At 35.6% G+C, this 62869-nt stretch overlaps 1 protein-coding gene and 1 long non-coding RNA gene across 4 annotated transcripts; one reads left to right on the plus strand and one right to left on the minus strand.

The window, feature by feature from the left end:
- The first annotated feature begins 9265 nt into the window (after positions 1–9265).
- LOC127881748 (keratin-associated protein 5-5-like) lies at positions 9266–59991 on the plus strand. 3 transcript variants are annotated; one of them, XR_008050244.1, is made up of 2 exons: positions 9266–9578; positions 10940–11600. XR_008050244.1 is itself a non-coding variant. In XM_052429833.1 (2 exons), the coding sequence occupies exon 2, from the start codon at positions 59334–59336 to the stop codon at positions 59817–59819; it is 486 nt and encodes a 161-aa protein (XP_052285793.1). In that variant the 5' UTR covers positions 9529–9578; position 59333; the 3' UTR covers positions 59820–59991. The 3 variants fall into 3 exon arrangements, 2 of the variants coding, with proteins under 2 accessions (XP_052285793.1, XP_052285792.1); XM_052429833.1 differs by lacking the exon at positions 10940–11600 and adding an exon at positions 59333–59991 and having other exon boundaries at positions 9529–9578; XM_052429832.1 differs by lacking the exons at positions 9266–9578; positions 10940–11600 and adding exons at positions 58096–58259; positions 59333–59991.
- LOC127881749 (uncharacterized) lies at positions 39185–40368 on the minus strand. The gene is made up of 2 exons (XR_008050246.1): positions 40070–40368; positions 39185–39768 (listed from the first exon to the last, which is right to left on the minus strand). It is a non-coding gene; the product is annotated as an uncharacterized LOC127881749 (long non-coding RNA).
- Positions 59992–62869: the final 2878 nt, after the last annotated feature.

Raw genomic sequence — 62869 nt, forward strand, 5'->3', positions numbered from 1 at the left:
TTTCCAGTTCCATTATAGTCACAAACAATACAAGTTATGTCAAACGGTTTATACAGTGTACTGCTCTATTTCTTTTGCGATTTCTAAAAAAAGAGTAAAATTCTCTGCCTATTAAACATTAGAGATCGCCGGTCGTACGTAACACAGACTAATAAATACAGTTTTGTTATGAGATAAAATTCCATTCTTTATTTTAGTCCATAGTAAAACATTGCTATTTTTTTCTGCAAGAAATATGTAATTGTAAAATTTTCGAACTTAAGTTTAGAGTAAGGCCGTCGTAAAACGACTTGTTTTCGCTCCATGACTTGTATTGCCATTGCATCTAAATAAGTAATGTGTCTTGAATGAGTCCATGTTTCTTACAGTTATATTAGATCGTATTCTCTATTAAATTTGGTAAAATTCTTCATCATTATTTTTCTTATGAGACCCTTTACATTCCAAACAATAGTTCTTAGTCCGTTGCATTTCCTATTTGAATTCTCTAACTCTAAATTGGTCACTGCTTCTGTTCCGTACCATGAGTCGGAAGCCTGTCTATTTGCCCTGAATACCTTATTTGTAAGCCTGATTGGGGACACCGACTTCGTTACAACGTAATATAAAGGCAGATATACGCTAGTCTGTCTAATTTGTCTTATCTTGTATCAGCATAATTTTTAGACACATATGGTTGTCCAACACCCTTTATGTTCACTGATCTCATATCAGCAGAGCTGAGTATGTGTTAGACCCTTGCTCAATCGTCGAGTAGGGATGTAGCTCAACCATAGAGTTGAAGCCTTCAGCAACCATCGGGGTGAATAACTGCTCAACCGTCGAGTCGGATCACAGCTCAACCACTTCGTTCAACCACAGCTCAACCAAAAAATTTGAACAAAAGCCAAAACAAGCATGTTGAACAACAGCTCAATGGCCGTATCAGACTATTGATCATTCAAGTATCTTAATGGCCGTGTTAGACCATTGACCACCCGAGCATCTCAATGGCCGTGTTAGACCATTGACCACCCGAGAAACTCAATGGCCGTGTAAGACCATTGGCCATCCGAGAAACTCAATGGCCGTGTTAGACCATTGGCCACCCGAGAAACTCAATGATCGTGTTAGACCATTGGTCATCCGATTATCTCAATGATCGTGTTAGTGCATTGATCATCCGAGTATCTCAATGACCGTGTTAGACCATTGAACATCCAAATATCTCAATGACCGTGTTAAACCATTGGACATCCGAGTACTAAGTATCTCAATGACCGTGTTAGACCACTGACAATCCGAGTATCTAAATGGCAGTGTTAGACCATTGACCATTCGAGTATCTCAATGGCCGTGTTAGACCATTGACCATCCGAGTATCTCAATGGCCGTGTTAGACCATTGACCATCCGAGTATCCCAATGGCCGTGTTAGACCATTGATCATTCGAGAATTTCAATGGCTGTGTTAGACCATTGATCATCCGAGTATCTCAATGGCCGTGTTAGACCATTGATCGTCCGAATATCCCAATGGCCGTGTGAGACCATCGACCATCCGAGTACTAGTATCTCGTTGGCCGTCTTAGACCATTGACCATCCGAGTATCTCAATAACCGTGTTAGACGATCGATCATCCGAGTATCTCAATAGCCGTGTTAGACCATTGATCTTCTGAGTACCTCAATGACCGTGTTAGACCATTGGCCATCCGAGTATCTCAATGACCGTGTTAGACCATCGATCAACCGAATATCTCAATGACCGTGTTAGACCATTGATCATCCGAGCATCTCTCCCTCTGTGCACAGACTTGTTCGAACACTAGTGTTGAGCCATTAAGTCTTAGGTATAATACAATAAGAACATTTGACGATCTTAGTAGTTACTTTGGGATTGACACTATCAAAACGTATAGCCATATTTAAAAGTGTATAGACACTTATTAAACTATACTGATTTCATTCAAACCACAATATGGTTTCATGCAATATCTTCTGTAGTTCCCCATTTGGATAGTTTTAAAATTTGTTTCGTTATTGACCTCTGAGTTAGATTTATTGCGATAGTTTTTACAGAGGCAACTTTGAACGCCTCTAAACTTTTAAGAATATGCATTCGTTATATGATATTATTACTACTTTACATGAGGGGATTCTTCAAGAGGCAAGTCATATTACTTCTAAGAAAATGCTTCTCGCCTGAATGCAGACACTGACAAAAACAGGGTTTCGCAAAATTTTAAAACAAACCCCATACCATATTGAAAGCACCCCAAACATTAACTTCCTACCTAATCTGTAGACGACTCACTTCAGTCGAAAACAAGCTACAATGTGTGGTTAAAATGGACCATCGTATGGCGACATTTAAAAAAGACATTACATCCCTGTAGTTGGCTCTCGACGATCGAGTAAAAAAGGTCGAACAAAGTTTACAACCTGGAAAACATCTTAACGCTGAAATAGCAGCGGCACATGTCTCAGATAGGCTAGACGACACTGAGCGAGAACTTGCAAGTCTACGTGCTGATCTTTATCAGGTCACAAAGTATGAGGAAACTTCTAATAATAACAGGTGTGCCGGAAGCTGAAAACGAGTCAAATGACACCATGAAGAGATTATTAAGGAAACATCTAAACGATGCTCTTCCTATAGCTAAGGAAACGACTGATTCTATCAGATTCGAGAGGGTCCATCGATCTTGACGGGAACACACTCGTTGCAAAATCCGCTCTATCATTTACCCTTTTGAAAAACATGGAAACAGTGCGGCGCCTGTGGAAACATTTGATGCACTTGATGTTTTGAGCAGTTTCCACTGAAATTCCTTTTCAAGCGTCGCAAGCTGCTTATAAAGATGAAGGTGGCAAGAGCGACAGGCAAGCGAAAATTTATTGCGTGCGATACCCTTAACATCGATAGACGTCCAGGGCACATTTGTGCGATATGTTTAACTAACGGTATTTATATCGGGCGTTTTCCCGTTAAATGGACAGAAGGGGTTATAATCCCTTTGCATAAAAAGGAGCTGTTAATGATGTAAATAGCTATGGAGGGAATACTTGAGTGAGTTGCTTTTCAAAATTATTAACCACGATTTTAAACAAACTCAAGGATAATTTGTTCACTGAAAATGCTATTATTTCGGATGCGCAGTTCAGATATAAGAAAGGTTATTCAACTGTTGGTGCTATTTATATATTGATGTCGACTGTACAAAATTATTCAAATGAAAATATCATTTAACATCTGTATGTAATATTCGTCGATATACTAAAAAGTTTTGATAGTATATACCCCAGTGCATTATGGTTGAAAATGTTTGAGTCTGTTATACAAGGAAAATACTTGTAGAAGAACCAGGAGAACAGTGAAAGAAATGAATGCGAATCATGTTAATCTTATTCAGATTAGTTAAGGCATGTGTTTGGACTGTGGCAAGGATAGGAAATGTCGCCGATTTTGTTTTCTTTATTTGTTGAAGACCGTGAAGTTTGAGAATAAATGATATTGTGTTGGTTTTACTATTCCGTGCTGACAGCATGGCTATTTTAGGCACGTAACCAGCTGCAGTCCAGTTCCATCTTGATATATTATATTTATACTGCAACTCTTGGGGACTCAATGTTAATATTGCAAGAAGCGAAAATAATGGCGTTTTGGACAGGAGGATTCAAAGAAATTGATAAATGGGCATCAAACAATATTGGTGTTAAAGTTGTTTATAACTTTATCTTTTAAGTCACAGTGTTGAATTATGCTGAAAGTTTTAAATTAAACCAAAAACGTTTGTTGTTAAAGCCCTTAAACTCATGAATAAATTGATAAAATGACAAGACTTTAAGAAATTAAACCAAAAGGTTTCTGCCAGTTGTTTGAATTCTTCGTGGGTTCTATATTTAATTATGCTGCAGAATTATGGAGTTAAACAAAGGATATTGAACGCATACATTTAAAATTTTGCGTACGATTGCTTCAGGTTAAAATAAATACATGTTATGTTCCTTGTTTATGGAGAATTTGGTAGATATTCATTGTATGTAAACAGGTATGTGAAATTATAAAATATATGACAACTTGAGTAGCGAATGTCAAAACATGTTAACTAGTTATGGATTTTTTTATGTATTTGAAAATCCAAACTTTGTGCAAGTCAATAGTTTTGTTAGAGAGTTCAAATGTAGACTTGTTTACAATTTTACCCAAGTGTGGTATGGTAATATCGATGACAGTCCTGTTTTAGATATGCATAAAATATGTTAAACCTAATTGGAATATGAAGAATATTTAGACTTACTCCCTAGACGTGTGCGTTTATTGTTTGTAAGGTAAAAAGTATCTGAACACCCGTTGAGAATCCAAACTGGCAGATATTCTCAGAACAACTTTATGTTGTAACGACGAGGATTTATAATTTTCATTATATATGTATATGCTGCTGTTACACAGATTTACGAAAACATCAATATATTAGCCGTATATTTTTTGTATATAAATTTTACAGGTTATTAGTTTCATGTGATAGATAAGTAATCTCTAATGTATGTCAATATATAAAAAAAACTTTAGTTATAAGAAATACCATTCTAAATATTACCGTTTAATAGATATCATCACCCCCCTAGATAGACCTTACGCATGCTTACCATAGATTGTTTATTTTTATATATATTTTATTGACTTTTCATGTGATATAATGCTTTGTTGTTATTCATAGTCACGTGACCGAAAATATCGTGTATATTTGAGTATTAAGATGATGTACTTATTTTATAAGTTTGAATAAACTGTCTTTATGTCTGTCTATCCTTATCTGTAATAAAGTGCAACACACTGTCACATAAACAAAGATTCATTTACCCCATCATTTCAATAAACGGCGAATTTGATATATATAATCTTATAGGCCATGAGCCAAGAACACTTTTGCTCCCCCCGGGGGAATTTTGTAGGCCCTATTTTTTTACAATCCTCTATATCCCCTGAGTCTCATGACACTTTGTTTGCAATTGGCTAGCGGGGCGTTACGGAGAAATTTAACTTTAAAGTATAAAAGCGTAAAACGTTTTTTAATCATATTTAGATTACCGGTACATTTCATACAAAATGCTATTTTTTTAAGAAAACAACTTATCTTATCATTCCTTAATATAAAAAAATGTAATCATTCAGAGCCTACCTCTTATGTCTATATAATGATATTTTCTATTAAAATATATGTGACACATACTTGTATATGATTCACACACATATTCCTGAAACATACTTATTGTGTGTGAAACATATTATTTCAAATCATAATCAAATTACTCTATCAAACAATATGCCGACAAGCTTGGTAAAATAATGACAATTATCAATGTAACAATTATTAATCATGATGATAATACTACTAATAATAATGATGATAAAAGAGATAGCAAACATAGGAATACATCTCCCAGGCAAATAATATACCGATTGATACTCAACTTAGAAGATATATTTAACCTGATAATTGTATCATCTTAAATATAGTTACTATCATTATGATTATGTTTATTATTGTTAAAATAACAATAACCATAATAATAATAATAAACATAATTATTATTATTATTATAATTGTTATTATTATTTTATACTTGCAAATCAAAATGTAACAAACGAGTTGCCATTTTTTTCATTTTCATAGTTAGGGCACAGGAATTATATCACTGATCATCAAACACGTCATCAAGCAATTTTTCAAACTCAATACTATCATCTTTTTCATCCGCATCCTGATTGGTTTTATCCTCTTGCAACTTTGTACAAAGTATATCCACTAGCTCACTGGGAAAATGTCACTATCAGTCTACGCATATTTGATTCCGTCTGCACCAAGTTTCCAGCCACCATTTTTAACATCCGGCATGCAGGGATATCTTTCATTGGCGTGTAACCAAATATATGTTTGTTAATTAGCACCTCTGGTGTGCATGTTAAGTGTTGCTTTACATGGAGGTAGCAAACTCAAGTCAATAGTGTCCCGTGAGTTCAGAGTATTAACTTTGATGTCACTTCTCTTACAGAATGTATCAGACCGGAGCTTATTTACATCTGAGTAATTTGGTTTTCCATATATATAATATACAATATACTCTATTTCTACTAACAAGTCATTACTACACTCCTGTCTTTCACCAAACTTGGCATAGGTGCATTAAGTCTGTATTTTTCTCGAGAAGCTTTACTGAACCTACTTTCCCCCTTCTCACAAATGCGCTCACAGTATCGCAACCAGTAAAGCTGTGAATTGCGTATAACACTCAACAAAAGTCATTTCACTTTGCTTTTACAATCTTGTCTATGTCGATGTGTCTTAGTTTGTTTCCCGTTCCCATGTCAAATAGGATTGAACACCCAATTTATCTCCAATACCTAATAAGAAGCACTTAGACGTCTGTATCGGGTGATCTCACAATTATGGTTTTGGTTTAAATTCTTTTATGTGAATGGAGTGCAAAATAATGCTTCCTCATTCGTCTGAAACTACCTCAGTTATCGGTCCGCCATAGCTTGTAAGCAGACAGTATCGTTCACCAAGAACAAAATAAATTTGGGGATCCTAAAGTTGTTCTGCATATTTGTCAGTGCTCCATTGTTCCAATAGCAATTGAAGAAGCTGTGTTTTATTAAAATCGTGTGAAAGAAACCTTTTCCACTCCCTGGGCGTTTTGGTTTTTGCATCTGACAATAGAAATGTCGTTGGTGATGATGTTACTGCAGTTTCATGATAGGTGACAAAATCACGACCACAATTTGGAAGGTGACCAAAAACCATCTTGGCTACTTCTTCAAAGTATCAGGCTGTATAGTACTGCGTTGCCATCAATGATACTGGTAACATCAACATTTGGTGTAGGTTCAATTAGTCTCAATATAAGGTAAAAGCTTTGCTTTATCTGTTTTCACAAGCATTCTATCGGCTGTTTCCAAAGACCAAGGTACTGGAGACAGTGGATAAGACAGTTTCCGTTCTAGATCAATATCATTCTAAATTGAAAGAAGGTTCAATTGTGCCAATATGTTGCGTTCAGTTTTAACTTGTGCCAGTGTGTTACTGGAACTTCTAATTGTCTTATTCACTTCGGATGTAAAAAATGTCTTTAGTTTGTTTCGCTTGAGATGATCATGTAACAATACATTCTTTTCAATGAGACAACCAGTGATAAAGGCTTCCATAGCAGCACAACCAATATCTACTACCTTAAGAATGTTGTCAGCTGCTTCAGGTTCAGCAGGAACACCAGATGATAAACAATACAACTCATCAATTCCATCCTCCACATCAAATGGGTTTGGAAAATGTTTTGACAGTTAATCTTTGAGTTCATAGTTTTTATATTTTTCATTGTATCAAGAAAGGTGATGTTTGAGAATGTAGCTGAAGTATCTTTCCTTTATCATTGAGAGCCGTTCGACATTATGTCCTAGTACAATAAGCTGTCAAGCATAATTGCATATGTACTTGAAAGCTTCAGTGTGTACTCATTAGTTAATGCTTGCTTCTGAGCCTTCGTGACTTGCATTGCGAGTCCAATGTCTTGTATAATTTCTTCTGCAACCATTATGGCAAATTGCTTCACGGGAAATAATCCTGATCTTATAGTTTCCAAAAACTTAAAGATGTCGCAAAAACAAGGTCAACATACAAACCCTCAAAATATAGACCATATCACTTTACAAGTAATCTGCCCGCACAATTGGATTTTGAAAAACATGGAATACACAGGTGAAGTTACCAGTTGTTCACCAATCCAAGTGATGTACCATAGCGGGTATATTCATTACATGATGATGGCAATCAGCACTCTACATCAAAGTACAGGCGTATATCCTTAGATGCTACCAGTAGCTCTGTTCTGTTTCCTGAACCCATGTAACAAATATATTGAGCCAATTGAGCAAATTTATCCCGGAAATCATCAACTACAGCCTGAGGTGTGATAAATTTACATGCATTCCCAGCAGTACAAACCCTTAAGTATGAAAACCTTACAGTTGACAGAACATCATATTTCGGCTTAATTATAACTCATTTTCTAAAAATACATTAACATGTATTTCTGATTTACCAAAACTGATCAAATAATTAAGAAATAAATTCCACTTACCTTTTCATGACATTTTGAAAGTCAAAACTTTGGTTTCGTATGTAGAAATTCAATAAAATGAACGGATGCAAACAAAGGGACGTAACTTTTTGTAAAAATAGTTGATATTTACAATTTGTGGGTATCAAAGATACACTATGAAGGTTGATTTGTCATTCACAATATTTAAATTCGAAAGAATATGCTGGGGCACCAGTTATTTGGCAACAATATTGCTTTAAAAGAATAAATAGCAGCAGCAGTATTGCAAATTGAAAAGAGTAAAAAGGCATTTTCTTCTGCAGTAGATGCTATAAAAAGTGTTTCAAATCTGTATGCATGTACAAAAATGATGTAAAAAAGTCTTTTAATATGTCGTAATTGTTTCATTGTTACATTTCTTGATTTGCGAAGCATGTATACAATATGTGCATTACTAATAAGACGTGCATACTATACTGTATGGGGACTTTGTTACCTTTTGTATTTTATTTAAGGCTTGCCATATAATATTTCATTTCAACGATTGTCTTCTTTTTAAGTTGTTTAGTATATGTTAATTAACGGTCCTATGCAGACAGCTGCACCCTAAGCTTAACGTCGTTGCATAATAAATAATAGTAATATTCCATAAATAAAAGCTATTTAGCCATTTATGCCTAGCGTCTAGAAAAAAAGGCATTGGCAAACAGCGTAGACCCAGATGAGACGCCGCATGATGCGGCGTCTCATCTGAGTTTGCGCTGTTTGCTTAAAGGAATTTTTGTAAGAAATATTCTAAATATTGGAATAAATATACTAGACATCCCTAATTTTGGAAATAAATTGATCCAATTTAGAAGGATAGGAAAGTTCACTAGGCATAAATGGGTTAATATAAAAGCAAACATTGTTGATGACAAAGCTAAGCCCCTATTAAAATACCACATTCGCTGTCCTGTGTTCTTGGGTATGTTTTAGCATTGCCTTCCGACTTTGCGATGGGACAGTTACACAAGATATAAATTACCAAACTATTGAAATAAGCACATCAACAAAAGTAAAGGTAATTTTTCAAAATAAATCGTTAACGTTGCAGTGTAATAGTGATAATTTAGATGTTATTACAGAATTTACATTTATGTCCTCGCGTTTAAACAAAATTGATACGCTTTTCACAAAACACTCACGTCATTTTAAAATTAATCCATGTAAGACAAACAAGCAAAAAGATGTTTGCAAGGAAAATGCATAAATTTCTAACATCCTTTCAATTAAATAAACATTACTAATTGCACGAAAATGTAATCAACGATACACAAGAGAGAGAAAGTTTACAAAAAGAACGATTAAACAGTGAAAACTTTTTCTGCGACCGACTACATACACGTGTTGTCAAGGATAACGCGACAGCACCGTGGGCGAAGGCGTGTTGTATTTAACTGGGTATAACATCTAGTAGCATATGCCTCACGTGGTTGCAGCCTAACGCGTCAGGTAAGAGTTTGTAGTTATGTATTCTTTTAGCATCATTAATGGTATTATAAACTTATGAATAATACATTATAGAGTATTTGATTTAATTGGATTGTATGAATGATCGTATGTATTTCACTGATAAAATACATGCAACAAATGTATTTCGCATGTTAATCAGATTCGTCTTGCCTTAATATATTTGAGCCGCTCAAAGGAAACCCGGAAATAATGCACGTGCGTTATGTGTCGTCCAATATAAGCCTTGCGTGCGTTATGTGTCGTCCAATATAATCCTGGATTTGCGATATGTGTCGTCCAATATAATCCTGGATTTGCGTTATGTGTCGTCCAATATAAGCCTGGATTTGCGATATGTGTCGTCCAATATAAGCTTGGAATTTCGTTAAGAGGAGACTTCCTTTAAACGAAACAAAATCCATAAACGCGGAAAGTGTTTGCTCTTATAAGCCTGTGCCATCCGCCTCTGATTAGCCTGTGCGGATTTACGCACTTGCATTGAATCCGGTTTTCACAGAGCGTGGTTCATTTTCATTTATATACATACTGACACCACTGAACTGCAGCAAGAAAGACTGACTGTGTACTAACTGTACAAACACAGTTTATTTAAAATCTCATATAAATTTAATGCGTATTGTACTGGCATCACTATAAATATAATGTCGTATTATATATTGCTTTAAAATAACGTTCTTTTTACAAACACACAAACACTAAAATAAAATGAATGCCCAATATCTGAATATGTGTGAACAGCAACCTGCATATTATATTCATTTAAATAAACATGGTATACAGCAAATCGGGACTAATATTGCATCGTGCTTTGTCATGTTAAAATGTTAAGAGCCCTTTAATCTTATATTCATAGCAAAATAAGTTGCATAACGTCATTTATCACATGTCATACCCTGTTTCCCATGTAAATATATACCATTACATATTTTTTATATTACACATGTGTAATACAACATTTTTAAGCGTTTTCATTAGCTTAGTTTACGTTTATTGACCAATCGCATTTTGTTATTTTGCTGAAATGACGTTGCAACGTCAATTGACGTCACGAAATGTTAACAACATTCGGGATTTATCATTATGTTTGCGTAAATATTTTTTAATTTGCTCATTTAAAAGCATGCGATAAAAAGATCTGACACTCGTTGTCATATCATACCATATTTTATTAAACTCGTCCAGGAAATTCGTAAGTAAGCTCGCCAAAGGCTCGCTTACTAACAAAATTCATGAACTAGTTTAATAAAATATGGTATGATATGACAACTCGTGCCAGCTCCTATATATCTTTAGTCTTAGTCGTTCTTAAATAGTTTTCAACAAAAACATGGTATTTTCAGGATGGTCCTCCAATTCAGAACCACGCTTGTCACCTTCGCCCTTTTGATCTGCGGTTGTGAGGCTTATATGAAGTTCGACGTCGCCGGTTGCCATGTCTACCGTTCCACAGGAATGTGCGGAAGTTGCGTCGGAGGCTGCTGGCCCTACTGGAGCAACGAGAACAACACGTGCGGCTTCTGCCGCCGCTGTCAACCCTGCCCGAACGGTCGCCTAATGGACGAGCTCTGTAGATGCACGGAAGAATGTCCGCTGGGGAAGTTTGGCGATGACTGTATTCAGAGTTGCCCGTACAAATGTCGCGCCTGTGATCGTCATACCGGTACCTGTTTGCTCTGGTGTAGCGAGCTGTGTATAGACGGGTGCCAGCTATCCACGGGGTTCTGTCGCTATAACACGTCCAAGCTGACGTCGTGTAGGGACACTACCAGTCCTGTGGAGCAAATCTGTCCGGAGTATTCCGATTATGTCCCACGGATTTATCTGCGCTAATTGTGAATTATCAGTGGTGTATGATTGATTACATGTAGCTCAAAACACACACACATACATTATCAGATTGAGTGTATGTTTTGCTTGAAAAATGTTGTACTATTTATATATCGATGTTGGTTTTTGGAATAATTAATTGATTCAAACAAAATTACATTTGATAAAATTCTTTTTTTGTGTTGTTTTGTTGTATTTAACACTTACAATTTAGTATAAAAATAATGAACCACTCAGATTGACATTCTAATGGATTATCAAATGGAACTACTCAAGTATTATTACATAATAATATTACATTATTACAGTTAAAATTAAGCGGGTGAACTAAATCTAAGACACACGCCGACATTTCAGGTGCAATAGTGCTATTTATTTATATATGACCAGTAACTCTTCATAGTGCTCCTCAATGATATATAGTTAGTATTATCATATATTCATTTCTTTAGTTCTCCTAAAAAATTATCGCAGAAAAAACGCACCCGTTGACTTAAAATGCATACCTTTTACGCGTTGGTGGGCGATTTTGAATCGCAGCTTTGGACAGGAAACACTTATTGTTTTTTGATAAAATCAACACGACCGAACAAATATTTGTTTTTATAAGTTTGAATTATTCAGCACGGCTTTATGATTTTAAATTAAATTATAGTAATTGTCCTCTAAAGTGAGAGATAAATATTGCACTAACAAATCATTGCTATTTAGTAGGGTCCCAATCAATCTATTAGAATACATCTTTGGTCACCAAGGATGATCGGTGTCGTCCCGATTGTTCCACATTTAGAAATTTAATATCACGTTCAAGTAGTTGTGAAGTGGGGCGTGAAGGAAACATTATAGGTCGGTTCACGAATCGCTGTCCACAAGTATTGGACAAACTTGCATGCGTTATTAACATAATTAAAGTGTTATAAAGATCATAACTGGGCCTAAAAAAGAAAATAAAAAGGGAGAAAAAATGTGCAGTTCAAGAGCGCATTTAATAGATAATCCTATCAGCTAACGAGCTTTATATGAAAACATTACAGTATGATTGAATTTGCGAAATTTGAAAATTCAATTAACCCATTTATGCCTAGCGACTAGAAAAAAGGCCTACGCAACCAGCGTAGACCCAGATGAGACGCCGCATGATTCGGGGTCTCATATGGGTCTGCGCTGTTTGCTTGAAGGAATTTCTGTAAGAAATAGTCTAAATAAAGAAATTAATATACTAGATATCCCTAATTTTGGAAATAAATTGATCCAATTTAGACGGATGGGAGAGTCGACTAGGCATAAATGGGTTAAAGTCGCTGCATGAATTATCGCGAAAATTGAGCTTAGTCAGCTATGCCGACAAAATTGAGAATCAATATTGAGGCATCTCGATAACACTTTCCAGTCATCTTGAGGCACGTGCGCCGCTTCTGCATGTTCAGTCACGTTTTTATGGTGACGTCACTGACGTTACGATAACTAACACAGTGCGCAACTGTTACCCTGAGATTCGTATATTATTACATTTAGTTTTTAAATTAAATGCCGATACGTATAATGTATTAGCTGTAATTTTGTGTTTTTATTAAAATGGATTTTCTATCTTCGAAAACGCATTTCTAGCTCTTGTATGCGAACGGTACATCGGGCTTCCTTCGACATTATGTTCTCTTGTGTACACAGTTAAGAAGGATATAATTTAAGATGCAACGCGATTTCAATACATCACCATAAAAGAAAGACTGCGACAGAAGCAGCGGTCTGGGTGCCTCTAGTAGACGGGAAACATTCATCGAGATGCCTTAATATATTTTTCAAACATCTTCGCGCATACATCCGTCGGCCTTTAACCTTGGTACACGATAATTGACCGTGGAATCTACTTAATGGCGATTGCCTCGAATGTTACCAGTAACAGGTGTGTTCTCTATCCGAATGCCAATATTTCCGACAGCGTTGTCGTCGGTGCGACGTCATTGCGTCACCATAAAGGCGGCATTGCACCGGAAGCAACGGCCCAGGTGCCTCTAGTTGACTTAAAATTTTCATTGAGAGATGCCTCTATATTTTGTGTCAATAAAAAAAATCAATACGTATACTAGCTGTAATTGAAGTTTCTTTATTAAATAGATTTGCTATCGCCGAAATTGCTTTTTATCGCTCTTTGATGCCAACGGTATCCTTTAACATCCTTTGACCTTTAAAATTGACCCACGATCAAAGGGTGTGGGATCCGACACAATTGCGCTGGTTTCGGTGGTAACCAGTATTACTTTTGTGTTATAGCGTGCTTTCTTCATAGATTCTCTAAGTGTGAATACATTTTTCCTTATTCAGCCGCGAAAAACAATTGTTATTCAGTTAACAAAACTCAGTAGAAATGTAATTGGAGTTAATACTTTTCATATCCAAACTAGATTGACAATGATTATCATTCATGTGTGGATCTGGTTCACTTTAATTAATTAGTTTAGTGAGAAAATACCAGTTCCATATTCGTTTTGAATAAAAAAATACTGGTTCCTTTTTTCTTATTTCGCCACGAAAAAGGAACTGGGTTATCATAAAGTAACATTAAATCGAGAGGTATTTCAATAAATATTTTGAATAGGCATCCTACATAAACCATGGTTTGTAACAATATCTGGTAAACATTGGTTCGTTTAGACTATTCTTTTAAGGAAATAAAAATATCCTTATTTGGCTTTACCAAGAAATAAGACATTGGTTCCTTTTTCTTTACTTTGCCGCGGAAAAGGAACAAGAGTTGGAATAAAAACAAATATGTTGAAATATACTAGATTGCATTTTTTTATCACATACACATAAAATATGTTTATAGGTTTTAGATTTGGTTGATATAAAGTTAGTATTCGAAGAAGAAAATGCAAGTTTGGTTTGTTTAAACAAGAAAACATATTAAAGCTCGAAGCAAAAAATTGACATGTATTGTAATACATAAAATAAATGCAGTTTAGTTATTTTACCTTTACAAACTTAAGAATTGTGTGCATTATTTTTCTTACAAATCATAAATCAAATATGTTAAGAATTGTATGTATTATTTTTCTTAAAAGCCTTATATAAAATATGAAAAGATTGAATAAGGAACTACAAAAGAGGAACCAACTTACTCTATATCTAGTAGGTATTAGAGATCCAGTAATTTCGTCATTTACCAATACAGTATGGCGACTTTCGTACAAAGAGCGTGTGCACCGTCCGGTGTGATGTGACTCATAAATAGCACATATTAACCCAAATTTATTTAAGTGTAAACGTTGTTTTCTATCTTATATCAGATATTGTGACAATAACTCTCCATGTTTATGGACAAAGTTCATGCGTCTAATAACGATTTAACACACAAAGATTGACATATATTTTCTGATTAAGTACATCCATTTCTAACTTAAACGAAATCCTTTTTCGGTGTCTGTTATCGAAAAGATCCATCGACTGGTAAAAAAAGTAAAGCTGGAAGATAAATAAAATATAGAACAACTTCTAACTAATATCAAGATGCGTATACATATAAACAATACTCATCTCTTCATTTATCTATTCAGATGTGTATAAATATAAATAATGATAATATATATAAAACTTAAAAACATCTGTGTATAAACATAAATAATGATAACAACTAGATTTCTAACTTATATCAAGATGTGTATACATATAAACAATACTGATTCCTTCACTCATCTATGAAGTGATTCCTTCACTCATCTATGAAGATGAAATGATTTTTTTTAAATGTTAAGAAATCGAATGTAAAACCTTTGCCTGCAAGATAACAATCATGTATCTGTCTTTGCAAATATATAGCTTACTCATTTAGGGTTATACTATACTAAAATAATTTTGACAACATCTTAGACTCAGATGTGTATACATACAATAAGGATAATCCTTTATGCCAATGCTTTTCTAGAATGTATACCAAATTGCATAGATAACCAAATGCATTAACTCTTTGTTCAACGAATGCGAACCAAATTGTATAGAGAAATAATGCTGTAGTTTCTTTTTTCGCATTTTTTTTCTTCGGGTTGTGTTATCCTGACAATAATAATAATATTATGCTAGTGCTTTTCGAGAATGGTTACAGATTTTGTACACCGAACTAAATATAGAAGTTCTTTTTTCCATTATTGTGAACCAAACTGTACAGATAATTTAATATAGTAGTTTTTACAAATATGCATACCACATTATATAAAGAATTAAATATTTGTATTTGCCCTTTTCCTCAAATATTTCAATTGGAAAGCTCATTAGAATACCTTACCATGCTTGTTATTATGAATACTCGTTTTTCAATTTGTACAGATAACCTAATGTAGTATTTCTTTTTTTGCAATTTACTGAGCCAAATTGTATAGAGGACTAAATATTTGTAGATGCTTTTTTTCCTCAATGTTTTTCTTCTTCAAAGAAGGGAACAAATATAGGAATCAAAAGCCCATTAGAGTACCTAATCATGTTTGTTATAATGAATGCTCGTTTTTCAATTTTACTACTGAAAACATTGCTTCTGCTTCCCTTTTTGTTTTCGCTGGAAGCATTTAATACTACTTACCATGTATAGGATACTCGCTACAAATAGCCTCTAAAAAAAAATGTTCATAACATTATTCCGATTTTAAAAACCTAAATATCGAACGTAATGCTCCTCTTATCATCCGTCTTTTTTACAGTCAAATAATATAAAACGTAGAAAATTATCTCATATACGGTTATTCATATTAATATATATAAATATTGTGTTTTTTTCCTGAGTAAAAAGACATAATGTAGGGAGAATTTTTTTTTTTTCATGCATACTCATGTATATACAAACATTATTTTAACTGGACCACTTCACACGTGTTTTTTTCCTACGTGTTTGTTATTTAATTAAAATACTTTGCTGTTGTTTCTTTCCAGCGTACGAAAGTGCGCACCTGTGTATGTCTCTATTGGGACAAGTCTTGTTTTGTTTGTTGCCTTTTTCCCTTTTTTTCATTATATCTATGTATTTCTTCATTTCTATGGATTTTCCATTTTTTATTTCCTCAGTATTCTTTTTCTTCTTTATCTTATGTGAAGACATTTTCTTCTGTGGAATTATCATGTAATCTGTTTTTCCTTTTTGTTTTCTTTTTTTGTTTGTATTAATGGACATATTATGTCTTATAATAGAAAACAACTGGACATTTTTCAAAATAGAAACCAACTGGACAAGCACACACAAATTATCATCTACATCACCCTCCATCTCTTTAAATGGTTAAAATATGTACTTTAAATGTAAAAGGGCTCAACAATAAAGACAAACGCATAAACATCTTCAAATGGTTAGACGAAAAAAAAAATAATGTATGCTTATTACAAGAAAGTCACTTGACACACACTTTAGAACAAACCTTAAAAGATGAATGGGACGGGGACATCTACCTCAGTGGACAATATACTAATAAACAAGGCATTGCCTTTCTGATAAAAAGTAACATAGGGATCACAGTTGATAATTTTAACGAAATAATAATTGGCAGACTAGCAAGTATAGATATCAAAATACATGAAACACAACTAACATTAATCAACGTTTACGGTCCTAACATAGATGATTCCACATTTTACGAAACATTACAATCTTTTATAATTAATAACCAAGATAAAAATATTATAATCGGTGGTGATTTCAATACTGTCCTGAACCCGTTATTAGATAAAAAGAATGGAAACCTTTATACTCATCCTAAAAATAGAAATATTTTAAATAACATAATTGAAAACTACAATATGATAGATATCTGGCGTACAGTATACCCAAACGAAAGCAAATTCACCTGGCACTCAAACACAAAACCAACAATATTTTGTAGACTAGACTATTTTTTAATATCTGAATCTCTTTGCAACATTATTGACACATGTAACATAAAACCAGGATTTATGACTGATCACTCTCTAGTTGAACTTAAACTGCATAATATACAACCTGAAAGAGGCCCAGGATACTTTAAAATTAACAACAGCATCTTATTGGATACACAATATCAAACACAAATAAAACAGGAAATATTAAATACAGTTCAAAATAATAAAGATGCAAACCCAAACACCTTATGGGAAGTAATTAAAGGAAATATACGTAACACAACAATTAGATACACATCATTTAAACAAAATGAAACACACAAACTTGAAACTGAAACCATCAAAACCATTGAAACACTTGAAAAACGATTGCATCAAACAAACACAAATGATACCACCGACATTGAAAATGAAATAACATTAAAAAAACAAATATTAGATGGAATCTATCATACACGTCTCAATGGAATAATACTAAGAGCGCGTGCACAGCATGTTGAACACAATGAAAAAAATACAAAATACTTCGCAAACATTGAAAAACGTAGAAGTGAACAAAAAACTGTACACAAATTAGTAGTCAATGGCAAAGATATAACAAACATGACTCAAATACTAGAAGAACAACGTTTATTTTTCGAAACCCTCTATAAACGAAAAAATGTTGAAAATAACACCCTTTTTAAAAATACACATCACGCTTTAAACAAAGAGGAAAAACAACTGTGCGACGGATTGCTTAATGAATATGATTGTGGATTAGCCCTAAAAGATATGCAAAATAACAAAAGCCCAGGATCTGATGGCATCACAATCGAATTTTATAAAATATTCTGGAATGATATAAAAACACATCTAATTAATTCACTAAACTATTCATTTAACAACGAAAACTTAACTACGCTACAAAAACAAGGTATTATATCACTTATTCCAAAACCTGGAAAAAACTTAGAATCCTTATCAAACTGGCGCCCGATTAGTTTACTAAACAATGATTATAAAATTGCAACTAAAAGTATAGCAAACAGAATAAAAAAAAATATTACCAGCAATCATTTCAAGATCTCAATCTGGTTTCATAAAAGGACGTTACATTGGTGAAAACGTTCGTCTTATCCAAGAATGCATAAACTATTTCAACAATTCAAATAATCCTGGTCTAATTTTCTTTGCAGACTTCGAAAAGGCATTCGATTCGCTTGATCATTCATTTATGAACTTTGGTGAAAGTCTCATTCAATGGGTCAAACTATTTTATACCGATATTAACAGTTTAATCATTAACAATGGCTTCTTTTCAAACAGTTTTAACATCGAACGAGGGGTTCGACAAGGATGTCCACTCTCATCATCGCTATTTATTATCTGCATCGAGTATCTATCACATCACATCCAATCAAATAAACACATAAAAGGCATATCACTAGAACCTGACGAAGAAATCAAACAGTCCCTATTTGCTGACGATGCAACTTATTTTTTAAACGACACTTACGATTCTTTCCATAACCTAATAGAATCGCTAACCCTTTACGGAATGACATCGGGTCTGAAACTAAACAAAAGTAAATGTACTGTGCTACGAGTAGGTAAATTAAAACAAAATAATGTCCAATATAAAAAAGAAATGAAATTTAATTGGACATCCGATGAAGCCACAACGTTAGGAATTACTTTTACAAATAATGAAAAAGATACAGTTCTTAAAAACATACTACCTAAATTACAGAATTTTAAAAACTGCTTAAAATCATGGCATCACCGTAAACTTACACTTATCGGAAAAAACACAGTATTGAAAACGTTTGCACTTCCTAAATTAATTTATGTATTAACAGTCCTCCCAAATCCACCAAATGATATTATTAACGATATAAAATCAGCAATATTTAATTTCATATGGGACGGTAAGCCTGATAAAATAAAACGAACTCAGTTAATTCAATCTGTAGAAAATGGAGGTATCCAATTAACGAACATTGACTCATTCTTGAATGCAATCAAATGCAGCTGGGTTAAAAGATACCTAGATAATGCCAATACAAGTAAATGGAAATTATTCTATCAGAAAATTCTAAAAAAATATGGTGACTCCTTACTCTTTGAATGTAACATCAGCAATACTATCTTACATGAAATTGCAAACGAAAACATATTTCTGTCTGATGTTCTATCAGCATGGAGTGATGTCACTCATAACCAAGAAACCCAAACAAGCAGCAAAACTATTCTATGGAACAATAAAGACATAACTTCAAACAATAAGACGTTTTTCTATAAAGATTGGTTTGAACGAAGCATTAAATATGTCGACCAATTATATGACTACAGAATTAAGGATTTCTACTCTTTTAATGATATATGCTACATATACGGAATACCTTCAAATAATTTTTTGAAGTACTACACATTAATCAAAAGCATACCCATACATATTAAATCTGAAATCAATACAAATAATACACCATGTACTCAAACAACATTCGTAGAAAATATACTTGGAAGAAAAAACAAAACAAATAAAATATTTTACACACTACAAATTAAAAACCCTACAGAAAACTCAAAAACCCAAAATAAATGGCAAGTCCTTTTCGGAGTACATGAACTTAATTGGAAACACATATTTACCATGCCATATAAAGCAACTATTGAAAGCACTCTGAGAATATAAATACATCCATAGAATTATAGCTACAAATAAATATCTCTTTAAATGCAAATTATCTAACTCAAATCTGTGTGACTTCTGCAGTGAAAACATCGAAACTATAGAACACCTGTTTTGGGAGTGCAAACACATCCAGCCTATTTGGAATCAATTAACATCTTTTCTTGAACAACAGCAACTTAACGTTAAACTATCTTTCTTAAATGTAAGTTTCGGAATTTACTCATTGAAATCAAAAGATTGTAATAATATTGTGAATTTTATTCTTATAATGATGAAATTGTTCATCTTTAACATGAAGTTCAAAAAACAAGTACCAAATTTTAATTGTTTTATCCATAGTCTCAAACTTAAAGTCCAGATTGAGAAAGAAATAGCCCTCAGTAATGACACATTACAAAACTTTGAACAAAAATGGAATCGGATCAAATTCTCATGATGTTTGTCCACTTATATACATTTCACTCTAATGTAAGTTTATCTTTCTAAAATATTTTTGTATGTTTTTTTTTTCAATCTTATAAGATCATTTTGAATATACAACGAAACACACAAGTCCAGTATGCTTTCTTCCGACTTTATACAACTCATCATTTTTCATAACAATTCTTCTATTATTTTTTTCTTTTCTCTTTAAAAAAAATACATATTAGCATATCTTGTATAACATGTCTGAACTTTATTGCTTTGTACAATCACTATGTTGTATATATTCATGTATACATTGTATGTATTATATTGAATAAAAAAAAAAATAATTACGTGAACTGTAAAATAAAAAAAACAAAAAAAAATAATATAGAACAAACAACACGTCTCCTACAGAAGGATGTTCACAAATCATTCAGAATATTTTAACAGCTTTTATATGTTTTATTTTCTGTTTAATTGCCATCAAATGTCTAAGAAAATAATGCGTGTCTTAGACTTGTTATAATAATGAAGACATTTCATTAGCCTTATTTCTATGTTTTTAACAATTTTCATTAAAAGCTCGACCATTCTTCCGCTTTAAAAAAGGGGTCATTATTCTGCTAAATTGCAAGTCAGAGATAACAAACAACACATGTATATTTATTTGAACCACATTTGTAAGTACAAACAAGGGAACAATTCTGCCAAAAAGCAGTTAGGGAACGCGGTCAGTGACCTCGCACAATAACCCCGATCACATTTGTGAAATGTCAATGAAATACCTGTAGTAGAGAAAGTGATATGAATTAGTTACCTATATAATAAAATTCTGTGTAAAAATGGGAGCGTAATTCTGCTAACTTGCCGGTAAGAGTTATGAAATTTTGCTACTGACCACACACAACCACCCTTAAGAATTGTGCGACGTTTAAATTGAATGTCTTTTGTAGAATCAATGATATTTAGGAGATGCACATTTACCCATACTATATTTCTAAGTAAAAAAAGGGAGCAAAACTCTGCTAAATTCCAGGTCAGAGTTGTGAAACTTGGTCATTGACATCAGACAATGACCTCGGAATCATGTGTGAAGTTTAAATTATATTACCTTATTAGAAATGGAGATATGAAGATGTTGTAAGTTAATACTTAAATAATTATTTCTAGAACGAAATGACTCAAACCATATATTTATAGTATGTATCAGTAATTTTAGCTTAAACGTTTTACAAAAGCAGGTCTTCTGCAGAAGTTAAACCGAAATCTGCAGCGCATCAAACTTATCTATATGTATAAGTAACGCTACCACCGTAAATACATGTAGCAGGATCACAATTAAAGTGCACCGCAGCGCACATAAATATCACGTCACCAAACAACCAAAACACCAGGGTACGCAGCATGTCTTGCATAATCATACAGACAGACAGACGGACGGACGGACGGACGGACGGACGGACGGACGGACGGACGGACGGACAGACAGACAGACAGACAGACAGACAGACAGACAGACAGACAGACAGACAAACAGACAGACAGACAGACAGACAGACAGACAGACAGACAGACAGACAGACAGACAGACAGACAGACAGACAGACAGACAGACAGACAGACAACAGACAGACAGACAGACAGACAGACAGACAGACAGACAGACAGACAGACAGACAGACAGACAGACAGGCAGGCAGACAGACAGACAGACAGACAGGCAGGCAGGCAGGCAGTCAGGCAGGCAGGCAGGCCGACAGACAGACAGTTTATGTCGACTTGTAAAATGTACATAGTCAACAACACATAATGAAAGAGTACAGTTTATCAATTGTGTAAGGAACAAAGTTTTATACATATTTTCAAATCATTTACTTAGATAATATAGTGGCGTGAGCAAAAATTAAATATAACAACAACAAACAAAAAAACAATAAAAGCATTTTTGCATTAAACATATATTTTCGTTCTTTAAGTGATTCTTTTACAAAAAGGCATACTTTTATAAGTTCTTTTTATTATTCGATTGCAGTAAACTCAACAATTTATACATAGATGGCCTTTTATTATAACATGTTTTTATGTATTTTTTTTCGTAATGTTTCTAAACGCAGGGAAAATGCAAATAAAATGAAATTCATCTTCAATATCGGTCGAATCGTAACAAATGCAGTAATAGTATCTTTGATTTCTAGAAATTTCTGTTGCTAAACGACCGGTTTGAATATGTAATGGGTGTGCGGACAATCTTAAACTAGTGAAAAGATAGCTCAAACTTCTTGGTAGAATGTGTAAGTAGACTCATATTCATAATTGGTTGTAAAACTTTGACAAACATCTAACATTAAACTGTTATTTAACGTTCTATACCAGTCCTGTGTAAAGTTATCATATACTCTGCGTTTAAATTCTTCTGCACATGTATTTATCTCAATAATAAAATCACAATGACTATTAAAATATTCAGAATCATAATTATTCTCAGTCAAAATGTATATGCTTAAATTTTCAAAATAATGTATATATTCATCGAGAGTAGTTTTGGAAGGTGTTTTTGCAAATGTTGATTTAAAATGTATCCAAAATTCTATTGGCCTACGTTAGCTTAAATTGGCAAAATCGGACATACGTTTTATTATAATCGACGTGTTTGTTCTTTCTAACAATACTTTTATAACCAGTTTTTGCACCACACAACATAGACCTGTTTGTATCGCTTTTGTCGACATTAAACAATTAGCGCTTCTAAAAACATATTATGTGCAACAATACAATCATGGTCAAACCAATCTTTATCTCTTTTAGTGTAATCATCAAAATAATCATCGTGTGAAAAAATATCTTTGGCAAACAATGGATCTGCCACATCGCGGATAGTATTTGAAAACTTGTCAATCAAAATGTTAATTAAATATCTGTCAGGGCATTTGATATTATGCACTATATCATTAAAAGTTTCTAATAATCCACGATCGTCAATCATCAAAACTTACGTTATATCCCCATCACCACCTCTCACATCGGCCACATCAACAACATCTTTATCGAGGGACCTAGTGACTTAGGGATCTAGTTGTTTACCCCACATGACCCAGCTTAAAATTCCTCAATGGACCGTGATGATGGATCTGATTAAGATTAATAAAGTTTAAAGATATTTAAAGAGCTTTTAAAGGGGCCTTTTCAAAGATTTCGACATGCATTGAAGTCTGTCATGAAATGCTTTATCTTGATAAATGTAGCATTGGACCTAAAAAAGCTCCAGTAAAAAAACAAAAAAAAAATAAAGAAAGAAAAAAAGTAACCCGCAACTGGGCTCTAACCACTGACCCCTGGAATAAAAGTTTATGATATACAATAAAACGTGTCACATGTTTCACAATAGACGTCGGCTAATTTTTCAGTGTTATAATTTTCACAACATGAGCAAAGAAAGCCATTTTCTTCATCAGAACTATTATCAGTTACAAACTTAGAACTTGTCGCCATTATATTCATTGATTGGTTCAAACTGGTAAGTGCAATATTTCTGGTTTTAGTTTTTAGAAAAATGAAATTTGAAGCAATTTGTAGTTAGAAACGAAATAGCATAATAATATTATTATGGAACGAACACTTACATAATCAAAAGCTCAGTTTTAATTGAAGAACATACATGTTATCCAAGATTAACGTCCGATCTTTTCAACAACTGGGCAAAGTGAATAAATTATTTATAATGTATACACATTTCACATATTTAACACGAACGTTTCTAACACCTGACGTAAATTGAACAAACAAAAGTTGTATTTCTTGCGGCACATTTTTCTGTTATCAGTAAACAATGTCACTATGGTGAAGTGTCGCGTGATTATACAATTTACGTTATTTCATTGATATTAACCCGTCAGAAAGAAATGTAAACACGTCTATATTGAATGGCAGGATAGTTTAAATCAAATTGAAGCTTATAGTGAATTGCATTTATCAAGGCCAATATGGGCATTACGTTATAAGCGTTTAAGGTAAGATAACTTTTGTAACAAATTGTAGAACCATGTTCTCACAAACAAGCGATAATACAAAACGTTTATACAACATTGTTTTCATTACACTTTTTCTAACGACTCTGCAATATGGGTGGTATCAGTGCATATCCTATATAGGCTATCCTATATATTAATACCCATATACAGCCAATAAGGGGTCAATATTGGTTAGACTATGTGGGAAAGCCCATATGGAACCAATATGTCCATGATTCCATGTGACATAGATAATTGACAGAGATTTGTCAATCAAATAGCATTCTTTGAAAGCTCAAGTCATGATGAATGTAATTTTGAAGCAAAACTTTTATTTTGTTTCCGAGCCTGGCAACTGATTACAATAATATTAGACGCGTACTTGTTGTACTTTTTGTATTTTCTTAGGAAAACGGAATGCATCTTTTTAAATAACATTTACAATTATAAGCATACACACACAATTACATTCAGGCTTTGGCAACAAGAATAGTCATGTTCAAATCATTTAATGTATTTAAAGCGTATTAAAAGATGTTTATTTCAGTACATTAAATAAAAATTAACAGGTGATCACATCGTCTATTTATCATCACAGTTGTGTTTTATTTGTCTTATAAAATCAAGACCCGCTATTTATTTCTCACTAACTATGTTTTAATATTATTCGTAATGTGATTATTACGGCTATGCCAGATTACATCAATTTTTCATGGAAATAACTAAAAAAACTGATAAAAAGTTGATAAACAATAAGCTAGACTTAACGTAAAGAATAAATCCGCTCAGAACAAAGGCACTGTATGATAAGTTTTAAAGCAGTACAATACTTTTCGTGTTCCATTCAAAAACGCAGTCAAATAAATAAGACATTAAAAATATTGGAAATCCCATATGATCTGTACAAATGTGTTATTACGACGTATCTGAATGGGTTATTTACCTTTAAGGACGATACAACGTGTCAATATCGGCATGGTTTATGTTGTTTAAAGCCACACACATTGAAATGAAATACATGTTAATCAATACATATAGATGCAATTTGAAAGTGTGCAAAATTGTCATTAAATTTATAACCGAGTTAGCAAGTTTTGTTTTTTTATTTTAAAACTGAAAGTAGGATTTCTATACGTAAACGACCATTTCGACAAACACGATTATTTTTAAGTTTTAAAGCGCAAAAAGACGGATTTCTAACTTGTAACCACCAGATATATTTTAATTGGCATATATAAAATTAAATCTATAGCCTAGTTAGCAAGTAATTTATTAATTTTTTTTAATTTTTAAACCGAAAGTAGGATTTCTATACGTATACGTACATTTCGACAAACGCGATTATTTTTTAGCTTTAAAGTGCAAAAAAAAGACGGCTTTCTACCTTGTAACCACCAGATATATTTAATTTGGCATAGATAAGACAAAATCTATAGCCTAGTTAGCAAGTAATTTATTATTTTTCAAACTGTACCGCTTTTAAACCGAAAGTATACGTATACGTCCATTTCGACAAACACGATTATGTTTAAGTTTTAAAGGGCAAAAAAAGACAGATCTCTACCTTGTAACCACCAGATATATTCTAATTGGCATAGATAAAAAAGGTTTCTCATTAATACTCAAATTCACAATGCCAAATATGTTGTGTGGCTTTAAAGTAAATAAAAAATAAAATTAATTAAGTTGTATTTTAACATTCGATATTTATATTCTTCTCTTGAATTGTGTTGAATCTGAGTTCACTAGCTCAAAGGTCAAAGGTCATAGGATCGTGTAAAATGAAGTTAGTTTCAGCACGATGTATCAAACGTGCGAAAAGGAAGACGCCTATTGCGTTTGAGTTAAATAGGACGAGGTCAAGGGCATATAAATACGAATATAATGCATGTAAGGGCATTATATCCGATTCCGCGCGATTTGGAAAGTACGCCTCAAATTACTCTTACCGAATAGGTACTCATGTCACATAATTAATAAGAAAAAAAGGAAGACACGTATTGACTTTCAGATCAAAAACTTTTATTTCATAATATGTATAGAACGGATTGACCTCAGATCATCTGAGCTGGTATGCTAATTATTCGATAGTAAAGAATTTTGCCTATTGAGTTGAAGATAAACCAGTTTAAGATCAACAAGGGCAAAGGGCAAGGTCACATGGTAATATAACATCAATGCCATTTCTGTACAATATCTCAAGAAACTCAAATTCATCATAATTGGTTTGTTAGTTACTTGAAATGAAAGGAAAACGTCTACTAACTTTTAATGTCAAAGGTCAAGATCATTTTGCATTCTAAATGTAAAGGTAAAGGTTAAGGTCACAGACGCTTTTTATATAAATTGTCTTTAACATAAAACTTGTTTTCAGGATATGTATTGAACGGATGGACCTCAGATCATCTGAGCTGGTATGCTGATTACTCGATAGTAAAGAATGATGCCTATTGAGTTGAAGATAAACCATCCATGATTCAAGGTCACACAGGCTAATTATATAAACTCTTTTCCGCCATATATAAAGAAACTGTTGTTATATAAAGCATATGCATTTTTGTTGATTTGAGGGAGTAAAGTCCCCTATCAATTTTGAGATGAATGGGCACAATCAATATTTTCGAACAAAAGCGTTGCCAATTTCAGTGATAAACTTACCAGGGGGTAAACATGTTTTACAATTACAATTATCTCTGGTATTGATTTTGAAGTTATGACCAGCCCGATAGGACATAGTTTATAAAATCATCCTTATCTCAATAGCTATTACCAGATATCATTTGTTTACGTTGCTCTTAAATTTTGTCGGTAGTATCTGTCCTTGAAAGATTGTAAACCTTGTTTAGCGATATTTGAAAAGCCTTATTGGAAATATGTATACTGTTTATAAAGGTTTGTTTAGTGCTCCATTATAGCCTCAAATACTTAAAACTCTTTACCCAAGACTTTGATTTATTGTGTTCCAACGTACACATTCAAGAGGGAACGTTACATATTGTAAACTATCTACTTCATATCACTTGTAAATAACGTCATCAACACTTCACATCTTTATGGTTACGGGTATTTCGGTTGTTTATTACCAGACAGATTCGTATTAGAATGAAGCCCTTAGGAATTCTCGGTCAAAAATAAAAATGTTTGACAAGCTTTAAACTGTGTTTCAGTTTACTATTATATCACAACTCGAATATTTTGTCCCATTCGAAATGCTTCTATGGTTGATCTATACCAAATGATGAGCTAAGCCACATGTTTTAACAAATGTTACCGAAATTCGAACAAGCTGTACTGTACAAGTTATTTAATGTGAAATACCAAATCTGTAACTAACAATACATATTCGTATTATGTAGAGAAATACAATCAGTACTACAAATGAAAAATTACAGATCACACAAAATGTTTTACGTTTTGTGAATTTGGTTTTAATTGTGAATTCAATCAAGCATAGTATATTCACTTTATGTATCCAGGGTGCAGGATCACGTGACTGCGTGAGGTTCTAAGCTGAACGTTTATGGATGTAAACATACCGGTACATGTATATGGTGCTTTTCTGCAAATAACTTTTTAAAAGAATGTCATTTTCATAAGAATTTCAACTGGTACATAAAAGACAATTTTATGATGCGTATTGCGATGTGAAATACATCAGACTTATTTTATTTAATAAGAATGTGTTCTTGGCCAAAAAATCGATGTTTAACGCAATCATTTACACGGTTTTGCTGCACGCAACGTTAAATTTTAGACAAATTTCAGACGTATTCAATTATTTATTCTTAAATCTCAAGATATCGGCACAAACTGAATAAAAACTGTCTTTTACTAAAGATTTTTGCAAATGTATTTCAATAACTTGAGATATTTAAAAAAAATCTTAAAGATGCGTTTACATTCTGTCAAGCGCGTGTGTAAACCCCTGTGAACCCAGTTGATCCTGCACTTTGGTATCCGTTATTGTCACGTCAAGTTTATTACTAGGTCAACATTTATTAATGAAATTGTTATTTATTGACGTCAAACCCCAAAATGAAAGATTTAACTAGTTGTAACACCCTGGCCTATGATACTACTAATATATTGACAACCCAAGTTCGTAAGTCCAACATGTTATTCGACATCTCGCTGCTATAAACGTTTCAGTTTTATTTATCTAAACATGGGTCTATATAGATTAAAAAAAACTGGTTTTAGTCGACTTATGAGGCTCATACGCCTCACTGGAGGGAATTCAAATTAGCCTTCTTGACTCACTGTGTACCATCTTCTACGCGTAATCGCCATAAACTCACTATGGGGTACTGATAAGAGATATCATGACGAACGTATCGAATACTTAAGCCACGTTTACAGCGTCATGTGTGCTGACACACATGCGTCACGAGAAATTGACATGACGCCGCCTGTCAATCAAGTTCTTATCTAAGAACTGATCTACCAATCAGCGATCGATTAATCGGGCGCGTTAGTTAGTAACGAACTGTCCGCCATTTTCTAGACAAGCCATGTATAGGTCCACTTTTACTTTAGCGAGTTTCTTTTGTTTTCCTCTTTTAAAAAAGTAGATTAAAAATGGTTAAACGGTGTCGATGGGGACTATGTAACTCCAAAATGAGATCTTGAGAAGTGTAAGAGATGTATAAATGCATGCGGTCGTCACCACGAACAACTGAACGTCAACACTGTCAAAGACAATTATAATATATTTTTATCGGATATACTAGCAGATTTATATAGTTTTCACGTTTTTTTTAAAAATAGTTTTATCAGTAACTAGGTCTTTAATATACATAAGCGAGGTTCATCTGCATTACTTAAAGAGAAATAAAACCCAGCATGAAGCCTAATTTGTGCTGTGTTTTATTACTCTGATAGTAATGCACTTTATTGCCATTATACATGTTATTAAAAGGTGACAAGTGATATATTATATTAATAACGGTTTCTACACATGTGCAGACATGTGATGTCACCAATGAACGCTTTTAATCCACCTTTGAGATCGAATGCCTAGTTCTAATTTTTTTTCAACGAGTTTCGTTTGATTTGTTCGAAAAAAAAAAGCGGAAATGAAATAAGGCAAAAACGGTGTGAATAGGTTTTATGTAACTCTGACATTCGGTATCACGTGTGCTGGTAGAATAATAGAGAAGATTGGTACCAACTTTGCGTAACTTAACGAAATCCCCGTTATAAATCGAGTTTTTTGTGTGTCAGAAACAAGTGAAAACGATTATATATGTTTCTATTTTAATAGAATCGAATCGATTAATGCCACATAATAAGATTTATTATTACTGATATAACCAATAAATGCCGAACTTGGGAGAAGTTGGTACCTGCGCCAGCGTCCGATACAGGTAGCTTTACTGAATACCCCTTCATACAGCGCTACTTTATATATGACAATGACCAAACTTATTGTGCTGTCTTGCACTTTCAATTAAAGTGATTGATTAATGTCCCATAAGCAATGTTTAATATTATTAATATCACTTTTATACGTAATAACATGTGGGATTTTGGTACACTCGGTGTCAGAACGCGTTTAAACTTCACCGAAATCACAGTTTAAAGCGCTATTTCGTGTTAAATACACGAGTGGAAATGTTTCGTAAATAACATGGGTAAATGCCGTTGAAGAAGTGTTAATTTATTGCTAATACCAACATCACACGTAATAACAGGTTCGATTTCGGTCAGCGCGCAAGCGTTTGAGAGCGTTATTCATGTACCGAAAAACTCGTTATAATTAGCTGATGTTCTCTATAAACGTATATTTTTTGCATTCGCAGAATAACTAAATGACACAAACCCCTTATACAAGTGTCATATGGTGTCAAAAAGTCCATAAAAATAATATGGAATATCGCGTTATTCTACATGCAGTATATAGGCAATGAAGCCATTTTGGTGTAAGCTTGTCTAGGTTTGCTACCCGCTGAGCCACGTGATTAAGTGGGCGGAGCGATCATAGATAAGGCGTCATGTCAATTCTCAGATACTTTGTAGTCGCCAAACTGAGATTTTCGGCGTCCAATCGGTTACGATAATGCTTTTGACGGCAGGGTTAACTGGCGAATATTATATTTTTAATTGACGTCTTCTTCTTCTTCCAATAAACTTCAAGCCTCGAACACAATAATGTTGAATTTGGTGAACTATGTACATGTGTCGTTGAGAACAGAACCGTGCGTTAAAATCGGTGTATCATACATGAATTTTTACAGTAAGCGTTAAAAAGATAAAAAAAAGGCCGATTATCTAGGCGACCGACTGCAGCCTGGACTTAAAGTCCTCGATGGTAGTGGCTGAAACAACTGTAGATGTTAACGAGTTCCATATTCTGTTAGTGCTCGGGAAGAATAAGCACATGTGTAGTTTAAGACGAGATGGTGGTACCATGAATTTTCAGCAATAAAATGACGTCGGTCAATAAAGTAAGCGTTTGCCGCATATAGATTATCAAATAATTACAGTTTTACCATTTATGTAATATAAAACGTTAAATAATACAGTACATTAAAGACAATGTCGGGCATCATCCTCACACCTTTTAATTGTAAACAATAGTTACTTATGAAAAATTAATAACAAGTGGTGAGCAATTAATTCCTTATGGCGAGTAACTTGTAACAATACGCCATCCAAAGCCCATGCTTAAACAAGAGCCCGAAATTGTTGTTGTCGTCTGTCAAGTTGAACGCATGAAAAGCGTGCGTGTTGCAACAAACTAGGAGCTGTAACTAAACATAGACGTGCAACTCAGTACACGTAGTATTTTATAGTGAACATTTTAAATCGGAATAAATGCACGCGATGAGAAAGTATTGACCCATTGAAACTATAGACACAATAATTCGTGGCGCGGGAGGAGGGAGAGAAGAGAAGTTACACGTTAATCTCAGTACATGAAAATGAATCAAATGAAATGAAAATCAATTGAACGAAGAATTTAATTTCAGGTATTTTTTTTTAAGTATGTGGTTTGATTGAAAAGTTAAAACAGTGCTCATTTATACCAATGTATTTACAATTACAATTATGTTGTTGATTATTCTTTGTTAAACACACACAAGCGACAGGACTCATGCATAGAGCAAATGAGCTATGATCTGGGTCTTCATCGTTACGCTGAAACTTGGCAACTACTTTTTTCCTTAGCGACAACTTAGATATACGTTGAAAATATGTTTTTTATATCTTTGTTATCATAAGTGAAGTTTGTGTGAATCCTGTATACAATAATAAAAGATTGTAAATCAATATCATTTTCTTCGTTGATGTTTTGCAAAATCTTACCCCTGTAAACAATTAAAAATAAATTGAATGGCTGTTTGCATTGTTCGTGGCCCTTCGATTGACCTACGTTTAAAGGGCGAACTTCATGTGCTGTGACTGTAAATACATGTATTTAATACATGTACATTCAAAGAGCGCACAACTGTAGTGTTCAGCTCTTTGATAAGTAGACGGACTGAGTCATTCCAATAAGGATAAATCCTTGGATCACCAAGGAAGATAAAATCAACGCGTAAAAACATAAGACGTTTTGAAATTTGTAAAAAATTGTTTAACGTCGTTAAAATAGTTGTAGTGTAAGGCGACAGCAACTATTAATGAGCAATTATGAAGTATGTACCAAAAAAATTAAACCCTGAATTTCCTGCGACACAAATTTAGAAACTTTAAACATCATTAAAAGAAAGTTGTTGCAAATGGTTTGATATTACGCTGCACACACGGTCAGTTTTTTCTTCTTAAAAAACTATCTGTTTTCCAAACATATTATTAAACCATACAATATGCTATATATATACAACGGAATCGCACGTCTATAAATATTTATATATATTAATTTGCATTAAACATCGATACTAGATGGTCAAATTTAAATCAATAAAATATCAACAATATCTGGTCAGTACTTGTATTTCTTTGTAACGTTGATTATGCAAAACAAAGTATGAAGTATGGTTTTCTCCGCATATTCAATAAATACATGACTTTGTTTAAAGCCAGTTAATTGTTTTTGATAAGCACACGTGTTTCTTTAATTTTCGCATTTGTGAACATCAATAACCACAAACACGAAGTCTATTGTACGTGTTGAATTTGTTACCCATGAACTTGTGATTTAAGCACGTGTTTTAACTTGGATGCCGATTTTCAATGTATTATTTACGCATGTATATTTTTCATTTACACGTTTTGCGATTATTTTTTCTGATTCGGTATATGATATTTGTGGAGAATCGAATGGTAATTCGCCTTCATTTGTATTTCAGAATGTCCAAATTGTTTATCATGACCGTGCAAACCGTGTTTTTGTTTTGCGGTGTTCATGCCTACTTTGATTTGGACTTTCGTGGTTGTCATGTTTACGAGTCCACAGGAATGAGTGGATGGTGTCCAGGCGGCTGCTGGCCTTTCTATAGCAATGAACACGAGCCGGCCGGCCACTGCGAACCCTGTCCACCCTGTCAAGACGGCCGAAAAATGGACGAACTCTGCAGATGCACGTACGAATGCCCTGTTGGGAAGTTTGGCATTGATTGTACTAGAGATTGCCCCTACAGATGTCGGGCATGCGATCGTCAAAATGGTGCGTGTACCTTGTGGTGCAGTCATCTGTGCCTCGATACTTGCCAACTGTCAACTGGGATATGCCATTACAATTTCACACAAAACGACGAGTGCTTTAACGAGCTCAGTATTAATGGATCAACGTGTCCAGAATATTCACACTATTTCTGTTAAAGTTTTTGATGGAAGCGATTTAAACATAGTTTACTTCCTGTGAATGTTTAACCCATATTACACATGGGTGTTGTGTACAAATAAAAATGCTATAACCAATGACGCTTAAAATAAAACAAGTGTAGCTTATATAAACAGCTCGCGTCATACTCTAATTGACAGTAACTTCGTACAGAAAGCTGATACTTAACCATCCATATGCCTTTTTAAATCTATGTTTGGCGATTTAATAATCACAGAATATAATGGCATTTAACACACTATTCATGTTGATTAAATGAATGTTAATCCTGAAAATTAATATTATATAAAATACAATTGTAAACGTTAAGTGTCAGATCGTGTATTTTAAAAGCTAACGATTTCGAAACCAATCTTAAATTACCCAGCGGAGCAAAGCGCTCAAATTTCTGTTGATGTTCGATTGAACTTGTACGCTGAATCGTGTTTAATTAATTAATTTAATATATTCACTGTCTCAATATGATGTCAGCGTTTGAATGCTAGTATCTGGTATTAATGCAACTTTATAAAATGTATTATAATGAAATAAAAGACTGTGCAAAGTAAATATGCATAGTACATAATATGGTTGCTTAAAGGTAAATGTCTATAATATGATTTATTCATAAAAAATATATTGAATGGTGTTCAGTGTATCTTTTTCCACGAGTAAATAAATTAATAACCATGCTGTAAAGTGGGCCATCTTTAAACAAGGTGTACAGTAGAAGTGTTAAATGAAATCATACATTTTCAAAAAGTTGCCAACTTAAATTCCTGTAAGGTTTCTAAACCCTTGTAAATAATTGGCTTTGTATAGAATGTTTTTACCAGCTTTTAAATTTGCTGTTCTTCTTCTCATTTTATTTCAAATATGAACAAATCTGCATGAAAACTACATTTGGACTCAAATCGTACATCAAATCATTTCTGTCTTCAGTTGTCAAAACACCTATATACTGTTTGATTCCAATAATGTCGCTTTAATGGAAATTACCATTTTTATTCATTTGCTTCTTAATATTAAATCACCTTAACTGGTTTTATTAGTAGCACAGCCCCATTAATATTTTTATTTAGTACTGTCCCTGGAATTTGTTCACGTCATTATGTCATTATGGATTTTTGTGACGTCATACGACCGACTTTCCCAGTTGTAATCTACATGCATAGGTAATTGGGTTTATAACGTTCCATTTTATTTATATTTTCTCTCTGATAGGCGTTTCTTGTTTGATTTAATTATTTTTATTTTTTTAGCAGTCACATAAACAACCAAGCTATGTTATATGGAATTTTTACACCCATTATTGCTGCTTCTTCCTGTATTTGCGCGATGATTATCTGAGATATTAAAGCGGGTATATACGATTTTTTATATGTGTTTAATTGTAATATATTGATAAAATATGTTACAATAACACAAAATAGGCAAGAAAAATTAAACATTAAAGCCGAATTTCATAAAACGCAGCAAAGACAAATTAGTGCCCCGAGCCGATAGTGACGTACATATTTTCCTACAATAACCGAAGCATTCGTCTTTGTATTAGGATCGGAGATAGTGTTCGTGTGTCGTATGAATAGATATCGTTGCAGAATTTCAAATAAACCGTTAAACTAAGTTTAGATGCACATCGTACATGTATGGTATACATGCTGGCGAATTCGGCTGTACAGCCGTTTTCTATTTCAGAATTAAATACCTGGCTTATTTCGCATTTTTTGACACATGTTCTTCTTAACTTTTATGTTAATTTATATTGAAATATATATATAATAAGTTTTTTACACAGTTTATATAAATTCATAAATATTTGACTAAATCGTATATACCCGCTTTAACTCCATGATGCTACATTCTCAAATCTTTTTCTATAAAGATGGAATGTAGTTGACAATTGTTAATATTTTTAATTGATCGTTCGTCAAAAAGTTGTAACTCTGTTACTCTTGTATCTTCAATGCAATTGAGTAATTAAATAGTAATTAAATTGAATGCGTTTTAATTCCCTTTTATTATTGTTTAATTTGAGTTACAATGCTATGACGTTAAATTTTTTTTACACTTAAATGTATTATGAATATTGTTGGGCCAAGTGTGAGGTTGAACGCTCTATAACCAGGTTTAAACCCCCAATGCTTTACATTAACCGTTCCAAGGCGGTGACCCCAGCTTTATTCATATTTTGTGTTTATGTTGGTTTGTATTGTGCTGTATTGTGCTGTTTTGTACGGTTTGGGCAATAGGTCACTTGCCTTAAATAAAGGACCAATTAATTGTTTTAATGAAAATTCAATACTGCTCCAGCAGCTGGAGTTTCACTTCTTTATATTGTTAAAGATTTAAGATGACCTTTGAGACACATTACTGACACCAATGACTATTTTACTCTATGAAGAAAGCATGTGTGGATGTAATTACTTTCACTGGAAACTATGGCATCCGGTATCTTAAAAAATAGAGCAAAAATACACAGGGAGGTGGGGTGTTATATGAATTACTTCGTTTCAACCCATTCATCAGTTGCTCTCAACGCACATATTTAACGCAGTGGAATTAATGACGAAAAATCTTGTCAAAATGGAAACATGCATTTGATTAGAATTAAAGTTAATTCTATAAGAAAAGGAACAGACGTACAAATAATGCTTTTAAATTATCCTAAAAATATCAAATCAATACTTTTGATTTCATGCAGAAGAACTGTTTAACAGTCCATTTACGCATATCAGTTCGAATGGTTAACGAAACAGTCCAACGAACATTCGGAGTTTTTATGCTTTTAACGAAAAACTACGATGATTTAACAACATACATTATTCGGAGCCGATCATTTTCACAAGTGTATCGTGAGTAAATTCTAGAAAGAATTAACACATATAAAGATACGGCCTTTAATAGCATTTAATTTTTCACATGTAAAATTCAGATTTGAAACTGCTCATCAACAGCGACCCTTGGGAGTCGTTAAGGGCTGGATGACAATGTCTAAATATCCTCTGGCAGCGTTGAACGGCCATTTCTGCGAGTTTTCAACTTGTGTCACAGAAGGCCCGTCAACAACCATTGTACATCAAAAAGGATCATCCCTTTAGTTGTGATTTCATAAGATTTATAAAGGAAGCAACACCATATTGGCTATGGGCATCAATACTACACACTGTTACAAATCGTATCAGTTCCAGGCGATAAACACAGTAGAGGTTATTTCCTATAAAACAGTCCTGCTTTACGCTTTCGATTGCAAAGGATAGCAATTACTTGCATTTTCTACATGTTTTGTATTACCACTAGTTTAGTTTTAAATGTCATGTCAATTTTATTATCACATGTTAATTGCCAATTATTGTAACTAAAATATTAACAGAATTTTCTCTTTTTAACTTAACTCAAGAAATGAGGTATTTTACGCCCATTTAAAAACACTACATTGATATTCTTCATAAATACATAGCATATTCAAATAATAGAATACTGATACAGTTGTGTGGATGGGAGGGAATGTGGTATAAGAAGCTGCAAATATAAAGCCTTTGACGTCGTACGACGTTCAGTTTACATGGTCGAAAAATAACCAAATAATTCTTACCCCAATGACACAACGAGCAAAAAGTGACTAAAACGTGACTAAAATGAACACATTGACTTAATATTAAGGTCACTTTACTTTGATTGACAGTACATTACCCTATGAACACAGGTCTTTTTTGTTTGTACCTCATGTAACGTGGCTTTCATCAAGCTCCGAAAAAAAAACACTGTCTGAGCCTTGACCACTCATTGTCAGAGGGAATACATCATTTGAACGTAGACAGGATGTTATGATTTTAGTAGAAGTGATATACATAGAAAATCTTTCCACTTATAGTTTCATGTTCAATGGATTTCACCTTTGACAGTTATAACATTATCAGGATGCATGATCACGTGACTTTTTGGGGTGTTACTTTTTTACAATAAAGAGATTTAACACGACGGTAAGCGGTGCTTTCATAAAAAGCATCATATAAATCTGTCTTTTATGCACTAGTTGACATTCTTAAGAAAAAAAGTTATTTTTAAATTTATTCGGAACCCCAGTCATGCCAACTTTGGGCGCAAAAATGAATCTAATCAGAAGGTACAGACAGCACTGACATATTTTATCCACTAATTATAGTTTCGTCAATGGATGTGCAGTATGTGAGTTTGAAAGCATATTGAATGTGCCAGCTTTGTCTGTAGAACCAGGTAAACGGGGCTTTCAAAATTCTAGTCCATTCCGGAGCGAATTAAGGAGAAGCCTTTTTTGTTAAAGGGGCCTTTTCACAGATTTTGGCATGTATTGAAGCTTGTCATTAAATGCTTTATATTGATAAATTTAAACATTGGACCTAAAAATATCCAGTAAAAAACTCGAATACAATTAAAACAAGGAAAAAAGTAACCTTCAACAGGGCTCGAACCACTGATCGCGGGAGTCCTGGAGTAAAAATTCTCTCGCTTAGACCACTCAACCATCCGTGCTCATGCTATGTATTTTTTACCTATATAAGCAATCCTCGTAGTTTCCCAAAATATAACGACAACAACAGAACTTTCCAAATTATTAAATCGTTTCGCGTTGCAACGCTTTATACTTTCCAGGTTTTCAAATCGTCAAAATATGCATATAATGGATATTGTAGAGCATGGTTAATGTTCAGTATTACTATTTCCTCACAAATATCATAACTAAAACGAAAATTTGCGAATCGGTAACAACTTTTTTGATTTTGTCAATTAACCAAAACATTAAAATCTACTTACAGTAAGCATTGATGCTGGTATTTTGCACGATAGATATTTATAAATATTGTTTATAAACCGCTGAAATGCAAATGCACTCATTAATGTTTTGCATGTCCTTTGGTCAACCAATAGCACACCATCACGGAAGACTTTTTCATTGACCTAAACACCTATTGAGGTAATGTTAATATCGTTTTTCCCCTACATTTAGAGAAATTAGACAACACTGTGTGGAAGCTATATATCAGAAACCAATTGGCCTATTGACCGACCGTTGAGGTTTCATTGACCATTACACAATTGTTGCAAGAAAAAATATGTTTGTAGCTAGCAGATCCATAGTGAATTTGAACTTATTAAAAGTACATCAAAAATAATAAGTATATAGTTAGGAAGATATATTTAATATGCAAATAAATGGAGCGATTCCTTAAATATTTCTCCTATACTAATGCCTTGAACTTAAGCATGTACTGATTGTTAACAATGCACAGAATGACAAGCATTTGCTTGTTTATCTGTATAAATCATGCAACCACATATAAAACCAGAATATAAACGTTCGCTTCTATGATGGAGATATGCAGTTTTAAATAAATTTTAGCAATATATGTATCAGCATTATGTTATGTTTAATGTAATACCAGTTAATATTGGACGTTTACTAGATTGTCATTGAAAAGGATCTGATATTAACTTGAAAGAAAGTCGCGTAGATAAAGGCGCACTAACAATAAACAATCCTTTTTAGCATCCAGGTACAACAACACTAAACTTAGATGATCTGTAGTTAATGACGTCATCTTCCTTAGTTTGTGCTTAACTTATGAAGCCCTACTCAATTCGTATGGAAAACACAGTAATCATATTACCTGTATAAGCCAATGAAAAAACGAGCGCTCTATATGAGGTAAGACAAAATATCGTTCACCGTCTGCTTAACCAATGTGTGTAATTTATTAAGTATTATAAAAGCCCATAACTTACCAAAGTGACAGACCTATTTTGGTAATAATTCAGAGAAGCAAACATGGTGTTGTTTTTATTTATAAAAGATTGCCACTTTAAGATCGGTTTAGAGCGTCCGGTAATATTTATATTTTATTGGTATTCAACAAATTATCTTAAAATAATAATTATAAAGGGACGGATATTTTCATTCGGTAAACCACTTTTTATTTGTATTTCTTTTAAAAAGAATACGTCCAATCACATTCTCAATCATATTTAATAAAACGTATTATTAATAATAAATTAATAAACAAATTGATGTTGTTGTTGTTGCTTTATTTATTTGCTATTTATTCTTTCATACCATGCATGTAGAAAGTTATTTACGGTCAAAATACACGTACGGTAACAGCTTTATAAGAATAATTTGAAATATTAACCAATATATCTATCCGAATATTCTCGACAGTCGTGTATATGACCGTCAGGTTGATTCTTGCATGGTTGCATGGTTAACATGGTCATGTTGTAGCGACATATCCCAGTCGACAGCTGACACGTGTCGAGGCACAGATTACTGCACCACAGTTTACATTCCCCAGTCTGACGATGGCACGCCCGGCATTTGTAGGGACAATCTTTGCGGCAGTCATCGCCAAACTTCCCTAGGGGACATTCGGGGGTGCATCGACATACCTACGGCCGTCCGGACAGTGTTCGCAGTGATGACAGGATCCACATGTTTGGTTTTCGTAACTCCAGTAAGGCCAGCATCCGCCCGTACAAAATCCGCACATGCCTGAGGTTTCGTAGACATGACAACCGATAACGTCATAAAAGAAGTAGGCATTGTGACCAGCAAAAAGGGCTGTGATCATCATCACCAAATACAGATGCATTTTTCTGAAAATAGACAGAGCTTTTACATCTCAGCTTCCATGTATGCCATATTATTATAAACCAGTTCTCCGCCAATATGAAATTATTGGTTTAATATACACATTTACATAGTAAATGCCTTAAGAATCGGAGAGCGTCTCTATATATCATATTCAAGATTTGATTATGTGAAGAAATAATTGTTTTGACCAGTCTTAATAATGATCGATAAGTTCATTAAGTAATGAAATAAATGCACTTGTTTATAATCATGAATTTCTTTGATCGGTTAAAAGGCGTTGCAGATATAAAGTACAAAACTTACCTACACAGTTACCTCATAACAGTTTAAAAATCAAAATGTTAAAATATAATTGCGTTTCAGACACACAAGCATAAACAGAATGAGGTGTTTGAAGATACCCTTCAAAATAAATATCACAGCTAAAACTTTCTCTCCAGATGCCTCATAAGTGTTATTCAGCAATTCAACACAAATATGTGTACAACTCTTCATTTTACATAATACGCCCAGTAACATTTAATGATGATTCATGTTTCTCTTCCTTGGTACGGCGGTTATTTATCCGCCTAGGTTTGCCTGTGTATTCCTACACTGGGTCTGCACCCAGACAATGCTTACTGGATTAATGGGAAAATGTAAGCCATATGGTCTCAGTAGGGACTACTTTTAATGTAACATAATGTATTCCGATTGGTCATTGAAGCTCCTTTGAAAATATTATTTATCTTCCTTTACTGAGATAATCGGTTTTAAAAGCAAACGCATGTTCTATATGTACTGCATCGTGCGGAAATCGGTCTTACTCCATATGCCGTCAGCGCACTACGGTCTACCAGACCAGTCTGCGCATTCGCGTAGTCGGGCCTAGGTCTACCATATAAGCTGATGAGACAACGAAACCTTGCTAGATTTTATAACGGATGAGGAAGTTCATGACTAGAGTACGCGATTACGCATTCTGGTCTGGAGCTACGCTTGTCGCATATGTCATAACATAGTTTTTTGCATGATTAAAATTATATATAGTTAAGTACAAAATGAAAAAAAAAACACGACGAGCTTTCTTTCTTCAGCAAATGCACATCACCGAATAAATCAGAACCAATGCTGTTATGACGTGAATGTCAACGAATATACGTTTCGGACAGGGCTGTACCTTTTTTAACGCATATGTTAAATCTATTTAACCATAATTAAACATGTTACTAATTTACCTTATGATGAAACAAGCTAAGGAAACGACTGTTATTTGTGATGAGAATGATGATCATAATAACGATGAAAATGATGGTTACTTGATGAAAATTGCTGGTCTTTCAAATTAATGTTATACGTGCTTATGAGATGCTTGGAAATTCCATACTTCAGACTGTTCAAAGATTTTTTTCTTTAGTTCCTCGCCGTTTTTCTGACGTACAGATGCATAGAAAAAGCGTAACTCAATAACTGGTTGTTAAGGTCCGCTGGATTTTCCACGAGATCACCAAGATCCATGTAATTGGGACGAAGAAATTCGTTGTACAAGTTCATACCATGTTTAACTACACGTTTAATGTTTTTAGAGTCCTTGTCACGATCAAATGCCTTCAAATCCTCCTCGCTTATCGTTCAAAAACGTTTACTTGCCATTTTGTCGTCTGTTTAGAGCGGAAAGGCAAAACTGCGTACTGCGCATGCGCGAATGGGACAGTATAATTTTCGAACATTCCGCACGTGGTTGCTAAGGCAGCGGGATACAGTATTTTTTGTACAGTAATTTTTTCCCGCTGGTGGCACGTGATTGCCAAGGCAGCGGGCAACAGTACTTTTTGGACAGTAAATTTTTTCCCGCTGGGTCTGACAGTATTTCTATGTCACGATGGCCTATGGGAGTTTAGCATTGTGAATAAAAGTGAGGTATAATAATGTCAGTTATCAAAACGTACCCCCTATTTGTTATCACAAAGGTATGGATTTATTGCTTTATTACTATGATTGTTGGCACGTTTATTTATTACCGGCGATGGTGTGGCATGTTGTTCTAACTAGTAGCCCGCGCAAGTTGGCAGTATGTCACGCGAAAAAAGTAAAATCGTACGAATTATTCAATGAAAAAAAAACATAATAAAATATTTTTTCAGGTTAACCTATTCCCGAAAATGTAACCGGTTAATTGGTCGTTTCGGTAGGTTAACAGGTTAGGTTAACCGGTTAACCTCTTGCATCCCTAGTTATAATCATGATGGGTTAGGATAAAGAGTTTGGAAGAGCTGTTTAATACAATTAAAAGAAGCACAACCCGGAGTAGAAGAAGCAGTACTAGTACTAGTAGAAGTAGTGTAATGTCAGTATCAGCAGTATTAGCATCAGTTGTTGATGCAGCAAAATTAGCCGCTTAAATATTATTGCGTTCGCGCGGACAGAAAAATCACGAAGATAGCTTATCTGTAGGTCTGAACTCTCAAACATCTAACTGCTCGTTGGCTTTCTTTCGCCCGCGAACACATACTTCCGTTTATCATTCGTCTTTTCATTGTGTGACTTAACAATGCACAATTAAATTTGAGCCGCGCTATGGGAAGACGAGGCTATATGTGTTCTGGTAACACAGATTTTACGAGATATAGCAGGGCCGTTCGCAGGATTTTTTTTACTGGGGGCCCAACCGGGCAAGATGCGGAAGGGGTTTTCCCTCCCTATATTTTGTAAAATTGGCACATTTCAAGATGAATGTTAATGCTTAAAACAACGTTTTTGTTATAAACATTTATGGAATATAACAAATAAATCGGCATTTTTCTGAAGTCTAAAGCTTTTTACATTGGTGATATTCGCACCAATGTTTAAAGCATTAGATTTCAAACATGTATTATGTTTGATGAAGAAGGAAAGCAAGCTTTGAAAATCAAAAACATTTATTAAAAAATTTTCTTAAAAAAGCAATTTTCTGACCTACGACCTCCTTTATCATTTGCTTCCATTCGCTGCTCCTCTTTCATTGGCCAATTTAAAGACGTGTTACATCAACCATCAATAGATGAAGCCTTTGGGATCACAATTGACTGATCGGGGATGTGTGCACAAGGCGATAAGAAAACATTGCCTAGGGGCTTACCTCCACTGGCGAGTAAAATAACGCTAATCCCTTTGTTTTTCAGGGACAATAAAACACATCTTCTCTTTTGTATTGAGGAAAAGTGTACTGTGGGCCCTTTCATGAGATAAAAAAAACAGTAGGCCCATTATTGAAAAAAAATCCTAACTTGACAGCCAGCTGGGGGGGGGGGGGCGGACCCCAAAGCCCCTGGCCTGCGTACGGGCCTTAACAAATTGCTCGTTTTTATTTTTGGTGTGACAATATATTCCATGTGAAGTTCCCGCGACGATATTCGGACATTTACGAGCGAACACGAGATTTGCTTCGGGCAGCTCATCAGACCTACGTCGTCCTTTCGATGCTGCCCTAAGAATATCTCGCGTTCGCTCGTAACTGTTCGGAAATCGTCGCGGGAAACTCACGTGGATTATATTGGCCGTGTCCAATTCAAAAGTTATGAATATAAGGAAAGAGAAGTATTTGTTAAAATAATATAAACAAGTATAAAGAATACACTTGGAATTCCGGTAGAAATTAGAAAAGCGCTTTTCACGAAAGCAATGCGATTGGGCGTTATGTGGACAAGCCGGATTATTCTGTCTACTAAACAGACTGATATTGTGGAAATAATTAAATAAAGAATAATATGTATTTTGAAATATGGCCAACACATTTGGATGGACAGTGATTTACTGTCAGGGCGATGTACTTTCGGTATACGTCATCAAAACTAACATTTAACCAAAATAATATTCCATATATACAATGCTGTACATGATTACGTTGGCGATTATTGCGCGTGTTCATCATGGTCATGTTATTGTGGCAACCCTAGTCGACAACTTACTCGTATCGATGCACAGATCACTGCAACATTAGTTACACGCACCAGTGCGACCATCGCACGCCCGACATATGTTGGGGGAAATCTTCAGTACAATTATTGCCAAACTTCCCCAGCAGTAATTCGTCCGTGCATCTTCTTAGCTCGTGCATTTGGCAGTCGTCCGGTCAGGTGTCGCACTTCATGAAGAACTCATTCATAATGGGTTTTCTTAACCCCAAACATAAAAAGAATGGTGTTTTATTATTTCATTTACAATATTAAAAAACAAGATACGGTAAAAAAAAGTGTGTCCAGAAATCTATGCTGCCGTGCAACACAAATTTTTGCTCTTCCTTTTCCTGAAGCCGCACTTTAATTTGAACAATGATTCAATCGTTTTATTTCTTTTCACCGCGTACTCAGGTATTTATGTGTTTAATACCGTGTGTTTATGCTTGAAAGGACCCACGAAGTCAGGACCATGATAATTATGACTCAAACTACCAAGCATGTTCAAGCGGCAAAGTATCTGTGTTTATTAAGTGTTTTGTACAACCGCATATTCACGTCACCGCATACACGCGAGCCGGGCGTGTGTAAGGTCAACGCAAAAATATGTACATAAGCATGACCTTTATAAAAGAACAAAAATGTGAAAATCTCTCCAAGGCAAAATCCATCGGTGTCGCTTGCCTCGGAATGTAATGCGTACGTCGAGCCCCTGACTGGTGTGTTCTGCGTCTCTTCTGTGACATATGTGACATAAAATGTTGTTTGATTTTATTGTGACGATTTTTGCCGGTACTTAAACCTTTAGGTTCATTATTCGTTGAATTCATTCCTCTTGTTTATATTAAAACAAAAGTACGTTTCCCGCGGGCAACCATTTGACTATTCGGTAAGTTCCTCGCAAATAGCGTGTGTATTTTAGATTGATCATTGTATTTTTATGTACATACTTTGGTGATTTAATAATACAAGACGGTTATAAAGATGCACAATATATACTTCATAATATAGCCACAGTATTATACAATTACTGTTTGAAACGGTAGGGTTGTGTTTACATGAAATAGTAGGGTGATGTCTTTAGCAAGCGGGTCACGTGGTATATATATCAGTATATATAGCGCTGCTCTTCTGGGGAGCGAGCAGTCTGCGTTCTATCGTCGAACAGAACACAACGTTTAATACGTTACAGTAATTAGAGACCAAATACCATTGGAAGTATCTGTGACTTTGGATGCCTATTGAGTAGGGGTGACCCAAGCAACTTTGCGCATAACATACTATAGCTTGCTGAGTAAGCTTGAGACTCATACTAGTCCGGGCACAGGTCTCCTTTGGTAATATAAGTCAGTGCACGTTTCTGGTCTCTCAGGTCAGCCTGAGCAAGGGACATCTCTGTGACTTTGGATACTTTCGAGTGAAGGTGACCCTGGCAACTTTGCGTACAACATACCATAGCTTGCTGGGTAGCCTAGAGACTCGTATATAAGTCCGGGTCAAAGGTTTTCATTCCAGTTAGTGCACGTGTTAGGTCTCGTAGTTCAGACTGAGTCTGTCAAGCTTATTATTGTCGCTTCCGATTGTCCTCCTTGCATAACGCATACATTTGGACACTGTGCAGACACGTTAATATAGGTCAAGTCGACCCAAGTCGACCCAAGTAAACTCAAGACGACCCAAGTCGACCCAAGACAACTCAAGTCGATCCAAGTCGACCCAAGTCAACTCAAGACGACCCAAGTCGACCCAAGCCAACCCAAGTTGACCCTAGTCAACCCAAGTCGACCCAAGCCAACCCAAGACACATAAGTCAACCCAAGTTGACCCAAGTCACAAATGGCATATGAAACCGGCTTGTAAAGTGATTAAACGTTCATCATACCAATGGTACAATTATTACAAATCAATAATAGTGTAAATATTCATTGATTCCAGTCTAAATTGAGGCAGTTGATTATCTAATCAAACGGCTAAGGAAAGCCTCAGAAAAGCTGTGTGTTAAAACATACCACTGGTGTTTGGAGCCACCGTATATATCCCGAAGAAACGACGAACACGTTACAAAAATTGGTGGCAGCGGTGGGATATATAGGGACAACCTTTAAGCATCCCAACTCAGCGTTGGTGATGGCTTTACATCAAAGCGACTTGGACAGGATTAGAGCCGAGCTTGAGCATGTTAAGCAAGAAAATACAAGATTAAGGCTTGAGGCGGAGATCACTGGTGTTGAAAGGGAATTGCACCTGGCTGCAAATAGATCGACCTCGACGTCAACAACCAAACCTTTGTTTGCCAAAGATCATAGGTCAGTAAAATTTAAGCATACCGAAACTCCGATTTATGGTGACAATTACCAGGCTGACGAATCAATCACGCCAGAAAGGTTCATAACCATGAGGAGACAGTGTATAACAAGGGCTCTTGATGAGACTCAGGGAAAGTCTAAGCCATCAGTCATGATGACGCCTGCCACGTACGATGGTACGGGGTCTTGGCAAGATTATAAAGCCCATTTTGATGCTTGTGCTAAGATAAACAAATGGACTGAGTCAGAAATGGGGTTGTATATGGCAGTACCATTGAGGGGACAGGCCCAGGGTGTGTTCGGTCATCTTCCTGAAAAGTCACACGACTATTTGCGTTGGTTTAAGCCCTCCAAGAAAGATTTCTTCCGCCGAAACAAACGGAATTATACAGGATGCAATTAAGACAGCGCCGACAGCGGGCCTCTGAACAGCTATCTGAGTTAGCTCAGGTATACGCAGGCTAACTAACCTAGCATATCCCACTGCCCCTGCTGATGTACGCGAGACCCTAGCTACGGAACAGTTCATCGACTCTTTACATAGCACTGAGTCACGTATTCGTACCAAGCAAGCACGCCCGATCAGTCTCAATGATGCTGTTAGGCATGCCGTAGAATTGGACGCATTCTACAAGGCTGAGAAGAAAACAGTAGTAGTTAGTTGCGAGCATCAACTTCGGAGGATACTTCAAAGAATCCAGTCGTGGGTGATAAAATCAAAACACTCTCAAAACCTTACGTAATTTGCAAACAGAATTCCGGCAATGGAAAGACGAGCAGAGAAAGTACAAACCACCCACGTTTGGTGGTAAACGAAAACAATGGAATAACCAATATTCGAAACAAGGTGAAAAGCCTCACTCCACGTCATACAAAAACCAACGTGTACCTCGACAGTACAGCGCAACTAAACCAAACGACTCGTCTGTGTTAATTTCATCATATAATGGGTCAGGGTTGTATCTTCCTGCGAGCATAAATGGACATGACATAGCTTGTTTGGTAGATACAGGCGCAACACTCTCACTTGTTTCAGATAGACTTTGGATACTAATAAATGGTCATACAAAATACCTAAAATTGTTCAAAAAGGATATAGTGTCCGCAGCTGGTACCCCCTTGTCTATCAAGGGACAAGGCAGCGTAATTAATTAAAGTCCATGGGACGACCTACAACGTGGATGTTGTTGTCGCCGACATTGATACCGATGTTATCCTTGGGTTAGATTTGTTCAAGATTTACATATGTGAAATTGACATTGACACTGAGTGTATTGAAATTCAGGGTCAAAGATGCCAATTAGTTCCAAGTGGCACTTAAGGTTGCTACAGGGTGATTGTCAGTGAAGTTGTTAAAATACCAGCTATGTCAGAGATGATGATACCCGCAGAGGTAACGTCTGAGGATATTCTAGAAGAAGATATGTGCTTGATAGAGCAAGCTCAAAGATCGAACGACATAGGCCGAAGTATTGTTGCCAAGTGCTTAGTGCGTGGAAAACAAAAATTCCCTGTACGCATACTACTTAATCCTACCCAGGGCAAGCAGATACTATCCCCGCGGACAGTGATTGCTACAGCCAGTCCCGTTCTATCTTTACACAAAGTAAAATTATATGATTTCACGAAGCCTCACAAGTCACCCGTGCTAAACCATTTACGCGACTTATATAGTTGTGCTGTCAATGGATTAAATAAGGAACAGGCTAAGCAGGTTGGTAAACTTCTCAGGAAGTTTGAGGATGTGTTTTCCAAAGGCGATGATGATATTGGTAGGACAGGTATTATCAAGCATAAGATACCCACAAGCGACACACAACCAATCAAACAACCCCCGCGTCGTGTCCCTGTGAACATGAAGAATGAGGTGGACATACAAATCAATGACATGCTGGAGAAAGACGTTATTCGACCGTCCAAAAGTCCGTGGTCGAGCAGTATCGTTCTTGTCAAAAAGAAGGATGGAAAGCAACGCTTCTGCATCGACTATCGGCGATTGAACGATGTTACAATTAAAGATGCCTACCCTGTTCCTAGTATTGATGAATCTCTAGACCACTTGTCCGGCAGTAGATGGTTTTCGTCCTTGGATATGAATGCAGGTTACTGGCAAGTGGAGGTTGAAGAAACTGACAAACCTAAGACGGCTTTCGCCAGCCGAAGGGGTCTGTTTGAATTCCAGGTTATGCCCTTTGGGTTATGCGACTCGCGCGCAACCTTTGAACGTCTGATGGAGATAGTGTTAGCAGGTTTACACTGGGAAATATGTTTGATTTATCTAGACGACGTGATTGTAACGGGGAAAACATTTGACGAAATGTTGATCAATCTGAGTACCGTGCTAGAAAGGTTCAGGGAGGCTGGACTTAAACTTAAACCCAACAAGTGCCATCTGTTTTCAGAGGAAGTAGAATTCTTAGGGCACATAATATCCTCAGAGGGGATACGTACGGACCCAAAGAAAACTGAAGCCGTACGTACCTGGCCGAGATGTGCGCTCGTTCTTGGGACTCGTTCTTGCAGTTACTAAAGGCGTTTCATTTACCAGTTTGCAGAGCTAGCGAAACCTCTACACCGACTTACCGAGAAAGGTGTGAAGTTTGACTGGACACCGCAATGCATGCTTGCATTCGAGTCCTTGAAGCAGAAACTGATGGGAGCCCCAATTCTCAGTCACCCAGATTTTCGCGAACCTTTCATCCTAGATACTGACGCCAGTGATATGGCCATAGCAGCCGTAGTGTCACAAAAGCAGAATGGATAGCAGATGGTAGTTGCTTTTGCTAGTCGAACTCTGAGCAAGTCAAAACGCAAGTACTGTGTGACACGCAAAGAACTGCTAGCGGTGGTACACTTCGTGAAGTATTACCGGCATTATTTATATGGGAGACAGTTCCTGTTGCGAACAGATCATGGCTCACTCCGTTGGATTATGAACTTCAAAGATCCAGAGGGTCAGTTAGTTCGGTGGCTTGAGACTTTATCTGTTTATGACATGAAAATCGAGCACAAACCAGGTAGGTTGCATGGCAATGCTGATTCCTTGAGCAGAAGGGTATGTAAGCAATGTGGTCGTAACTGTCCGGTTTTGGGCAATGGCAAGGTTCAAACACTGGGAGCGTATATGCTTGGAGGAGTGTGTGAGTCTGAGAACCCAAATGACTTACTCTTTGATATCCAATCGCTCCAGAGCAATGAAACCGATATAGCCACCGTGAAAGAATGGCTTATACAAAATTACCGCCCAAGCCGTACTGAAATTGAGCCACGAAGTATGTACCTTAAATCTCTGTGGAACCAATGTGAACGCTTATATGTAAAGGATGAAATCGCAGTCAGAAGATGGGAAGATTTGGATACAAAGGCTATACAATGGTAGGCAGTTTTGCCTCTGGGTAAGAGAAGAGAGGTATTGAGATATGCACATGGCATAAAGGCCTCGGAACATCTTGGAATAAAGAAGACATTGACGAGGATAAGGCAACGTTTCTATTGGCCGGGTCTACAGCATGATGTTCAGATCTTCGTCAATGGGTGTGAAACGTGTGCTTAGCGAAAAGGACCCAACAAGACTAATCGAGCACCAATGCAGGTGACAAGAAGTGGCTATACTCTAGAGCGTATAGCAGTCGACATTTTGGGGGAATTGCCAATGACCGAGAATGGGAATAAATACATTTTGGTGGTATTCGACTACTTCACCAAGTGGACAGAAGCGTATGCAATGCCAAATATGGAGGCAGCAACTGTTGCTCGTGTCATTGTGGTACAATTCGTGTCACGATATGGTGTGCCAAGAAAAGTGCAGTCGGATCAAGGATCACAATTCACCAGTAGACTGTTTACAGAGATGTGTCGACTGTTACAAATAGGGAAAACTAGAACGACACCCTACCATCCGGAATCGGACGGGATGGTTGAGCTGTTCAATCGAACCTTTTGTGCAATGCTCAGCGCATTTGTGAATGAAAATCATAAAGACGGGGATGACCAGTTACCATTCGTTATGATGGCTTAAAGGTCATCGCAGCACAAAACTTCCGGTGTCACCCCAAATCTTTTGATGCTTGGGCGTGAAACAACTTTTCCTCTGGACCTAGCATACGATATGCCAACACATGCTAAATTTACACAACCTAACGAATGGGTGTGGCAGTTGCAAGAACAGCTTGAAACCGCTCATGCGTTTGTTCGTACATATACTGGATAGGCAATTGAACGACAGAAGCAGTATCATGACAGGTCACTTGCCTATGAACATTTTGATCTAGGGGATTCCGTATATGTGTTCTTTCCGGTTAAACGTTCAGAGTGGTCTCCAAAATTTACTTCTTACTGGCGTGGACCGTTTCAGATTCTTGAGAAAGTGGCAACCGTTTTGTATAAGGTAAATTGTGTTAGTTCTGGATCTGCGCAGGTCATACACACAGATAGATTGAGAAAAGTAAGACCTCAAGTGCTGTTGGGTGAGTTAGACACAAATAATCCCGATTCTATGACAACTCAGGACAAAACTGAGGTGTCGGGTGCCAAACCGAGCGAGCCAGGCTTACACGACGGTAGTAACCACGATGACCTTGGTTCAATAAGTAGGAAAAGACGTACACCACTTTGGCATCATGACTATGTCTTTTCTACTTTCAGTTCCGGAAGGCCCAACACAAAGATCACGCCGAGATCGAGGGCCATATGTCCGCTATGCAAAGAGGAAGTCACTGCTGGTGAAAGATTCGAGCTGCATGTAACCCAGTGCGCCATCAATCCGAAACGCCACAAGTGCCATGAGTGTGGAACAGACTACAAAGAGTTGGTATTCCTTAAAAGACACATAGCTAAGACAGGACACACTCAGACGCATAAGGTGGAGAGCGTTAAAACACCCGCAGCTGACAGCAGTAGTGTTAGCAGTTGGGACAGCGACCTCGAAGTAGAAATAGCTTATGAGCCCTGCATTGATTTCAATATCGGTAGAGTTATCAGAAAGCGAACGGTTCCATAGCCGGTAAGAGCGCCGAAGAAAATGCGTCTTTCCACGGATGGCCAGTCATGCAGCACCTGGATAGAAGATCGCCCAGCTGAGGAAGCTGTCGCTTCGAATGGCGATAGTACGACCAAGGACCTGCCAACGGTGGTTTGTACAGCGGTACAGACTGATGATCGTGGGATGGATGTTCATCGATGTAGTGTATGTGACATTACATTTGGCAATCAGGCAATGTTGTTTGTACACAAGGGATGCCATTGTGTTGCCAACCCCCTACGATGTAATGTTTGTGGGCAAACATGCCAAGATGAGATGAACTTTTTCATACACATTACAATGGGTCACACTGCCAAGTGATTGTGTTTTTAAGTAGAGTGATGATTTTAGAACTGTTTACGTTAGCAGTGCAGTTTGTTTTGTTACAGTTGCGTTAATGTTTTGTTTTTTCCCCTTTCTTTTCATTGTTGAACTATCAAGTTAATCAGTATTCATCAGGTCATACTCATGTTTGTTTTTCTTATCTCATCAGGATACTAGTCATTCATTTAGCATTACATATCATGTTTTGTCATAACATTTGCTTTTAACATGACTACCGGGAGTAGTATTTGGTTCATTAATAAAAGATGTTGTTGACGTATGTGTTTTACATTTAGACAGAGTATTGTAAGCGGGACGCTTAAATCGGAGGCGTGGGTAGTGTGACGATTTTTACCGGTACTTTAACCTTTAGGTTCATTATTCTTTGAGTTCATTCCTATTGTTTATATTAAAACGAAAGTACGTTTCCCGCGGGCAACTATTCGACTATTCGGTAAGTTCCTCGCAAATAGCGTGTGTATTTTAGATTGATCATTGTATTTTTATGTACATACTTTGGTGATTTAATAATACAAGACGGTTATAAAGATGCACAATATATATTTCATAATATAGCCACAGTATTATACAATTACTGTTTGAAACGGTAGAGTTGTGTTTACATGAAGTAGTAGGGTGATGTCTTTAGCAAGCGGGTCACGTGGTATATATGTATATATAGCGCTGCTCTTCTGGGGAGCGAGCAGTAGCGGATCCGTGGTCTAGTGGTAACACACTGGTTTCACAATCCAGAGATCGCTAGTTCGATCCCCCGCTGCACCTAACCTACTAACTCGTCTTTCACTTGAGACGTTAAACCGAGGTGCAGTGTACTAGGTGCTAAACACCGGGCACTAAAAGACCCAGGGTCACCTCTGGAACGGGGTGTCTCCTGTATATTGCACTATCCCCCGTAAACAACTAACACGTCTTTCTAGGGGCGATGGCCATATGGGAGACAATCCCGGTGCACTCGATAAAAAATAATGAAGAAGAAGGGAGCGAGCAGTCTGCGTTCGATCGTCGAACAGAACACAACGTTTAATACGTTATAGTAATTAGAGACCAAATACAATTGGAGGTATCTGTGACTTTGGATGCCTATTGAGTGGGGTGACCCAGGCAACTTTGCGCATAACATACCATAGCTTGCTGGGTAAGATTGAGACTCACACAGGTCTCCTTTGGTTATATAAGTCAGTGCACGTTTCTGGTCTCTCAGGTCAGGGACATCACTGTGACTTTGGATACTTTCGAGTGGAGGTGACCCTGGCAACTTTGCGCACAACATACCATAGCTTGCTGGGTAGCCTAGAGACTCGTATATAAGTCCGGGTCAAAGGTTTCATTCCAGTTAGTGCACGTGTTAGGTCTCGTAGGTCAGACTGAGTCTGTCAATCTCCTTATTGTCGCTTGTACAACACTGACCGATTGCCCTCCTTGCATAACGCATACATTGGACACTCTGCAGACACGTTAATATAGGTCAAGTCGACCCAAGTCAAATCAAGACGACCCAAGACGACCCAATTCGACCCTAGACAACTCAAGTCGACCCAAGTCGATCCAAGTCAACTCAAGACGACCAAAGTCGACCCTAGTCAACCCAAGTCGACCCAAGCCAACACAAGACACCTAAGTCAACCGAAATTGACCCAAGACACTTAAGTCAACCCAAGCTGACCCAAGTCACACATGGCATATGAAACCGGCTTGTAAAGTGAGTAAACGTTCATCATACCAATGATACAAAAATTACAAATCATTAATAGTGTAAATATTCATTCATTCCAGTCTAAATTGAGGCAGTTGATTATCTAATCAAACGGCTAAGGAAAGCCCCAGGAATGCTGTGTGTTGAAACATACCACTGGTGTTTGGAGCCACCGTATATATCCCAAAGAAACGACGAACACGTTACACTATATAGGGCAATATTCAGAGGTATAAGCACCGCTCCTTTCTTTAATATAGAACCACAAGGAGCTCTGAACAATTTGTCTTATTGATAATTTATACGCTCATGTCAAGCATTTCACTTTGTACCGTGATAAAATTATGTAATCTGAAATCCGTTTCGCTTCTTTTTTCCATTGTAATTGCGGCTACATTTGAGAATGTGCAATGGTTTGAAGCTTTTTTGTGTGCAATATTATACGTGGATAGTTAGATATTCGGCAAGCGCCGTCATTGCTACAGTAAATTTCTCTACTGTGTGATTAATTAGCTCGGACCGGACGTTCTCCAGTTTTCTTGCCTTCAGACTACGCACTGCCTCCTCCACCTCTGCCTTAAGTATGAACGGACTTTCGTCGTTCGCTTCTGGTCTGGGATCATTCTAAAACAAACTGAAGTCTAATTAAAGCAAGCAGTTGTAGAGGTCACTGCAGTATACAGTCCACCTATTTAGGTCTGCGGCACCCTCTGTCAGTCAGGAGAATTCAGTCCGCGTCTGCTATAACAGCGGCCTTGGTCTGATAGGTCTTCGTGGTGGTCTATAGGGCGCTGTAAAACCCTCTTAATGCTACCTGTGGTCATCTCTTTGTTTATTGTGATCGTTGCAATCCATTCCTCCTTGGCCTCTTTCATCTTCTTCCTCACCCCTCACCACGCCCCCCCCCCCCCCTGTTCCCGTTCTGGTAATTTGCTCTAGAGTCGAGGCTTGTGTACTTCTAATGCCTCAGCTCTCTTCTTTTGTCACATTGGTCCATCATTTCGGTCGTCACCCATAGCTTGTTCTTTTATCTCTCTCTCCCAAGCACTTCTTTGGCCGATTACAGTATGATATCATTGATGTTGTTGGTTATCGTGTCGATGACGTTTACGTTATGTTAACTTGACCATTATATATATATATATATATATATATATATATATATATATATATATATATATATATATATATATATATATATATATATATATATATATATATATATATATATATATATATACGGTAATTTATAAACTAAATATAACTATATATACTAAAACGTACCCGGGAATTGTAATGCAAAATTGGTCGTTGTCGGCTATTTTTCAAATTAATTATGTTCATATTTATGTCAATATTGTTTGAAATGGCCTCTATATTATCGAAACTACAAACGCATGAAGATGCAGATTTTGTTTCAAGAGAATTTAGTTTCGCATTTCGTAGCGCGTTTTACGAAATCGGATATTGGGGCTTGATTGGTCATTGTCGGCTCAGGTACTACATCAATGTACCCCGGGTACTCTTAAGTATACTTAAATGCAACCCAGGAACGAATCTTATACTGAAACCCGTGGTAAATTTAAGTAGTACCCGAGCCGACAATGACAAATCTAGCGACAGAAGAATAGGATTGGACTGTTCTGGAGAAACGACTGTGAAAGCAGTAATATTGATTGACGAAATACATACATGCAATTTTCAAATATATAGTTAATAATACATATGCAAATATTGCTTATTTTAGTTATAATAGATCTAAACTAAACTATATAACATATTGAAATACTAAAATAACGTTACTAAAGCAACAATTTATTTACATTATATTTTGGCAAACTTAACAATTCATTACAACATATTTAAAACTAAATTCAAATAAATGCTCTAAAAAAGGCACAATACATGTATGTTAAAGTTCAAATACAATCAAAATGTATTTTGTTAAAACAAAAAAAAACATGAGATAATTCATAACGGCCGTGTACGAGCTGTTTGTTTTCTGTTATTCACAATATCGTTGGTCCAGCATAAATAATAAAACTGAATTGTAATAAGGATATGTTTTAATAGATCTAAAACAAGCCTTGATACAGATCTTCGACAATGATGTGAAGCCGTTTACTATTGTATTCAACCACTGACCAATATAATACCAGGGTTTCCTGTAAACCCTTTATACCCAAACACTGTATTGCACGCAACGTGATGGCAAGATTCAGGAGAACGAAAATAAATGTTTAAACGCCACGTGGCAAGTAATGGGCAAGTATAATTATGATTGATATGTTTTGAACAAATTAATTGAGGAAGAGCAAAACACTCAAAACCCATGCAAAGTTTGCGTGTTTGTTCATGTTTGTGCATATTAACCCACATTGTATGCTTTGTCCAAATTAGTGAGTCACACAAATTCGATGACGTCACTCCTAATTGAATGAATCATTAAATTCTTGACTAATTTTATGGGTTTTATCCCCCTTAGATGCCCACAAGAAAACAGGCTAATTGACAAAGACCGATTTAAGATCAATAAATGCAAATCCATGATGCAAAAATAAATGACAATAACTTAGATAAAAATGGTTGAGAGTTTATACAATTAATTGAATACTGACAATAATGCCAGCATTCTGATAAGTTGTACATAAATCACAATTTTCTAAACAAAAACAGCTTCAATCTGTTGTCATAGAAAGTATGCTTACAGAATACAAACTACACTCAAATGTTGAGTTAGCACCAAACAAATAAATGTTTTCATGAAAAGCCTGTGGGAATACATGAACTTCAATAAGCTATGAAAGTCAACAAACATTTGGCAACCATTATTGAATGCTCAAAATATTTATGATGTGCTTAAGCAAAATATTATGTATTCCCTAAAATTCTACCATTTTCCAAAGTTGAATACAAAACACTTTAGTAAATAACATGCCCCCGAAAAACGCTTTTACAGAAGTTATGAGCATTTTTCGAAACCTAAACGCAGATTTTGAAACCTAAACGCGGACCCTAAGTTCAAGGTCAAAGGGGTTAAAATTTGTGTGCGTATGGAAAGGCCTTGTTCATATACACATGCATACCAAATATGAAGGTTACATCTGAAGCGACATACAAGTTATGAGCATTTTTCCAACCCTAAACGCAGATTCCGAAACCTAAACGCGGACCCTAAGTTCAAGGTCAATGTCAAAGGGGTCAAAATTTGTGTGCGTATGGAAAAGCCTTGTCCATATACATATGCATACCAAATATGAAGGTTACATCTGAAGCGACATAGAAGTTATGAGCATTTTTCAAAACCTAAACGCAGATTTCGAAACCTAAACGCGGACCCTTAGTTCAAGGTCAAGGTTATATATTAGTTATCTTTAATGTTTGTCAATATATAAAAGAAGCTTTAGTTATAAGAAATACCATCCTAAATATTACCGTTTAATAGATTTCATCACCCACCTCGATAAACCTTACGCGCTCTTACCATAGTGTGTGTATTTTTATTTGTATAGTTTATTGACTTTTCATGTTATGTAATGCTTTGTTGTTATTCATAGTCACGTGACCGAAAATGTCGTGTATATTTGAGTATTAAGACGATGTACTTTTTTATAAGTTTGAATAAACTGTCTGTATGTCTGTCCATCATAATCTGTAATAAAATGCAACACATTGTCAGATAAACAAAGATTCATTTACCCCATAATTACAATTAACGGCGAATTTAACATATATAATCTTACTCGGAATAATCATTTGTTAGATTTGTGGTTGCACTTAATGAAGAAGTATGTGTAAATGCACATTTTAATTTTCTTTTGAAGTAGGTGCTATAAAAAGTGTTTCAAATCTGTATGCATGTAAAAAATGAAGTCAAAAATTCTTTTAATATGTCGTAATTGTTTTATCGCTACATTTCTTGATTTCCGAAGCATGTATTAAATATGTGCAATACTAAAAACACGTACATACTATTTGGGGACTTTTGTTACTTGTTGTATTTTATTTAAGACATGCCATACAATAATTCATTTCAACGATTGTCTTCTTTTTAACCCATGTTTAGTATCTGGAAATTAACGGTCATATACAGACAGCTACACCTAAGCTTAACGTCGTAGCATAATAATTAATAGTAATATTCAATAAATGTTCAAGTGCTATTAACAGGGGCGCATCCAGGATTTCCGGTTAGGGGGGGGCGGGATATTGAAAGATATGCTGGGGGTCCAGGGGGCCGCTAGGGCCCCGTGTGGATCCCTGCAGGACAAAGCCTTGCTATGGGGTCCAGGGTGGCGAAGCCCCCGGAAGCTCCACGATTTTAGTGATTCTGAGGGCTTTGACAACCACTTCAAGAGGGATACATCAGAATCGCAAAGTTCGAATTGAAAAACCGGGCGACAGAGAGTCTAAAGTTAAAACAATTAGCGATTATCTGTGATTAGTGGGAAATGTTGTGTACGAAAAAGAAGAAAAATGAGTTTAAATAGGTGATTTAAATCTAATTAAGTGTGAAACATCAAATGAATTGACTTTACTTTGGCAATTTTTTATTTGGGAGGGGGGGCGTTCGCCGCGTCCGCCACCCCCCCCCCCCCCTGGATCCGCCTATGATTAAAATGATAGCAAACATTGTTGATGACAAAATCGTTTCACCAGCTTAGCCCCTATTCATCCACCACATTTGGTGTCCTGTGCTATTGTGTATGTTTTAGCATTGCCTTCCGAATATATGATGGGACAGCTACACAAGATATAAATTGTCAAACTATTGAAATGTAAAGTTAATTTTACAAAATAAATCGTTAACGCTGCAGTGTAATAGTGATAATTTAAATGTTATTACAGAATTTACATTTATGTCTTTGCGTTTAAACAAAAATGATACGCTTTTCACAAAACACTCACGTCATTTTGAAATTAATCCAGGTAAGACAAACAAGCAAAAAGATGTTTACACGGAAAATGCATAAATAACTAATATCTCTTCAATTAAATAAACATTACTAATTGCACGGAAATGTAATCAACGATACACAAGGGAGAGAAAGTTCACAAAAAGAATAATAAAACAGTGAAAACTGTTTCTGCGATCGACTACATACACGTGTTGTCAAGGATAACGCGATAGCACTGTGGGCGAAAGCGTGTTGTATTTAACTGGGGATAACATCTAGTAGTAAATGCCTCCCATGGTTGCAGCCTAACGCGTCAGGTAAGAGTTTGTAGTTTTGTATTCTTTTAGCATCATACATGGTATAATTAACTTATGAATAATACATTATAGAGTATTTGCTTTAATTGGATTGTATGAATGATCGTATGTATTTCACTGATAAAATACATGCAACAAATGTATTTCGCATGTTAATCAGATTCGTCTTGCCTTAATATATTTGAGCCGCTCAAAGAAAACCCGGAAATAATGCACGTGCGTTATGTGTCGTCCAATATAATCCTGGATTTGCGTTATGTGTCGTCCAATATAAGCCTGGCGTGCGTTATGTGTCGTCCAATATAAGCCTGGCGTGCGTTATGTGTCGTCCAATATAAGCCTGGCGTGCGTTATGTGTCGTCCAATATAAGCCTGGCGTGCGTTATGTGTCGTCCAATATAAGCCTGGCGTGCGTTATGTGTCGTCCAATATAAGCCTGGATTTGCGATATGTGTCGTCCAATATAAGCCTGAATTTGCGTTATGTGTCGTCCAATATAAGCCTGGATTTGCGTTAAGAAGAGACTTCCTTTAAACGAAACAAAATACATAAACGCGGAAAGTGTTTTCTCTGATTAGCCTGTGCAATACGCCCCTGATTAGCCTGTGCGGATTTACGCACTTGCATTGTGTCCGGTTTTCAGAGAGCGCGGCTCATTTTCATGTATATACATACTGACACCATGAAACTGCAGCAAGAAAGACTGACTGTGTTCTATTTGTTCAAACAAAGTAAATTTAAATTCTCATAATACGTAGTGTACTGGCATCTTTATAAATATAATGTCGTATTATACCTGGCTTTACAATAACGTTCTTTTTACAAACACACAAGCACTACAATAAAAAGAATGCCCAATATCTGAATATGTGTGTACAGCAATCTGCATATTATATTCATTTAAATAAACATGGTATACAGCAAATCAGGACTAATATTGCATAGTGCTTTGTCATGTTAAATGTTTGAAGTCCTTTAGTTTAGTTTAAACCTAATATTTTAGCTCGATTGCATTGAAAACCTAAGGCTTATATAGTCGTTTTTAAATAGTTTTCAACACATTGTATTTTCAGCATGGTCCTCCTATTCAGCACCACGCTTGTCACCCTCGCCTTTCTGTGCAGATGTGAGGCTTATATGAAGTTCGACGTCGCCGGTTGCCACGTCTACCGTTCCACAGGAATGTGCGGAAGTTGCGTCGGAGGCTGCTGGCCCTACTGGAGCAACGAGAACAACACGTGCGGCTTCTGCCGCCGCTGTCAACCCTGCCCGGGCGGCCGCCTAATGGACGAGCTCTGTAGATGCACGGAAGAATGTCCGCTGGGGAAGTTTGGCGATGACTGTATTCAGAGTTGCCCGTACAAATGTCGCGCCTGTGATCGTCATACCGGTACCTGTTTGCTCTGGTGTAGCGAGCTGTGTATAGACGGGTGCCAGCTATCCACGGGGTTCTGTCGCTATAACACGTCCAAGCTGACGTCGTGTAGGGACACTACCAGTCCTGTGGAGCAAATCTGTCCAGAGTATTCCGATTATGTCCCACGGATTTATCTGCGCTAATTGTGAATTATCAGTGGTGTATGATTGATTGATGAAATTAACCTTTAGAACGCACACACAATCAGATTTAATGTCTACTTTCCAATACGAATGTTATTCGATTAATTTATCGATGTTGTTTTTGTTATTATTAAATGATTTAGACAAAACTAAATAAAGTAATTATCTTTTCTGTTTTTTCTAGTTTGGTGCATTTAACACAAATATGTAGAATAGAACAGTATGAACCACACTGTTGGCTTTTATTCAAGTGAAAAAGAGGTGATAACTCCAATGTCCGGACTGGGGAATGCCGGACCAGAGCCATATCTAAGAATAACGCCGATATTTTAGATTCAGGTGTGCAATTAATTTATATTGACTGATCGAAGATAGCTATTCTTTAATGATAAACAGTTATGTTGATCCTATATTCATGTCTTTAGGTTCCAAGATAACTACCGCTGAACAAATCACATATTGATTTAAACGTCAACCCCTTTGATCTTGGATGGGTGATTTTGAATCGCAACTTTTGACATTAAACGCATATCACTGGTTATGTTTGGTTCAATAAATATCACCGACAAAATATATGTATTAATTATTTGTATTTATTTAGGACGGTTTTAATATATTTAACTTCAATAATGGATATATTTCTCTTATAATTGGGAGATGTATGTTGCAATAATGACCAACTGCTTTGTAGCAGGGACGGTCACCCAGTCAATCTAATGGGATAAATCCATTGGCCACGAAGGATGATCAATGCAAGAACAGAAAAGCATGCTTTTAAAAGAAATGTGATATGTTTAAGAGTCTTTACATAACTGTGCTATACAGCGACCAAAAACTATAAATGGGGTATTATGAAATCCGTGTAAGTTCATTTGTTCCACCCGGAAATTGGAAAATAAATGCCATACAAAAATCGAATTTGAATTTAATATTTATAAGGTATCCCAAAAATACAGTACATTCTACACGGCAGTAGAAATTATTTATAAGGTAATATGAAATCCGTATCAGTTCATATTTTTTAACCCGACGAACTAAAAAGTTAAAACTACATGTAATAGTCAGATGATCCGCCGTAAATAAACTGCAAATGGAACAAAATGATATATATATATATATATATATATATATATATATATATATTATATATATATATATATATATATATATATTCTAATATGCTTATTTAAAATGTAATTGATTTTTGTGAATAGTGCAAAAATAAACAGCTAATGGTAATTAAAAAAGAAGAGTACACATGTGTGCTTGTATTTGAACACGTTGGAAAGTTGTTGGAAAGTTCGCGAAATTTAATTAGTAATTTAGTAATCAATGTGGCCGCTTCATAAATTATTGCAAGAAATCTGGGTCAAACATTAGCTTAATCAGCTGTGCCAAAAATATAGAAAGAGTGTTTTATATGTATGGAAAGCTGTTGCACCTGAATCAATTTCATTTCGTAACTTAACGCTTCAATCCAGGTCAGTTTGTTTCTGTAAATATTTATTATTTGTGTAAACAAACATTACTAAAAATAAATAATATACAAAAGGGACCTTTTCACGCGTTGTTAAATTTACAATAATTTTTTTTTCGGATACGCAAAGTTTCGTTTTAGTTATGATATTTGTGAGGAAACAGTATTATCTATTATTTACCACGCTCTAAAATATCCATTATAATACGGGCAAAAGCCCGAAGGGCGTTGACCGTTAATTTGTATCACTTTTCTGAAATAAAAAGAGACATTACCTTATAGGCTATTAAGTCAAATAATTCCTGCCGTCGACTATTTTCGCGATGGAAAATCATAGAGCGCTGGAGCACATAGACACTTCGACAAACGCTATATAACAAGTAGATGCATTCCTCATGAAATAATACGTCATGGCAGTAATTATTAAATAGCGAATCGTACTCTATGTTATTGTATTATATGTTTTTGACCGACAAATGCAATTTTTTGTTTTTTACTTCCGGTTTGCCTGTTTTCCGGCCTTAAGCCGTAAAGGGCAACAAGTCATATTCCACAGACTGGTTACTACAAAACGCGATAACTTTGGGCAACATATTTTCTTTAATATAACCCGTCTTAAATGTATTGAAATCCAGTTTTCTTTCGAATCTATTTGCTTCGATATATTTGATTTCTGATTGTTATTATTATCCTCATAAATCAATAAACGCTTGTTTAAAAATAATGTCATTTAAAATAGTATAGTCGGCATCGGTATTCTCGCGGTATTTCAAATGCGCCAACCTACAGTACGTGCTGTTAACATGTCAGAGTTCATGACACAATTTGCATTCGCTCTCAGAAAGGAGTTTTACATGTGATCATTAGCAATAATCTGGTAAGTTGCGGTTGTAATCCTTCGGAAACAAGTTTATTTACAAAATGTATCGATATTGCGATTTAACTGTTTTGTATTTTAGCTTAGTTTCAACTTGTTTACACCTTGCTGCGTCTCACTTTGCCGAGGTTACATATCACTATATACAGATAAGGCCTAAAACCCCTAAATCTAACACTGTCGGATTTTCGTACCACAATATTCCAGATTGTTCAAAATTAAACAAAAAACTTAACAAAACGCCTGCATCATTTATCAACTTTTAAGATTTGTGCTCACTCTTGGTTCTCCATTTTTAGAAGCTGTTCTGCCAAGCACTGGACATCACACAAGCCATTCTATTGAGCAAAACTGACAGTGTTGGTTTCCAGAAATCAACAAAGGAGGGATTCCTGAACTATCAAAGTTTCCATGGAATGAAGTTTTTAGCCATGGTGATCTTGTTAATTGGTTCTGTAGGTTTACTTCAATTTCAAAGGAACATATGTGAACTTTTATAGAACTTTGTAGAGTCTATATCTTTCCCTCTGTAAACAAAAATCAGCTGTCACATTATAAAGACGTATGTGCAAACATTGTCAATGGGTTGTTAAATTAACGATTTGAAGGCAATTAACATGTTGAAGAAAAGCGATTGTTTGGATGCAAATTTAGCCTATATGTCGACCAGTGTCTGCAACTAAATGTTAAACTTGC

This window comes from Dreissena polymorpha, chromosome 5, assembly GCF_020536995.1.
Source record: "Dreissena polymorpha isolate Duluth1 chromosome 5, UMN_Dpol_1.0, whole genome shotgun sequence".
NCBI lineage: Eukaryota > Metazoa > Mollusca > Bivalvia > Myida > Dreissenidae > Dreissena > Dreissena polymorpha.

Bases quoted from the DNA above. Each gene is read 5' to 3' on its own strand.
- LOC127881748 (XM_052429833.1), top strand. From the start codon at position 59,334: ATGGTCCTCCTATTCAGCACCACGCTTGTCACCCTCGCCTTTCTGTGC.